At 36.7% G+C, this 72089-nt stretch overlaps 1 protein-coding gene and 1 pseudogene across 1 annotated transcript; one reads left to right on the top strand and one right to left on the bottom strand.

Annotated features, from left to right (window-relative positions):
- Positions 1-13912: 13912 nt before the first annotated feature.
- On the top strand, positions 13913-14845 carry LOC120223742 (olfactory receptor 4Q2). Its single transcript, XM_039221969.1, has one exon. The coding sequence runs from the start codon at positions 13913-13915 to the stop codon at positions 14843-14845; it is 933 nt and encodes a 310-aa protein (XP_039077900.1).
- Positions 14846-28560: 13715 nt separating this feature from the next.
- LOC120223717 lies at positions 28561-60108 on the bottom strand (annotated as a pseudogene).
- Between the last annotated feature and the right edge of the window lie 11981 nt (positions 60109-72089).

The following is a 72089-nucleotide window of genomic DNA, read 5'->3' as shown; positions in this document are numbered from 1 at the left end:
GTCAACCTCACACATTAGAACAATATCTGTGAACTTCCTGAGAATTTTTAAATAACTGTCCTAAAGATGCTCAATGAACTAAAAGAAAACAGACATACAATTAAATGAAATTTAGAAAATGATGCATGAACAAAATGAGAATATCAACAGAGAAACAATTTTTTTAAAAAACAACAAAAATTCTGGAGTTGAAAACTATAAAAACTAAAGTTAAAAATTCATGGGGCACCTGGGTGTCTCAGTCAGTTAAGCATCGACTTCGACTCGGGTCATGATCTCAGGGTTCATAGGTTCAAGCCCTGAGTCAGGCTCTGTGCTGAGAGCTAGCTCAGAGCCTGAAGCCTGCTTCAGGTTCTTTATCTCCCTCTCTCTCTGACCCTCCCCTGCTCACCTTCTTTTCTCTTTCTCTCTCTCAGAAATAAATAAAAAATATTTAAAAAAATTCATTAGAGGGGTTGAACAACAGACTTGAATGGTAGGAGAAAGAGTCTGTGAACTGGAAGACAGGTCATTTGAAATCATGGAACCAAAGGTACAAAACATAAAAAAGTTAATAGAACTTTAAAAAGCTCAAGGGCCTTATAAAACACCAGCAAGTGGACCAATATATGCCTATGGGATCACAGAAGAAGGAGAGAGAGATAAGGAGCTTAGCTTATTTGATGAAATAATGGCCAGTATTTTCCAAAAATCTGAGGAAAGTAATGAACATACACAAATTTAAATAACTCAAACTGAAGTAAATCTGAACAGAACCACATTGAGACACATTATAACCAAACTGTCTAAAGTCAATAATAAGGAGAGAAATCTTCAAAGAAGAAAGAGAAAACCAATTCACCATATACATGGGAGCTTCCATAATAATATCACCAAATTTCTCATCATTTACTTTTCAGACCCCAAGAGAGTGATGGGATATATTAAAAGTGCTTAGAAAAATAAGCAAAAAAAAAAAAAAACCCAAAAAAAACTATTAAAATATAAACCATGAATACTATGCAAGTCAAAATAGTCATTCAAAACTGACGGAGAGAGAATAAAGGTATTTAAAATGGTGGCATAGGAAGACCCTTAATATATCTCCTCCCATAGGCACCAAAATTTTATAGCTACATATGGAATAATTTTCCTTTGAAAAAATCCCAAGAATTAGATGAACAGTGCCTTTACAACAAAAGACAAAAGAGAGGCATCCAGAACAGTAGGAGACAGAGAGTCACAGCCCTACCAGGACTACACTCCAGATACAATAATCCCACAATCAGGAAAAATAAAAAAATTAGGAAACTCTCCCACAAGGAGTAATGGGATTGTGCCCTATATCAGAAACCCAGATCCTGGGGTCCAACCCTGGAAATAAAAGATGCCTAAATGTCCAGTTTTGGAAATCTGTGGCAATGAAAACCAGAAGACAGAACTATAAGGAATGGATACCCAATATTAAAGGGCTTGCATGCAAACCCATCCACCCTCCAATCCAGTGCAAAAGCACCAAACTGAAAAGAATCTAGTCCATAAGCAAGGGAGACCCACTTACTAATTTTAAACAGCTCCTAGAGAGGCAGGGGAACCTGAAGGGACTTAATCCAGGGATGAAAGCACTTTTTGACATCATTTTTGCAACCTCACTGTAACTTACTATGATAGGAGCACCCCGCAGTTGCCATTTTTTGTGTCCTCCCTCTAGTCTGCTAATTAGCAAAGGATGTCTTTTGTCCACCCTACACAGAGAGCTAGCTGTAACCAGTATAGGTAAGCATCGGAGTCCTATCATCTTGTTCAGCATTTGATATGATATGTAAACAGCAGGGCAGGGAGAGTGCCCTGAGTTCTGCCCATTTTATTCAGCAGCCAAGCTACAATTGGGAAAAGCAAATGACTTAAATTCTGCTTCCCCTATGCAGTAGCCAGGCCTGAAAATGGCCAGATGTGTGTCTCAAGCCCTGATTTCCCCGTGCAGTAGTGTGCTCCTATCAAGCTGGCAGCCACAGGTAGCCCACAGAGAGTGCCTGACTCTGGTGATTAGGGGAGATTGCACTGCAGCACATGTGGCTCCTGCAGAAGTTAAGTCCTTCGAGGAGTTCTTGTGTGGCTCAGTCAATTAAGGATCAGACTCTTGGTTTCAGCTCAGGTCATGATCTCATGATCATGAAAAGGCCTCAACAGCAAAATGGATGAAACAGAAGCACAAATCAGTGAGCTAGAAGACAAAGCAATGGATAACACTTAGTATTGAAAAAAAAAAAAAGAATTAAAAGAAATGAGGCTAACTTAAGGGACCTTTGGGACAACATCATGCAGAATAACATTAACATAATAGTGGTCCCAGTGGGAGAATAGAAATAATGGATCAAAACTTCCCTAATCTGAAGAAAATTGACATCCAATTCCACAAAGCCCAGAGAGTTCAAAATAAGGTGAACCCAAAGAGAAACACACCAAGCCACATCTTAATTAAAATGATAAAAGTTAAGGAGGATAAAGAGAGAATCTTGAAAGCAGCAAGACAAAAGCAACATACTCCGTACAAGGAAAACCCCATAAGGCTATGAGCAGATTTTTTAGCAGAAGCTTTACAGGCCCGAGGGGAAAGCCATGACACATTCAAAGTGCTAAAAGGAAAAAGTTGCTGACCAAGAATTCTCTACCCATCAAGATTATCATTTAGAAATAAAGGAGAGATCAATAGTTATCCGGATATACAAAAGCTAAAAGAGTTCATTACCAATAAACCAGCCTTAAAAGAAATGTTAGAGACTTCTCTAAGCTAAAAATACAAAACACTAATAATGAAAAAAACACATGAAAGTAAAAATCTGACTGGAAAAGGTAAATAACAAATGTGTGGATCAACCACTTATAAAGCTAGTTTGAAGGGTAACAATTAGTTAAAATAGATATAAAACAAAGTGATAAATGCATCATCAACAAAATAAAATGTGGGAGGGGAGTAAAATGTAAATTTGATGTGTTCAAAATTAACTTACAAGAGACTTATATACATAGGTGTCATATATGAACCTTATAGCAACTACAAAGAAAAACTTATAGTAAATACACAAAAGAAAAAATACAATACTAAAAACAATTGAAATACAAGGGAAGAGAGAAAGAAAAGAAAAAAGAACCAGACAAGTGCTACAAAAACAGCCAGAACACAATTAACAAAACGACAATAAGTATATACCTATCAAGAATTACATGGAAATGTACTAACACTTCAATCAAAAGGAAGCCTGAATGCATTAAAAAAAAAAAAAAAACAAAAAAAAAAAAACAAGACCCATCTATATGCTGCTTACAAGAGACTCACTTCAAGCCTAAGGACATTCAGAGACTGAAAGTGAAGAAATGGAAAAAGATACCATGCAAATGGTAATAAAAAGGAAGCTGGATAGCAAAACTTATATCACATAAAATAGACTTTAAAACAAAGACTATAAAAAGAAACAAAGAAGGACATTGCATAATAACCAAAGAATCTATTTAACAAATGGATGTAACAGTTTAGGTGCCAACACAGTAGGGCCTAAACATATAAAACAAATATTAACAGATATAACAGGAGAAAAAGACAGCAAACAATTGTTAGGGGCTTTACTCTATTCATGTGAGTGGATAGATTATCCAGACAAAGTATCAATAAAGAAACAGTGGCCTTAAAGAACACAGTAGACTAAATGGAATTAATAGATATACAAAAGTCATTCCATCCCCAAACACCAGAGTACAGATTCTTTTGAAATGAACATGAAACATTCTCAAGAACTGATTATACATTAGACCACAAAACAAGTCTCAATAAATTTAAGAAAACTGAAATCGTATCAAGCCTCTTTTCTGACCACAACAGTATGCAAATAAAAGTCAATTACAAGAAAATAGGAAAAAAACAGAACATGGAGATTAAACATGTTACATAACAAATAATAGGATGAGAAATCAAAAAGGAAATTAAATAAAAATGGAAACACAACAGTCCAAAATGTTTGGAGCACAGCAAAAGCTGTTTTAAGAGGGAAGTTGATAGTGATACAGGCCTACTTCAAGAAATAAAAAAAAAAAAAAATTCAGACAAACAATCTAACTTTTACAAATTTTTCTTTAAAAAGATTTTGAGATAAAGAGAAAGAGACAGAGCACGACCAGGGGAGGGGCAGAGAGAAAGGGAGACACAGAATCTGAAGCAGCCAGGCTCTGAGCTGTCAGCAGAGCCTGATGTAGGGCTTGAACTCAGGAACCATGAGATCATGAACTGAGTGGAAGTCAGAAGCTTAACCGTCTAAGCCAGCCAGGCACCCCCAGCAATCTAACTTTAAAATTCTAGGAAAAAAAACCCAAAAATGCCCCAAATAAATAAAAGGAAGAAAATAATAAATATCAGAGCAGAAATAAATGAAATAGAGATTTAAAAAATAATAAAAAGGTCAATGAACCTGTGAGCTGGATTTTTGAAAAACGAATCAACAAAATTTTAGCCAGACTTATCAAGAAAATGAAATCAGAAATGAAAGATAAAAAGTTGTAAATGATTCCACAGAAATACAATAGATCATCAGAGAATACTGTAAACAATTATACACCAACAAATTAGAGAACCTGTGAGTGAATACATTCTTAGAAACATACAATCTTTCAAGAGTTAATTATGAAGAAATAGAAAATCTGGATAGTCTAGTTACTAGTAATGAAACTGAATCAGTAATTAAAAACTCCCAACAAACAAAAGTTCAGGTTGATATGGGCTTCACAGGTGAATTCTACCAAGCACTTAAAGAAGAGTTAATATTTATCCTCTTCACATTATTCCTAAAAAGTGGAAGAATGAACACTTCCAAACCCATTTTACAAGGACAATATTTACAAGAGATCATTTACAACTGATACCAAAAACAAAGACACTTCAAAAGAAAAAAAAAAGAAAGAAAAATAGAGGCCATTATCACTGATGAACACAGATGCAAAAATCTTCAACAAAATACCAGCAAATCACATTCAATAATACATTAAAAGGATCATACACCAGGAGAATATATAATTCATTCCAACGAATCAAAGATGGCATAACAGTGGCAAATCAGTCATTGTGATACAGCACATTTCCAAAATGAAGGATAAAAATCGTATGATCATCTCAATGGATGCAGAAAAAGCATCTGACAAAACTGGACATCATTTGTGGTGAAAACTCAGAACAAGTGGGTATAGTGGGAGTATACCTTAACATATAAAGACCATATATGACAAAACTACAGCTAACATCATACTTAATACTTCAGCTTCTCGTATAAGATCAGGAATAAGATAATGACAGCCACTCTCACCACTTCATTCAACAGAATACTGAAAATCCTAGACAGATATTAGATAAGAAAAAGAAATAAAAGACATCCAAATTGGAAAGAAAGAAGTAAAAATGTCACTGTCTGTAGATGGCATAATACTGTATATAGAAAATCATAAAGACTGTACTAAAAATTTATAATAAATAAATGCAGTAGGATTGCAGGATACAAGATCAATATACAGAAGGCTGTTGTGTTTCTGTACTAATGACCCATCAGAAAAAAAAATTAAAAATACCACTGAATTTACTACTGCATCAAAAAGAATAAAATATTTAGGAATAAATTTACTCAAGGAGGTGGAAGACCTGTATTCTAAAAACTGTAAGACACTGATGAAATATTGAAGATGACACAAATAAATGGAAAGCTATTTTGTGCTAATGGGTAAGAATAATATTGCTAAAATGTCCATACTTTCCAATGCAAACTACAGATTTAAAGCAATCCCTATCAAAACACCGGTGGAATTTTTCACAGAACTAGAACAAACAGTAATAAAATTAGTAAGGAGCCATGAAAGACTCTGAACAAACAATCTTGGTAAAGAACAAAGCTGGAAGTATCAGAATCCCAAATTTCAAGATATACTACCAAAAATGCAATAATTAAACAGTATGGTACTGGCACAAAAATAGATACATAGATCATTGGAATGAGAGCTCAAAAATAAACCCATGCTTATCTGGTCAATTAATCTATGACAAAGGAGATAAGAACATATAATTTGGGAAAGACAGTCTTCAATAAACCATGTTAAGAAAACTAGACAGAAAGAATGAAATTGAACCACTTACACCACATACAAAAATAAACTCAAATGCATTAAAGATTTAAATGAAAGCCTTAAAACCATAAAACTGAAGAAAACATAGCCAGTAAGCTCTTTGACACCAGTCTTAGCAAAATTTGTTTAGATCTGTCTCTTCTGGCCAGAGCAACAAGAGCAAAAATAAACAAATGAGACTACATTAAAAATATTTTGTAAAATGAAAGAAACCACCAATAAAATGACTAGGCAAGCTCCAGAATGGAAGAAGATACTTATAAACAATATATCTAATAAGGAGTTGATGTTCAAAATATAAAGAACACATACCACTCGATAACAAATAACAGCAAAAACAATACAGGGGCAGAAGACTTGAAAAAACAGTTCTCCACAGAAGACATACAGATGTCCAAAAGACACAAGAAAAGATGCTCAATATCACTAATCATCAGGGAAATGAAAATTAAAACCACAATGAGATACCACTATACATACACGTTCTGGAGTGGCTAGTATCGAAAAGACAAGAGTAACAAGTGTTGGAGAGGATAGGGAAAAAAGGGAACCCTCATGCACTGTTGGTGGGAATGTAAATTGGTGCAGCCACTATGGAAAACAGCATGGCATTTCCTCACAAAATTAAAAATTTGTTACCATATGATCCAGTAATTTCACTTCTGAGTATTTATCCAAAGAAAACAAAAACATTAATTTGAAAAGATACAGGTACCCCCACATTCACTTCAGTATTCTTTACAATAGCCAAGATATAGAAGCAACCCAAGTGTCTATCAATAGATGAGTGTGTGTGTGTGTGTGTGTGTGTGTGTGTGTGTGTGTGTATTGGCCATAAAAAGGAATGAAAGACTGCCATTTGTGACAACATGGATGGATGCAGGGGGTATTGTGCTGAGTATAAGTTAGACAAAGACAAATACCATACGATTTCACTTATATGTGAAAACTAAAAAATACCCACAGAAATAGACCAAAAAAACAAACAAACAAACAAACAAACACACAGACTCTTAAATACAAAGAATAAACTAGTGAGTGCCAGAGGAGAATTGGGTGGAGGATAGGTAAAATAGATGAAGGAGATTAAGAGGCAGAAACTTCCAGTTATAAAATAAACGTGATGGTGATGAAAGGTAGAGCTTAAGGAATATAATCAATAATATAATAATTGTGACAGATGGTGACTACACTTATTGTGGTAAGCCTTGGGTAATGTATAGAATTGTTGAATCAAGATGTTATAAACTAACAGTAATACAACACTGTATGTCAATTATACATCAATAAAAATAAATAAAAAACAAAAACAAGGAATAGGAATAGAAGTAACTCAATATAACACTTAAGAAAAGCCACAGCTAACATTACAATGGTGAAACTCTACAAGTTTTTTCTCTAGATCAGGAATAAGGAAGAATACCTACTTCCACCACTTCTATTCAACATAATATTGGAAGTACTATCCAGAGCAATTATGCAAGAAGGAGAGATAAAAGGTATCCATGTAGAAAGGAAGAAATAATTATCTGCTTGTAGACTGCATGATCTCATATGTAGGAAATCATAATGATTTCATCAAAACAACTGTGAGAACTAATAAATTCAGCACAGTTGCAAGACACAAAATCAACACACAAAACTATGTTGCACTTGTGGTGAGCACAGAGTGATGTAATGTGAGTGCTGAATCCCTAAATTGTACACTTGAAACCAGTATTACACTGTATGCAAGTGAAATTTAAAAACTAAAAAAAATCAGTTTGCTTCTATATACTAACAATAAAGAGTCCAAAAAAAGGAAATTTAAAAACCAATTTCATTTACAATGCCATAAAAAAATACCTAGGAATAAATCTAACCAAGGAGATAAATGACTTGAACACCAAAAAATGCAAACATTGATTAAAGAAATTATAGGCATGAATAAATGTAAATATATCCTGCACTCATAGATTGGAAGACAATATTGTTAAGATGTCCACACTACTCACAGTGATCTACAGATTTAATGTAATATTTATACTACGTGAACTTAGTGAAGTTGCTACAACCAATGTATAAAAGGAAAAGAAAAAATTGACAATAGTTTAAAAATGTCATAAAGATGAAAAAATATAACAAAAAACAGATACAAGACCTTTACTCTGAATCCTAAAACATTTAACTGAGAGAAATTAAGTGAAAAGATTTATCATTTCATGTGTCATAACACTCTATGCTGTTATATGGCAATTGTTACCAAACTGATGAATTGATATATTAAAATCCCAATCAATATCATTATCAGTATGTTTTAAAAACTGAGATATTGATTCTAAAATATAGGTGAAAATGCATAGGAACTAGAATACACTAAGAGACATTATAGAACAAAAGGGTAAGATTTACACTATCAGTTATCAAGATTTAATATAAAACCTAGCATGATTAGGACAGTACTGTACCACCAAAGGAACAGAAATATAATGCAGATTAAAATGGAGGCCCAAACATACAGTCATGTTATCACATACTCCATTGCAATCCAGTGGGATTATTAATGGTCTTTCTGATAAATTTTTTAGGTCAACTGAACATCCATATGGAAGAAAAGAAAACTTTTCTGCCTCACACCACCCATAAAAATTAATTTAAAATAGATCATATTCCTAAATGTGAAAAATAAAATATTAAACATCCTGTTTATAAAAGAGGGATTTTTAAAATTTTTAATGTTTTATTTATTTCTGAGAGAGAGAGAGACAGAGCATGAGCAGAGGAGAGTCAGAGAGAGGGAGATACAGAAACTGAAGCAGGCTCCAGGTTTTCGGTTAGCTGTCAGCACCGAGCCCAACGCAGGGCTCGAACCCACAAACTGCCAGATCATGACCTGAGCCAAATTCAGATGCTCAACTGACTAAACCACCTGGGTTCCTCAAAAGAAGGATATTTTTATGACTTTAAGAAAGACAATTTCTTAAAATAGAAATGTCTTTAACCATATATAAAAAAACTTGACATAATTAAAGGACTTCTGCTTACTAAATATAACACTAAGAAATGATTAGATGACTACAAAACATATATCCAACAAAGAATTTGATGACACATTAAAAAAATTTGTGTAAGTCAATAAAACAATGCACATGATCCATTAACAACTGAGCAAAAAACTTGAATGGACACTTCATGGGAAAAAATTCCAAACAAAAGGCAGAAACAGGCTTATAAAAACAGAGAGCCTAGTTGTCAGAGGAGATGGGGATGGGATGATAGGCAAAATGGGTGGATGAAGAATGGGAGGCATAGGCTTCCAGTTATGGAATAAACAAGTCAGGAGGATGGAAGGTGCAGCATAGGAAACATATCAATGGTATTGTGATAGCCTTGTACAGTGATAGTAGCTGCCCTTGGGGTGAGCAGAACATGTCATATAGACTAGCTGAATCACTATACTATACACCTGAAACTAATGTAACATTGTATGTCAATTATACTCAAAATAATTTAATTTTTAAAAATTTTAAAAATATTTATTTATTTTTGACAGAGAGACAGAGCACAAGCAGGAGAGGAGCAGAGAGAGAGGGAGACACAGAATATGAAGCAGGCTCCAGACTCTGAGCTGTCAGCACAGAGCTCAATACAGGGCTCAAACTCACAAACTTTGAGATCATGAACTGAGCAGAAGTCAGAGGCTTAACCGACTGAGCCACTCAGGCTCCCCTCAAAACAATTCTAAATAAAAATTTTGAGCAACAAATTTTCCACATGAAAAATGTGTTCACTATCATTACACTTATCAAAAATATGCAAATTAAACCACAATGAGATACCACTACATACCCAGCAGAATGGCTAAATGATATATTTTTAAAGATGAATATTAGCAAGTGTTGAAGAGGCTGTAGAGTCACGGAAACTCTCTTAAAATGCTGGTGAGATTATAAATTAGAATAATCACATTGAAGATGTTTGACAGTTTCTTATATTAAACCAGTATCTACTTAGGATTAGAAAGTTCTACTTAATATAACACCCAACAGAAATGAGTGTTATGTCCTTAAAAAACACATAGAGGAATGGCCATAACAACTGTATTTTTATCCTACAAAAATGAGAAACCATCCAAATGTCAAACGACAGAGTCATATGTAAGTAAATTATGGGTATGCATTAACAATAAAAATGTACAAATACTGATAAACAAAATATTTGGACAAATTTCACATAGTATAAGTAATCAAATACACAGAGATCATATATGATATAATCCCATTTAGATGAAGTTCAAAATTAAACAAAGGTGATAGAAGTAAAAAAAAAAAGTTAACTGCAGGGGTTACTGCCTGAGAGGGTAGAATGAGGATGTCTCTTTGATGTAATGTTAACATTCTATTTTTTCTTTTGGTTGGAAGTTTAAGTATAAATTTGATTAATTGTAAATTTACACTAAAAGTAAAAATTTCAAGCATTTGCATCATGTATTATTTTTGAAATCATGAGAACCTCTGTATATTAAAAATGAAAACATAATAAACAGTAAGCAAACTGACAACATAAACGTGAAATCTTCAGAAGAATAACTGAAAAAATCCTTAAAAAGTGTTCATTCACATGCTGATAAGGCAAATGTAAATTAAGATAACAAGGTATCATTTTTATCCATCACATTTGCAAAATTAAAATTAAATAACGGTTATGACTGATATTATCCAGGGTTGAAGAGTGTGAAATTAACGCCATGTACGTTCTTCAGGGGAGTATAAAGTAGTACAGCAATTTGGAGAGGAAATAAAATTCTGTCAATATCTGTCTCAGAAATTTCACTTTCAGGTCTCTGCCCCTTACAAATAATAAATGTCTATAGAATTATGAACAAAATTCAAAATTCAACATTGTTTATTGCAGCATTATTTGTAGTAATAATAATTCATGATCTACATGCTATCAGTATTTTATCATTGCATACACATTTTACAAATATCATATATCAGTTAAAAAGGAGTTAAAGCTACATATATTACATGTAAGCATATCCAATAATCTGTTTTCTGTCTCTTGCCCTCTCTCTTTCCCACCCCACACAGTGGTAGAGAGGTGGAAGTGAAACAAAGGGGAGACTTTTATTACTTTACATATTTTTATAATTTGGAAAACTAAGATAAAATTTAAAGTCAAAAATTCTGATTAGAGAATATTCTCTAATTTCTCGGATTTCTTCATATGCATAAAGTCATGAAAGCAAAGGTGTACTGTTTTTCACAAGGCACCTGCAGCCAAACTTGCTTAATGTTCCAATCCTTCCTATCAACTGGAATATTCAGGGCTGGGAACACTTATTTCTCAATATGACCCAGCTGACATTATTCCAACTATCATATCTTTTTAAAATTATCTTTCCCATCCATTGGCTTTTCCCTTCACACCCTATTATCACCCCCAAACAACATATTTCTGAGTTTTATAATTTCTGGCAAAAGGTTGTGATTCAAAGTTTTTAATGATTCCCTTTGTGATTTGACTGCAAGTATCTGAATCCCTAAATCCCTAAACATCAAAATGTCCTAATGATGGCCAGTGCAACCAGGGGTTCCATCTAATTTATTTATCATCTTGGTTCTATCATGTCTAGGATGGCTCTGTAGTGTTAGCATCCCAGATACGTGTGACTGAAGGACTAGAGAATCTACACTTTACAGAAAGAGGTGTGTAATTCCACTTAAAGTCCATCATACTGAAAGCTTTCTTCATGATCGTGTCATCTGTACCACTTGCAAAACCAGTATTTAATGGTAATTATGTTATTTTTAAGTAATATTTCAAATTGCATATATAATAGTACATCGATTATATAACTTAATGCATTTAACAAGTTTTAAGAATATATGACTAGTTAAAGTTAATAGTGTTTTCCTTTTGGTGTTGAAAGTTTTGTTTTTCATGTTTCTAAATTTCAGTAATAAGCATTATTTCTGTAATCAGAAAAAAATTTTAAAACATGAAAAATTAAATAGTAAAATACTTCTTGAAAACCAACTCCATTATTGAAAACTTGTTTATCACAAAGCTGAGGTTTTTTGATGTACATGTAGACAATAACTGTTACTCTCAAAAAAAAGTTGCATGGATTATAATCAAGGGGGATTGTTGGCTGAAATTTAGTAATTTTAAATGAATAATAACTAAGCTGTAGAAAAAGAACAAATTCCAAACATCGAATTTTTCATATAAAAATAAAATAGTAAGTCATAGGACATGTGGATATGCACAACCACACAAATTCACAGAAAGTTTATGTATTTATCATAATACATAACATATAAACTAGATACTATAGTGAATTTGAAACTGTCAATAAGTAAAAAGAAAAACCCAGTTGTAAAAGTCAACATTTATGAATATTTTGTTGCTTTTACCTTTAATCCAGTTGCTTATAGTTTTACTTTTCTGTATATATAGATTTTGTCATATTTTGATGTACTTTGTTGTCTTTTTTTCCCTTTTTATGTAATCATTTTCTCAGGTTAATGAATCTTTTTGCAAGCATTTTAACAAATTAATATTTAAATTTTGGGATTTTTCTTCATATTAATTTTTGATATTTATAATCATCAGAGAATATATTTCTACTCACATAGTAAATTTTATTTTATTTAAACTAAACTTTATATAGCTTAAAATAAAATTTTCAAGCTTTTATTCTTGAATTGCCTAAATATATTCAGTTTATAGAGGAGACATAAAATATGAGTTAAAGAAAATTCACCAACATCTAAACTTTAAATTATGTCCCTTCTTTGATAAAAATACTTCTCTGTGTGTTGTAGAACTGTAGAATTTGAGTTGACAGCAGCTATCATTAGCCTCCACATTCCTCATAGGGCTATCACTTATGTAGCACCTTACAGCCATTGCTCACATAAATGCATAAAAAACACAAATACACATATACTCCCTGGAATGCTAATTCTTTTATCTCAGAGAAGGAATTTCCTTGTACTCAATTTGATAGGTCAAAAGAGTGAGTCACCTGAATGTATAAATTATCCTTTTAACTTTCTATTTATATAATTAAGAGCATAATTTGTACCCATGTGTCCATAGCTATGACTTAATATGAGAAATGAATTATACACAATAATAAGATAAACAGAAATATATTACAGATAGGCAGACATCCAGAAAACTTAGTAAGGATCAATGAACTAGTAATAAGCCCAGACTGGAGTAATAAGCCCACTCATTTACACAGAGTAGAGCCTCACAAGAGTTATGCTGACAGAAAAGGGCACATACAGGGTTATTATAGTAGCCTAACCATCTACATAGGTCAACTTTCCATCCCAAATTAAAACCTCTACAAATCCTAATGCCTGTTCACCAAAATCTTAAATTCTACCTTCAAGGATTTTTCCTGAAGATTTCCTCAAATAATTAGTATTTACGAGAAATGTTAACTTATGTTTTGTGGCTGAATGTAAAAATGAAGACAGAAGGAAAATACCGATTGATGGAAGACAGAGATGCATCAAATAGAAGTTAAAGGTCCCAGATCTTGATGCTCCAAGATATTTTGGATACTTCATTATTGTCTTAAAGTCGGAACTATTTGAGTATATTCAATATCAACTAAGGAGGAAAAAACATTTCTTCTAGCTCTTCAACCAGGATATATCCTAGAGAAAAATATCTCCTTTGAAATAGGAAGATTCTTGAATTTTTGTGTGAAATATCTTACTTTCAATGTTAGTAATGCCTCTTGTTTAATTTATTTATCAGGGAATCAGGTCAAATGGATGAAAATCAAACACAGGTGGTGAAAGACTTTGTCCTGGCAGGCTTTTCGCAGACAACATCTACTGAGGCAGGACTATTTGTACTATTTCTTTTCTTCTATGTGTTCACGTGGGTAGGCAATGTTCTCATCATGGTCACAGTGGCTTCTGATAACTATCTGAATTCATCACCTATGTATTTCCTTCTTGGCAACCTCTCTTTCCTGGACTTATGTTATTCAACAGTAACTACCCCTAAGCTTCTGGCTGACTTTCTTGATAATGACAAGCTCATTCGCTATGACCAATGCATTGCACAGCTCTTCTTTCTGCATTTTGTAGGGGCAGCTGAGATGTTCCTGCTCACAGTGATGGCCTATGATCGCTATGTTGCAATTTGTCGCCCCCTGCATTACACCACTATCATGAGTCGAAGATTATGCTGTGTGTTGGTAGCGGCCTCCTGGATGGGAGGATTTGTGCACTCTACTGTCCAGACAATTCTCACTATCCGTCTGCCCTTTTGTGGACCAAACCATGTGGACAACTTCTTCTGTGATGTTCCCCCTGTCATCAAACTTGCCTGTACAGACACCTTTGTCATTGAATTATTAATGGTATCTAACAGTGGGTTGATCTCTACCAGCTCCTTTGTGGTGCTGGTTTCTTCCTACTCTACTATCCTGGTCAAGATTCGCTCCAAGGAGGGAAGGCGAAAGGCACTCTCCACCTGTGGCTCCCACCTCATGGTGGTAACGCTCTTTTTTGGACCTTGTATTTTCATCTATGCCCGTCCCTTCTCCACTTTTTCTGTGGACAAGATGGTGTCTGTACTCTATAACGTTATTACCCCCATGCTGAATCCCCTTATCTATACACTTCGGAACAAAGAGGTCAAGTCAGCCATGCAGAAACTGTGGGGCAGGAGTGGACTTACTTGGAAAAAGTAGGAGATGTAAGCAGTTAAAGTGAGTGTTTGAGAGCAAAAACTCTGAAATTAAAATGCTTTCTTGCTAAGGAGCTAAGGGTAGGTAGGTAGCCTAGTTGTTTGGTTTTCTTCCATTAAATCGTACTACTATATATGACACTATAATTAAACTCAGAAAAACTCCTTTCATACTAATTGTTCTGTTTTCTGCTTCCTTTTTCTTGCCTTAAGCATCCATTTTCTATTTTTCTATCACTTGTCTTTTTCCATTCTATCCATTCATCTGATCAAACCTTATTCCATCCATTCTTTCCTTTTAGTTTGCTGTGACACACTGGTACAATCCACTCTTTCCAAACTCTCACCACTTTCTTCACCTTGTCTTTGGTTTTATTTTCTTCTCGATTTTTACATTCTAGCCAGCTGTCTGCAATGAACTGTATAAGGAATATATATGTGTTTCTCACTCTCACAAAATATTTATATGGTTATCAATCAATACAATGATTTATATGACTGTATAACAACACACTAATGGGATATATCAGTTGGTTCCATCACTTTACCACACCACGAACTACCACCACATAGTGCAATTAAGAAAGCAATTGCCTAGGGGCTCCGGGATCATTCAACTGGTTAAGCATTTGACTTCAACTCAGGTCATGATCTCACGGTTCTTGAGGCTCACTCAGGTCAGGATCATCTGACTCTTGAGTTTGAGCCCTGTGTCAGGATCTGTGCTGACAGTTCAGAGCCTGAAGCCTGCTTTGGATTCTTTCTCCCTCTCTCTTTGCCCCTCCTCTGCTCACACTCTTTCTCTCAAAAATAAACAAACATTTTTAAAAAAGCAATTGTTTAATAGTGTGTGTTCAACTAACTTTGAATTACAAGCCAAGTGAGTGTAGACAAGTCATTTAAATAACTGAAGCTCTGATTTCCCTTAACTGTAGCATGCACAGAATGATGTCTACTTTTCACTGCCTTTGTGAGGACTAAAAATGGCAATAGATATGGTTGTATGTAGTTTGGTGCTTGATTCATAACAGGACCATTATTTGTTCATTAAATTTGATTTTTCAATGACAGAAAGATACAGATGGTGAAAATTTAAACTGGTTGATTTGCCTTATGGAAACAATATGATGTACTGTAACTAGTTTAGAGAGGATGCTAGAAAGTATACAGAAATGAACCATGGCACTTTCATTAATGTGAGGCACAATATATATTACTAACACCATTATCATAAAAACCCTTATTGGCATTGGTTATCCTCAGAATTATATTAAGACTCTTTTAGCACAACAAATATTTATTCTTCATTCCTACCACATTACTAATATAGGGTGCAGATCAGCAGTTGGTGTCTGTTCCACCTCTACTTGGGACTCTATTATCATTAGGGTAGGAGAAAAGGTATGCAGTGAATCTCACACTACCTCTTGAATATCCACCTACTGCACTGGCCAAGTAAATTAATAAGTACAATAATTTCAATAAAATTTCCTGAACACTACATCTATTCGAAGCAGTAAGCTGAGATCATTAAAAATATTAAATCTATTCTTAAAATCATTCCCACGCAAAAAATTTCCACAAGTGAACTCTTCAAACATACAAGGAGGTAACTCTTCCTGTGAAAAATGGAAAACAAATTTTAGGTCCGTTTATGCTACCAGCTTATCTTTAATTCCGAAACATGACGATCAGGTTTAATAAAGAAAATTAATTTCACCTATGAACATGAATATAATAATCCTTAGTAAAGTATTAGCAAAATGAATCTGATATAAACAAAGGTAATATAACTTGTATTTTTTCAGGTATGTAAGGCTGGTTTAATATTCAAAAATTAATTTATGTAATTAACCATGTTTACATACTGATAGATGTAGTAAAACGTTTGATAAAATTCACACCAATTCATTAAAAAACTTGTAAACTATTAACAACATAGAATCTTAAACCAGGAAATGTTTAATCTGATAAAGAGTATTTTTACAAATACCTAAAATAAATTTTGTGCTCACTGTTGAATATTAAAAACTTTCACCTTGACAATGGTAAATATGTAAGAACACTGGGCATTACCACTTTAATTCAGCACTGTTTTCAAGGGTCAGATGGTGTAATAAGGCAGGGAAAAGAAATAAAATGGAAGAAGAACTGGAAAGGAAAAAATGAAATACTCACTATTCACAAATGACACAATATCTGTATATGGGAAATTGAAAGGAATCTGCAAAAAGTCAAATCACTAAATGAGTTTACCACAATCACTGAAACAAAGTCAATATTTTATTTTAAAATCAATGGTGGACTCCCAGATCTGAGACATGATGGAATAAATGTACCTTTCTGTGTTCCTTCTACTAAGATATTTTTTTTTAAAAAATAACTAAATTGCTAAACTTTTAGCTAGACTAAGAAGGATTCAAAATAAGAAATGGAAGCAAAGATGTTACAATACATGCCACAGAAATACAAAGAATCATGAAAGATTATTAACAATTATACACCAACCCACTCCTTAGAAGAAATGAGTAAATTACTAGAAGCATACAGCCTACCAAGATTGAGTCATGAAGTCTGGCACTAGGTGGTGTTACCAGCAAATTCTACCAAACACTAAAAAAAAGTGACATCAATTCTTAAAATTGTCCAAAGGAAAAAAAATGCACAGGAAGGAATAATTCCACCTTATTTTACAAGGCCAGAATTACCTTGCTACCATAGCTAAATAAGTACATTATAATAAGAGTATAGGCAAATATCCATGAGGAACATGTATGCAAAAATTATCACCAAAACATTAACAAACCCAATTTAACTCCACATTAAAAGTATCATATACCATAAGAAGCAGGATTTATCCCTGGGATGTAATGTTCCAACATATGGAAATCAACAAATATGATACATCATTTATACAAAATGATAGATAAAAATCATATGATCATCTCCATAGATGCAGAAAGAGCATTTGACAAAATACCTTTTCATGATTAAAAAAATAATAAAAACCTCAAATAGGTATAGAAGGAACAAATCTCAACATAATAAAGGCTATATATGGCAAGCCCACAATTAACATCACTCTCAGAGGTGAAAGGTTAAAAGCTTATTATCTAAGATCAGTAACAAGGCAAGAGTGCCCACTCTCACCACTCCTATTCAACACAGTACTGGAAGACCTAGCCAGAGCAACTAGTAAGAACAAGAAATAAAAAGCATCTAAATCAGGAAAGAAAAAGTAAAATTGTCTATGTTTGCAAGTGATATCATCTTAGATACAAATCAAATTCAGAAATGGATACAAAAGGATACAAAATCAACACAGATAAATCAGTTGCATTTCTATACACTAACAACCAAACATCTAAAAAAGAAATAAAGAAAATAATCCCATTCACAATAGCATAAAAAGTAATACATTACTTAAGAATAAATTTGATCAAGCAGGTTAAAGACTGGTACACTGAAAACTAAAAGACTGTATGAGGAGATTTAGAGGTAAGAGGGCGGAGAAGTGGGGAGCTCCGTAAATTTCACTCGCCCCCATCACTCAAACAGAGAAGGCCTGAAGCCAGAGGAACCCTTACAGAATCCAGGAGTTTGAGAAGAAAAGGAAACAGAGGCTGCTGAGAAAACCTTAAAGCGTGAGTACAAACTGGAGAACAAAAAAAAAAAACGGGCAGGGACCAGAGACATGGAGGGAGGGGAGGGATCCCTCTTTGCAGGGAGCTGTGGGAGTCTAGGGGAAAAAATAAAGTGGCTGAAACTGCTCAAGACATTGTCCCTGTCGCTGGAGAAAAGAAAAGCCTCAGCTCGGAACACAGAGGGATCCAGTTTCCTGCTATCCAGTTGACCCCAGGAGGGACACACTGGTCTCAGGTGACCCCGGGAGAAACTGCTCCTCACTCACCAGCTCAACCTGGAGGGGATGTGATGGTGCCTCTAGCCACGCCTTTGTGCTTCTGGCTTGGCTGGCTCGCCAGGGGAGAGGCGAGGGGCTTGAAACTGCTCTAAGACACTCGCCTATGAGTTTATATTTTGGACGATATCTATGGGACGCATGGTCTAAGATCTGGGAACGAGGCCTGGCTTGGGATACAGAGCACAGCCCACCTTGGCTACACCCACGGCAAAGGGAGATCGGAACGAAAAGACCTCTTAGTCTGGTCATTTCATTCCCAATATTGCTTCCTCCCTGTCCTGTCATTTCTCTTTTTATATGCTCTTCCATCAGCACTGCATACACGCACTTTTTATTTGAGCCTGGGAATTCTGGTTCTATGCTTTTAGACTGTCCTTTGCTTTGGGGGATTTCTTTTCTTCTTTTTTATTTTTTATGTATTTTTATTTACGTTATTTGTCTTCCTTCTTTCCTCTTTCATTTCTGTCCCTTTTTTTTTTCTTTTTCCCTTTTGGTTTGCTCCTTTGTTGGATTTGTCTGTGCATTTGTGTCCTTTTGTTCCCTGTGTGTTTGTCTGTTTGTTTTATTTTCCAGGGCTACCTCAAGAAAAAAGCCAAAGTACACAAGGTGGAGAGTCCCAAATACCACTACGAGTAGGGAAATAAAATAGTCAAGGTCTCAACAAGAGAGACCAAGAGACACCATTCAAAGAACACTTCCTGAATGGACAGGCCCTGGATAGTCAAAGAGCCTTCTTTGGTACAGCAGCACTCACAGGTGCACAGTACATAACAAGCTTTTAAAACTAAAGGAGACAGAAATCTAACCAAAATGATTAAACAGAAGAAACCTCCAGGGAAAAATGACAGCTAAAGAACTACCCAAAACAGAATAAGCAACATAACTGAACAAGAATTTAGAACAATAGTCATGAAATTAATCGCTGGGCTTGAAAAAGGCATGGAAGACATCAGAGAAACTATTCCTACAAAGACTATGTAGCTTAAAAATAGTAGTGGTGAATGAAAAAAATGCTATAAATGAGATGCATAATAAAATGGAGGCGTCCAATGCACGGATTGAAGAGGCAGAAAGGAGAATAAGTGATTTAGAAGACACAATTATAGAAAAAGAGGAAGCTGAGAGAGAGATAAACTGATCCAGGAACACGATAGCAGAATTCCAGAACTGAGTGATACAGTCAAATGGAACAATATCTATATCATAGGAATTCCAAAAGAGGAAGAGTGAGGGAAAGGCACTGAAGGAGTCCTTGAACAAATTATAGCTGAGAATTTCCCCAAACTGGGGAAGGAAACAGACATTGAAATCCAAGAGGCACAGAGAACTCCCTTCAGACATAACTTGAATTGATCTTCTGCACAACGTATCATAGTGAAATTGACAAAATATAAGGACAAGGAGAGAATTCTGAAAGCAGCCAGGGATAAAAGGGCCATAAAGGGAAACCTATTACAGTGGTGACAAACTATCTACTGAAACTTGGCAGGCTATCTTGGAATTGCAGTCTATCTTCAATGTGATGAACAGAAAAAAATATGCAGTTAAGAATCCTCTATCCAGCAAGCCTGGATAGAAGGAGAGATAAAAGTCTTCCCAAATAAACAAAAATTGAAAGAATTCATCACCACTAAGCCATCCTTACAAGAAATCCTCAGGGCGATGCTATAAGGGAAATGTTGCAAGGAACGCAAGGTACCAGAGACACCACCACAAGCATGAATCCCACAAAGGACAAAGTGACTCTAAACCTATATTTTTCAATAACAACACTGAATGTAAATGGACTGCATGCCCCAATCAAAAGACATAGGGTAACAGAATGGATAAAACAACAACAACAACAACAAAATCCGTCTATTTGCTGTCTACAAGAAACTCATTTTAGACGGGAGGACACCTTCAGAGTGAAAGTAAGGGGATGGAGAAACATCTATCATGCCACTGGAAGTCAAAAGAAAGCTGGAGTAGCTATACTTATATCAGACAAACTGGACTTTAAAGTAAAGACAGCAACAAGGGATAAAGAAGGGCACTGTATAATAATTACAGGGTCCATCCACCAGGAAGAGCTAACAATTATAAATGCTGACACACCGAATACGGGAGCACCTAAATACATAAAACAATCACAAACAGAAACAATCTTATGGATAAGAATGTGCTAATAGTAGGGGACTTTAATACTCCACTTATAGCAATGGATAAATCAACTAGACAAAAAAACCACTAAAGAAACAATGGATGTGAATGGCACATTGGACCAGATGATTTTGACAGATAATTTAGAAGTCTACATCCTGAGGACATGGAATTCACTTTCTTCTCAAGTGAGCATGGCACATTCTCCAAGATAGATCACATACTAGCACGTAAAGCAGCCCTCAATAAATAGAAAAGAATTGAGATCATCCCATGCACACTTTCAGATCACAATGCTATGAAACTTGAAATCAATCACAGGAAGAAGTCTGGAAAACCTCCAAAAACATGGAGGTTAAAGAACACCCTACTGAAGAATGAATGGGCCAATCAGGCAACCAGAGAAGAAATTAAAAAAATATATGGAAACAAATGAAAATGAAAATACAACAATCCAAACTCTATGGGATGAAGCAAAGGCAGTCCTAAAGGGAAAGTACATTGCACTCCAGGACTATTTCAAGAAATTAGAAAAAGTGCAAGTACAAAATCTAACAGCTCACCTAAAGGAACTAGAGGCAGAGAAACAGGAGCACGGGAAACCAGTAGGAGAAGAGAAATAATAAAAATCAGGGCAGAAATAAACAATATAGAAACCAAAGAAACAGATGAACAGATCAATGAAACCAAGAGTTGGTTTTTTGAAAAAATAAACAAAATTGACAAAATCTAGCCAGGCTTTGCAAAAAAGAAATGAGAGAGCACTCTAATAGACTAAATCATGAATGAAAATGGACTTATTACCACCAATCCCACAGAAATACAAGCAATTATCAGAGAATACTATGAAAAATTATATGCCAACAAACTGGACAACTTAGAAGAAATGGACAAATTCCTAAACACACATTCACTACTAAGTTTCACATGGGAAGAGATAGAAAATCTGAACAGACCCATAACTAGTGAAGAAATTGAATCAGCTATCAAAAATCTCCCAACAAATAAGAGCCCTGGCCCAGATGGCTTTCCTAGGGAATTCTTCCAGACATTTAAAACAGAATTGATACCCATTCTTCTCAAGCTATTCCAAAAAATGGAAATTGAAGGAAAACTTCTGGACTCATTTTATGAAGCCAGCATCACTCTGATTCCCAAGCCAGACAGAGACCCAGCAAAAAAAGAGAACTATAGGCCAATATCCTTGACAAATACAGATGCAAAAATCCTCAACAAGATACTTGCAAATTGAATTCAACAGCACATAAAAAGAACTATCCACCATGATCAAGTGGGATTCAATCCTGGGTTACAGGGCTGGTTCAGGATTCGCAATCAATGTGATACATCACATCAACAAAAGAAAAGATAAAAACCATATCATCCTGTCGATAGATGCAGAAAGAGCATTTGACAAAATACAGCATCCCTTCTTAATGAAGACCGTTGAGAAACTCAGGATAGAAGGAACTTACCTAAACATCATAAAAGCCATCTATAAGAAGCCCTCAGCTAACATCATCCTTAATGGGAAAAAACTGAGAGATTTCCCCTGAGATCAGGAACAAAACAGGGACGTCCACTCTCACCACTGTTGTTTACCATAGTGCTGGAAGTCTGAGCATCAGCAATCAGACAACAAAAGGAAATAAAAGGCATCAGAATTGGCAAAGTAGTAATCAAATTTTCAGTTTTTGCAAATGACATAACTACATATAAAATGTAACAGACTCCACCAGAAGCCTCCTAGAACGGATCCAGCAAAGTGCCAGGGTACAAAATCAACGTACAGAAATTGGTTGCATTTTTATACACCAACAATGAAGCAACAGAAAGAGAAATCAAGAAACTGATCCCATTCACAATTGCACAAAAAAACCATAAAATACCTAGGAATAAACCTAACCAAAGATATAGGAGATCTGTATGATGTAAACTGTAGAAAACTTATGAAGGAAATTGATGAAGTCACAAAGAAATGGAAAAACATTCCATGCTCATGGATAGGAAAAATAATTATTGTTAAAATGACATCATAACCAAAGCAATCTACATATTCAATGCCATCCCAATCAAAATTGCCCCATCATTCTTCTCAAATCTAGAGCAAACTATCCTAAAATTTTTATGGAACCACAAAAGCCCACCAAGTAGCCAAAGTAACATTGAAGAAGAAAACCAAAACGGAGGCCTCACCATCTGAGAGTTTACCTTCTACTATAAAGCTGTAATCATCAAGACTGTATGGTACTGGCACAAAAACAGACACATAGACTAATGGAACAGAATAGACAACTCGGAATTGGACCCACAAATGTATGGCCAACTAATCTTTGACAAAGCAGGAAAGAGTATCCAATGGAAGAAAGACAGCCTCTTTAACAGATGGTGATGGGAGAACTGGGCAGCAACATGCAGAAGAATGAAACTAGATCATTTTTTCACACCATACACAAAAATAAACTCAAAATGGATAAAGGACTTGAATGTGAGACAGGAAACCATAAAAATCCTAGAGGAGAAAGCAGGAAACAACCTCTTTGACCTCTACCACAGCAACTTCTTACTTGACACATCCCCAAAGGCAAGGGAATCAAGAGCAAAAATGAACTATTCGGATGTCAAGATAAAAAGCTTCTGCACAGTAAAGGAAACAATCAATAGAACTAAGAGGCAACCGATGGAATGGGAAAAGATAGCTGCAAATGACATATCAGATAAATAGCTAGTATCCAAAATCGACAAGGAAGTCACCAAACTCCACACCCAAAAAACAAATAATCCAGTGAAGAAATGGCACAAGATATGAACAGACACTTCTCTAAAGAAGATATCCAGATGGCAAACAGACACATGAAAAGATACTCAGCATCCCCCCTCATCAGGGAAATACAAATAAAAACTGGAATTTAAATAAAAACATGTAAAAAAATAAAATAAATATATGGCTCCTTGTGCACTGACAATGACACCTTCTCTGCCAAAGCCCACAGATTGGGGAAAACTGGTGACTTTACTTACTCAAGTTTCATTAACATGGCAACTAGCCATGCTTATCCAGTCCAAACACCTAAATTCCAGTGATTTCTGTGCCTAAAGTGAGGATGCAGGGTCCACATCTATCGTCATGGATCTGACCAAAGCAAGAAGGAGAGCTAAGCAGAGACTGGGAATGAGACAAAGGCCATGGATACTTCTAAAAATTCATAAAGACCTGTGGGATCTACCATCTACTTCATCATTTACTATAGGACTGGTTCTGTGTTAAGCATGCTGTGTGTGTGTATAGTGTAACACGACAAATACAGTATCCTCAGGAATCAGAAAAATTGAGGTAGTAAGGGAAGCCTTTCCTAATCATCAGGACTGGATTCAGTTTCCCTCTCCTGTACTCTCAGACATCGTGTTTATCTCTATCATAGCTCTCACCTGACAGTGTATTTTGTGATGATATGCTTGCTTTTATTCCACCAAACTGGGAATATGTGTTCTTAAATACTCTATATCCACCCCTAGCTCCATTCTTGGAATCTAAAATAGAGCAGGTGCTTGACAAACACGTGCAAATAGTTAGATACACCTTGAGGGTAAAAAACGGCCATGTGTAAAGTCTACAAAGTCAATAATCAGTATTACACCAATAAAAACTAAGGAAATTAATCCTAAAGCAGATTTGCTAGCAAGTTCTCCCCGCCGCCCCCATGTTACAGGCACTCTAGAAGCACTTCAGAAGCTGAAATGTCTACGACGTGATTCTTGTCCCAAAAGAAAGTTGTCTCAGTTGAAGTGGAAGGCAGTGAAAGACTAGCCCTTTCTCCGAGTCTCATTCTCAGGAACTCTCTGGAAAGCCCTCAATGTTGGCATTTTAATCAGGACTTGGTGTAAAATAATACCAATCACCCCCTCCCTGGGACAACCACAACAACATAGTTTCCTCATCAGTTTTGGGACCCGACTGACCACACTGCTGTCTGACCCACACCCTGACAGGGCTGCCCGAGGTTAGGTCAAAGTTCAGGCCTACGACGTAATAATTCCCTGTTTGTAGATACTGTGAACTCATCATCACAATGCAGGCCCCCGACTACATGGCCGGGAGGAAGGAGGGCCGTACCAGAGGCCGATCCAGAAAACAGTCCTTACGGTGGACCGTTATGTGGGGCCCATCAAGGACGCGCATGGCGGGAACGTCACGCGAAGAGGGGGCACTGCAAGAGGGGAGCGCGCGGGGCATCGCTTCCACGCCAGCCAGTTCTTCTCCCCGCCCAGCACCGCCTCTACACCTGCTTGCTGACGGTCCACCTACCTGGCTGAGATCCAGCGTCCTCAACAAGCGGCTGCTGACATCTAAGGATCCTCAACAGGAGGCAGGCCATGCCTTGGAGGAGTCCCCGCTGGCCGGCACCCCCACGCGTCGGGAAGGCCCATCTGCCCTCACGGAGTCCACGCCCACCTGAGGTCTCACGGAGGCAGCCAGGCTTCCCCCCAGTGTGTGTTCGACCAGCGGCCAGTCCTGCCCGAAGGCCCCGTGGACGCCACCGGCCGCCCCAGCCAGCTGGTGCCGGACACGTGCAAGGACGGAGGTCCGCAGGAAGGCAAGGCAGCGGACACCGCGTCCTGACCACACTGTGGCCGCCCTCCTGGCAGCCCCGCGGCCCTGACCTAAACTCACTGCTGCGCCTGAGCGCTGCCCACCTGAGGCTCCACCACAGCCAGGAGCCTTCACATTCTCAGCACACCTGGGAATGCTCCGCCTGACAGGTGTGTGGGTCCTGTCCGCGGGGGTAACTCAACATTAACACCTGATGCTGTTTCTTTTGATTTTAGAGGCAACAGAAATGCCCAGGCAGCTGGGACTTATTTGGCTGGAGGGCGGGGGCAGGGGCCAGGGCAACCAAAACTTTGTCCCATTTCTTCTGAGGGAAACAAATATTCCCTCAAAATTTTGCATAAAGGCATTAGAGAAAATAATGAAATAGATTCCCATAGAAACGATATTCACTTATAACAGGATTTAACGTATAAGACACAACATTTTTTCCTCCATTTTACTTAATGTATTTTAGCAGGTTTATAAATATAACTTTTATCCTTCAGATTTTAAGGCTTCTTTTGATCTCTAAAAATTTAAGAGAGGAATAAGGTGTCATCTTCCTGAAAGCTATTTTGTATCCACTCTTTGCTTAAATTGAAAATATTTGGCATATAATATCCCATTAGTTTCAAGTGTACATCAGTGATTCAAATTTTTGTACATTATGAAAAGGTTCCCCACAAGAACTCTAGTTGCTATCTCTCAACATACAAAGTTATTGTGATATTATTGACTATGTTTCCTATGCTGTACATCACATTCCACATCCCTGAGACTTATTGATATTATAACTGGAAGTTTTTATCTCTTAATTCCCTTAATCTATTTTGCCCACCCCCCATTCTGTTATCTATTAAGTTTGTTTTTCTTTTGTTTTTTAGATTCCACGTATAAGTGTAATCATATGATTCTGTCTTTCACTTCTATAACACCCTCTAGGTCTATCCATTTTGTTCTAAAATGTAACATTTTGTTATTTTTAATGGGTCAAAATTATTCCATTATATATAAAACACACACACACACCCCACTTCTTCAACTTCATCCATTCATCTATCCTTGGACACTTAAGTGGCTTCCATATCTTGGCTATTGTAAATAATTTTGCCATGAACATAGGAATGCATATATCCCTTTGGAACTTTTAAGTTCTTTAAATGTTCATATATATGGGTGTAACTCATCATAAATTTTGAATATGTCCAAAGTCTATAAAATCAAAACACAGTATTTTTGCAGGAGTAAGCAAGGAGACTGTTGAGAAATTTTTCCTAAGGCAGCTGTTTTCAGTCTGTGTCCTTTAACGTTTATGCAAATATGTGAGACTACAGTCATGAGAAGACTTGGAGCATGTTTTTTCTGACTGATAACATTATATAAAATTATTGGAAGATTTATCCAGTTACTCAAATAATTCGATCATTACCCAATTCTCTCCTGTGGGTTCAGAATCAACATATAAAAGAATTGCTCTCTGACCATTAATTTAGTTAATATAAAATCTACCTCTTGCTTATGGTTCTCTTTTCAGGATCCAAACACTTTTAAAAACTCAGCATAAGATCTGAATCCGTGGTATTCAAATACACTTCCTAATAAATGACTCCCCAAAGGATAGAATCAACTCAATAAGATAGAGTGTAGTTGCCGTGTTTATTTAAAATATGTGGGTAAAAAATTTATTAATTTTCTAATTCAATGCATATTAAATAGTAATTCAATACCTTAATTTACACCATGAAATACTGAGCTATAAAATACTGATTTTTCCCATCTGAAAATTAACTTCTGTTATTGAATTTCACTGGCATACATTCACTTTTTCAATAAAAAGATCAAGCATAATACATATTTACAAGAGAAGTATACTTTTTAAATCCATAGGATCTCAAAATAGTGCCTTTTTTCTCCTTTCAGTCTTTCAAAACCAGGAGAAAGATTCATAGGGCTATTTATACTCAGGCTAGTTTGCTTGTGCTAAATGTCTCATGTCTTGAATGCCTCTGAACTGACAGCTCTCACTGTATTGGACTATGAGTAGAAAATTAAAATTCACTTTATATAAATGTTTTAGACAAAATTAACTAATAAGAGAAGTCTGGTTAAAAAAAAGTGCTAAGTGCATTCCAAAGAGAATGTGTGGGGTTGAATGTCTATTTATGTGTATGTGTGTATAGAGTTAGTTATTGTTATATTACATTATATGTTTATGCTAGTGTTATATTATAATGCAGTTATATCATGAATTTTTTATAATAGAAAATGAATTATATAATAAAATTATAACAAATATAATATAAATCCTACATTACAAGGTAATAATATTATAAAGTTATATTTGAATATAAAATTTTATTTAAATATGACATTATATAGAATATAATTATATATATAATTTTTGTTGAAATCAATCATTTCTCTGTAACATAATTAATACAAATTATATCAATAAGCCATCAGAATGAAAGACTCATAGAACATTTTATTCTTGGATTAGTTTCCTTATGCTGAATGTCCCATGTTTTAAATGACTCTGAACTGACACCTCTTGCTGTGTTGGGCTACGATTAAGAAAATGAAATTCATTTTTATATAAATATTTTAGACAAAATAAACTAGTAAGAGAAATCTGATTTTAAAAAGAGAGAAAGAAAATTGTCAAGTGTCTTACAAAGTGAGTGTGTGGGACTGTGTATGTACATGTATGTATATAGATTTATATCATTATATGATCATACCAATATAATCACATTACATACATTATATACATTATAATACAATTATAGTTATATATTATGTTTATAATATAAACTTATGTAATAAATTATATAATTAATATAATATGTTAATCTTATAAATAAGTGATATAAAATCTTAATATAAAATTATATAGAATAAAACTATATATAGGATTTTTCTTGAATTCATCTATCTCTCTGTAATATAAACAATACAAATTCTATCAATAAACCATCAGAATGAAATCTTTGAGCAGAATCATATTAAATAAGTGCTTTCTCCTGAATGAATAAGAACATGTAGCTCCATGAAAAGCTGGAATTCAGTGAGAAGTCACAGGTTGGTTACGTAGCTTCTTCCTAGCTGTTTTCACCTCTTTATTTTTCAATGTGTAGATAAAGGGATTCAAGAGTGGAGTAAAAAAATACAGACAGGAGCTTGGCCACAGAGAACTGACTGAAAGGCCACAGACAAATGAAAAAGCAGGGCACAAAGAAGAGCAGGACTACCATGATATGTGCAGAGCAGGTAGAATACAATGGATACTGCACCAGCAGCATGCTTGTCAGAAAGTGATGAGGATAACAGTGCAGGAGACCAGGAGGAGCCCAAAACAGCTCAGGGAGATCAACCCACCGTCTGAGATCCTGAGTATGCCCAAGACATAGGTGTCCATGCAGGCAGGCTTGATCACAAGAGGAAGGTCACAAAAGAAGCTGTCCACCTCACTGGGTCCACAACAAGGTAAATTCACAGTAAAGACTACTTGACTGATGGGCTGCACAAATCCAATGACCCATGAACTGAGCACCAGATCCATGTAGGTCTGCCAGCTCATCATGGTCAGATACATATATATCTGTATATATATATATATACAAAGGAATATACAAAGGAATGCATATAGCCACATATCTATCATAGGTCTTGGAAACCAGAAGTACCATCTCAGCCCCACCAATAAAGTGCAAGAAGATTTGAGCCATACATCCTCCAAAGGAGATGAGATTTCAATCACTAAGGAAGTCCCTGATCATCTTGGGGGTGGCAAATGAGGCTAGCCATATGTCCAAGAAGGATAGATTTCCCAGCAGGACATACATAGGGGAGGAGTGCAAGTGGGGATCAGAAATTACGGTGACCACAATAATGAGGCTGCCCAGCACAGTGGCCACACAGGTCCCAGAGAAAAACATAAGGAAAAAATGTTGGAGATGCTATGAAGTGCAGAGTCCATACAACACAAATTCTGACACTAAGGAATAATCTTGCAGTACCATTATCTCAAGTTTCAGATTTTGTTCTTAATTTATATAAAGAAACGAGATGGATATGAAAAGACCTGTTAACTAACACGCACATGAAAGTGATCAACTAGATTTATATCTGAATATAATAAAATACAATACAAAGAAAATTAAAACCAAGCCCAACAATAGAGTTTAATTTTCTCCCATATTAAAGCTGCGTGGAATCTTTTTTTTTTAACCCAGTTTATTAACATAAAAATGTACCTACATACCAAAATTCACCCATTTTAAGTAGAAAACAATAATTTTTAAACAAATTTATGGAGTTATACAGCCATCCCCACAATGCTTGTTTTTAAGTCTTAACAATCCAGATTCCTACTAGGACTTCTTATAGTAGTTGGATTATCTTCTCCTTCTGTATTTGTTTGCTCATTCACAAGCTCACTCATTCAGACCATACCTAAGTAACACTGACAGTTTCCCATTCTCACTTAATTCTGTTATTAAAGCAATCAGTATAAAGGGAAATAAATCAATTAACCTAAGGTTCATACAGTTCCCCTGATCCCAAATTTTATTACTGCTCTTGTCATCCTTTTAATCCATTTTGTGGATTTAATGTGCATGAACTGACTATTTTTGATGGGGTTTTAGAATGACTTCAATGAAACATATTTTCCAAGACTTTTCAACAAGGAACAGAGCATAAAACTTATGCAATGTTTTTTTTTTTTTTTGTGAGTAGCTTTCACAAGCTACACAATATACATAAGTGACTGATAAATTCAGCTTTCGATTTAGAATAATGGGAGCATGTATCAGGGCCAATGGCACATGCAAAAAAAGATTGTCAATTCTAACCCAGAGGTCAACTTTAGGCAAAAACATTATTTGAGGCCAAATAATACCCCCTCCACTACTTTGTAGTAGTTTGTATGAAATATTTAACAGTAAGTATAGATTATATTAGTATGAGATTGTTGGGGAATTGAGACACTGTAGGGTTTTCATATAGAGGAGCTTTAATAGTGATGACACATCACTAAAATAATAGTATTTAAGTAATTTTCTCTCAACAGTATATGGTTCCAAAATTCTTTTTAGAGGTTTTGCTAAGAACAAATGTAACATTTGCATTCATTTGTCACATAATGAGATTTTTTTATTTATTAAACCATTTGTTCAGAAAACATTTAATTCCTACTGTGTGACAAATTTTTCTAGGCACTGTGATAGAGTGGTGTTTTAGTTTTGGGTAATCTCAAACAATTTCAAGATTTTAGCTTGGGATAATTTCTATTGGACATTTTTGCTCTACCACACTGTATATCTGTGCTGAGTTTTCTCTGAAGGCACATATTCAGGAGAGTAAATAAAAAATATTTTTAGTAATTAAAATGAACCTTAAAGCCCAAGGGAAATGGCAAATGGGCTGCCTTAGTGGGTACTGAGCCCCCATTGCAATGGTGAATTCCTTTTCTCTAGTATTTCAGAGTTGAAATGCATCCCAGATGTTACTTTGACCAACAATAGAAACTTCCCATTAACCTCTGCTTGAAGCCACCAAGAACAGGGTTTTGAACAGCTTTGTGATTAAATGTGAGATTTGTAGAACACCTCTGCTACTGATTTCCTGTGTGGTGTCTGGAAATTGTTCAACCTCTTTGACTCATCTTCAGCGTGCCAGATGCTAGTCTTGGCAGTGGGGACATAGGTGAGGACCTGGGGACCAGTACCCAGTTGATGATCTGTGTTGTAACTGCTTGCAGACTTTCTGGCAGAGTTGAAGCACATAGGGGCTGAGAAGATGGTGAGCAGAGACTGACCACTTAGACGAGGTGACAGATTGCAGAGTTCACTGCAGCTGCTGGAAGTGGATGGTCAGAGAGGCATACTCCTCTGGGGAAGTGGAAGCAGGTTCCTGAGGAGGCTTCCAGCCTTGGTGCTCTTCTCTGTTCTGGGCCTCCTTCACATGCTACCACTGGCCTCTAGGCAGAACCATGAGTCTTCCCATGAAGGGCTGATCCAGAAGGGTGCCCCCCAGGATCCCAAGGAGAGATCTTAAAAATCTCTCCAGGGGCTGGCTGGTGGCCAAAATGGCACCAGCACCTGAATGGGATGTGTGTTGCATGGAGCAAAGGAGGTATGTTGAGCCTCAGTGGCACATCCATCCACACAGGCTTCACTTTCTACCACTGTTCCTCACAGGGACTTTTTTTTTTAATGTTTTTTATTTATTTCTAGGAGAGAGAGAGAGACAGCGTGAGCAGGGGAGGGTCAGAGAGAGAGGGAGTCACAGACTCTGAAACAGGCTCCAGGCTCTGAGCTGGGAGTCAGCACAGAGACTGACGCGGGGCTCGAACCCACGAACCACTAGATCATGACCTAAGCGAAAGTCGGACGCTTAACCAACTAAGCCACCCGGGCGCCCCTCACAGGGACTTTCTAAGCACCACTGTGTGGGGGAGAGAAATGGTTTAGTAGTTGTGTATGTGTGTATTTAACTTCACTAAATAATGCCAAATTTCTCTGCAACCTGATTTACCCTTTTACTAATACTGCATGAGAAGCACTCTATTTCCATGTTCTTGTCACCAATTTGCATCATCCAACATTCTATTTTTACATTAATTTGATGGTGTAAGTTTGTATTTTACCTTTAATTTTTTTCTCATACAAAATGTAAGTGTTGTTTGTTGTATTAATTTCCTAGGGCTACCGTACGAAATTACCAAAAACATTATGGTTTAAAACAAGAGAAATTTATTCTTTCACAGTTTTCAAGAAATGTTTCTTGGTTTTGGCTGTATAACTCCAATCTCTGTCTACCTGTGTCTTCATGTAGCATTTTCTCTGGGTATCTGTATGTCCTTTTCTGTCTCTTACGTGCACTCTCACTGAATTTAGGGACCACCCTCAACCAGTCTGATCTCATGAAGATCCTTATCTTAATTTCATCTGAAAATATCCTCTTTACAAGGAAGGTCACATTCTGAAGTTCCATGAGGACATTAATTTAGGGGGATACTATTATACACACAATGAGGCTGGAGACTTGGTTCCAGGGCCAGTTTTGAAATCATAGCAGAGCTATCATTTCATTATGTGTACTGTTAATTTAACTCCATGCTCTGTTTTGTTCCCTACTTAATTGTGGTTTATGCACCAATTAATGTCATGCATGTTTGGTCATTAAATTTGACCTTTTGATACCTATTCTCTGTTTACCCACTGATATAGAAATTGAATGAGGACCAGTCAGTAACATTTGTCTTAACATACATGAATATGCCAGGTCCTAAATAGTCCAGAAGCATGTTTACCTCCAGATTCTTTCAAGCACCTCTCTCCCCAAGTTCCCTGTCCGCATCAAGGTTTCAAGAAAACTGTTACCCTGCTCCTATGTATAAAGACTGTCCCAGGCTCAACAGTGAAGGTCAGCTTTAGGGACAATCCCTTGCCTTCTCATTGGGCTGTCTTTATGGAAAAAAAGGTCTCTCTGCTTCAGAACTGGTGTCTCAGGAGACGTGTTGAGTAAGAAGTTACTGCAGCCAAGGTCAAAGAGATTTTTGCCTAATTTCTCCTTGAAGATTTTGATGGCTTCCTGTCTTACAGTTAGGTTTTTCATCCATTTTGAGTTTATTTTTGTGTGTGGTGTAAAAAAAAGTGGCCCAGTCTCATTTTTCTGCATGTCACTGTCCAGTTTTCCCAGAACCACTTGCTGAAGAGACCGTCTTTATTCCACTGGATATTCTTTCCTGCTTTGTCAATGATTAGTTGGCCATACGTTTGTGGGTCCATTTCTGTATTCTCTATTGTGGTCCATTAATCTATGTGTCTCTATTCTCTATTATGGCCCATTAATGAATGTATGTGTCTATTTTTGTGGCAGTACCATACTGTCTTGATGATTACAGCTTTGTAATACAGCTTAAAGTCCAGGATTGTGATGCCTCCATCTTTGGTTTTCCTTTTCAAGTTTGCTTTGGCTATTTGGGGTCTTTTCTGGTTCCATACAAATTTTAGAATGGTTTGTTCTAGCTCTGTGAAGAATGCTGGTGTTATTTTCATAGGTACTGCATGTCTCTGGAGGCAAGGGAAACAAAAGCAAAAATGAACTGAATGTGACTGCTGGTACAGGGGAGAGAGAATCTGCCCAGTTCAGAGGTGCGGGGGAGACCAAATGTGGTGGAGTATCAGGAACCAGGGGGTTCATTTGGCGGGGGCAAGATTGATTCTTTCTCTGGATCACTGGTGAGAATTTGTGGAGGTCGGGACTTCTGTTGACCTTCCTGGGGCCACTTTGTTGAGGTGACTAAGACCCTAGTCTATCCCTGTTTGTTGCAGCAACAGAAGAGGTCTAAGAGGCAGGATGACAGAGTGATAGAGAGTTCTGTACTTCCCGCCTGCATCTCTCAAACAAAGAAGGGCTGAAGCCAAAGGACGCTGAACTGCTAGAGTCTGGGAGGAAGAAAGAGAGTCCACTAAGAAGACAGCCTCATAGGGCTACCTCAAGAAATAAGCCAAAGTACACATGGTAGAGAGTCCCAAATAACACTATGAGTAGGGAAATAAAATAACCAAAGACACAACAAGAGAGACCAAGGGACACCATTAAAAGAACACTTCCTGAATGGACAGACACTGGAAAGTCAATGAGTCTCCTTTAATATAGCAGTACTCGCAGGTACACAGTGCATAACAAGATTTTAAAAACTGACAGGAGACAGAAAGCTAGTCAAAATGATGACATGGAAGAACTCTCCTCAAAAGAAATTCCAGAAAGAAGTGACAGCTAAGGAATTGCTCAAAACAGATATAAGCAACATAACTGACCAATAATTTAGAACAACAGTCATAAAATTAATTGCTGGGCTTGAAAAAGGCATGGAAGACGCCAGAGAAGCTATTGCTACAAAGATTACGGACCTTAAAAATAGTTGTGATGAATTTAAAAATGCTATAAATGAGGTGCATAATAAAATGAAGGCGACCACTGCATGGATTGAAGAGAGAGAGAGGGGAATAGGTTAATTAGAGGACACAAATATAGAAAAAGATGAAGCCAAGAAAAGGAGAGTTAAATTGATCTGAGAGCACAAAAGAATTCTAGAACTGAGTGATGCAATCAAATGGAACAATATATCACAGAAATTCCAGAAGAAGAAGGAGAGACAGAAAGGGGCTGAAGAGGGTACTTGAACAAATTATAGCAGAGAACCTCCCCAATCCAGGGAAGGAAACAGACATTGAAATCCAAGTGGCACAGAAAACTCCCCCCAAACATCACTTGAGTCAATATTCTGCATGACATATTAGAGTGAAAGTGGCAAAATATAAGGACAAAGAGAGAATTCTGAAAGCATCCAGGGATAAAAAGGCCCTCACATACAAAGGGAGCCATCTCAGGGTGGTTGCAGAACTATCTCCTGAAACTTGGCAGGACAGAAAGGAATGGCAGGAAATCTTCAATGTGATAAACAGAGAAAATATGCAGCCAAGAATCCTTTATCCAGCAAACCTGTCATTCAGAATAGGAGAGATAAAGGATTTCCCAAACAAACAAAAATTAAAAGAATTCATCACCACTAAACCAGCCCTACAAGAAATCCTAAGGGGGGACTCTATGAGGGAAATGTTGCAAGGAACACAAGGTACCAGAGACACCACTACCAGCATGAATCCTACAGAGAACACGATGACTAAACCCATATTTTTCAATAACAACACTGAACGTAACTAAATGCTCCAATCAAAAGACATAGGGTTATCAGAATGGATAAAAAAACAAAATCCATCTATTTGCTATCTACAAGAGACTCATTTTTGACCTGAGGACACCTTCAGATTAAAAGTAAGGGGATGGAGAAATATCTATCATGCTACTGGAAGTCAAAAGAAAGCTAGAGTAGCCATACTTATATTGGATATCCCAAACCAGCTGTGGAGGAGAAATAATAAAGATCAGGTCAGAAATAAGCAATATAGAATTTTAAAAAAAACAGTTGAACAGATCAATGAAACCAAGAGTTGGTTTTTCGAAAAAATAAACAAAATTGATAAACCCCTAGTCAGGCTACTCAAAAAGAAGTAAGAGAGCACCCAAATAGACAAAATCACAAATGAAAATGGATTTATTACAACCAATCCCTCATAAATACAAGCAATTATCAGGGAATACTATGAAAAATTATATGCCAACAAATTGGACAACTTAGAAGAAATGGACAAATTCCTAAACACACACTACCCAAATTCAAACAGAAAGAGGTAGAAAATCTGAACAGACCTATAACCAATGAGGAAATTGAATCAGTTATCAAAAATCTCCCAAAAAATAGTAGCCCTAGGCCAGATGGCTTCCCTGGGGAATTCTACCAGACATTTGAATCAGTGTTAATACCCATTCTTTTCAAGTTTTTCCAAAAAATAGAAATGGAAGGAAAACTTCAGACTCATTCTACAAAGCCAGCATCACTTTGATTCCCAAGCCACACAGAGACCCAGCAAAAAAAGAGAACTACAGGCCAATATCCTTGATGAATACGGATGCAAAAATCCTCAACAAGATACTTGCAAATCGAATTCAATAGCACATAAAAGGAATTATCCACCATGGTCAAGTGGGATTCCTTCCTGGGTTGCAGGTTCAATATTCACAAATCAATCAATATGATACATCACATCAACAAAAGAAAAGATAAAAACCATATGATCCTGTCAATAGATGCAGAAAAAGCATTTGATAAAATACAGCATCCCTTCTTAATGAAAACACTCGAGAGGGTTGGGATAGAAGGAACTTACTTAAACATCATAAAAGCCATTTATGAAAAGCCCACAGCTACTATCATTCTCAATGGGGAAAACCTGAGAACTTTCCCCCTGAGATCAGGAACACAACAGGGATGTCCCCTCTCACCACTGTTGTTTAACATAGTGCTGGAAGTCCTAGCATCAACAATCAGACAACAAAAGGAAATAAAAGGCATCAGAATTGGCAAAGAAGTAGTAAACTTTCACTTTTCACAGAAGACATGATACTCTACACAGAAAACCCAACAGACTTCACCAGAAGCCTACTTAAACTGATTCATGAAATCTGCAAAGTCTCAGGGTACAAGATCAACATAAAGAAACAAGTGCATATTTATTCACCAATAATGAAGCAAAAGAAAGACAAATCAAAAAACCAATCCCATTCAAAATTGTACCAAAAATCATAAAACACCTCGGAATAAACAACCAAAAATGTAAAAGATTTGTAGGATGAAAACTGTAGAAAACTTATGAAGGAAATTGAAGAAGACACAAAGAAATGGAAAAACATTCCATGCTCATGGATCAGAAAAGTAAATATTGTTAAAATGTCAATACTACCCAAAGCAATCTACACATTCAATGCCATTCCAATCAAAATTGCACCAGAATTCTTCTCAAACCTAGAAGAAACGGTTCTAAAATTTGTATGGAACCACAAAAGTCCCCGAATAGCTAAAGTAATATTGAAGAAGAAAACCAAAATGGAAGGCATCACCATCCCAGACTTTAGCCTCTACTACAAAGCTGTTGTCATCAAGACAGTATAGTGTTGACATAAAAACACACACACAGACCAATGGAATAGAATAGAGAACCCAGAATTGGACCCACAATTGTATGGCCAGTTAATCTTTGACAAAGCAGCAAAGAGTATCCAAAGGAAAAAAGACAGCCTCCTTAACAGATGGTGCTGGGAGAACTGGACAACAACATGCAGAAGAGTGAAACTAGACCACTTTATTACACAAGACACAAAAGTAAACTCAGAATGGATGAAGTACCTGAATGTGAGACAGGAAATTGTCAAAACCCTAGAGGAGAAAGCAGGAAACAACCTCCTTGACCTCAACATATTTCTTACTCAACATATCTCCAAAGGCAAGGGAATCAAGAGCAAAAATGAACTACTGGGACCTCATCAAGATTAAAAAGCTTCTGCGTGGCAAAGGAAACAATCAACAAAACTAACAGGCAAATGACAGAATGGGAAAAGACAGTTGCAAATGACATATCAAATAAAGGGCTAGTATTCAAAATCTATAAGGAACTCACCAAATCCTACACCTGAAAACCAAATAGTCCAGTGAAGAAATGGGCAGAAGACATGAACAGACACTTCTCCAAAGAGGACATCCATATGGTCAACAGACACATAAAATGATACTCAGCATCCCTCATCATCAAAATGACACTGAGATACCACCTCATGCTGGTCAGAGTGGCTAAAATGAACAAATCAGAGGACTCTAGATGCTGGCGAGGATGTGGAGAAACAGGCACCCTCCTACACTGTTGATGGGGATGTAAACTGGTGTAATCCCTCTGGAAAACTGTGGCGGTTCCTCAACAAATTAACAATAGAACTCCCCTATAACCCAGCAATAGCATTCCTAGGAATTTACCCAAGGGATACAGAAGTGCTGATGCATAGGGCCACATGTATCCCAATGTTCTTAGCAGCACTCTCAACAATAGCCAAATCATAGAAAGAGCCTAAATGTCCATCAACTGAAGAATGGATCAAGAAGATGTGTTTTATGTATACAATGGAATACTACATGGCAATGAGAAAGAATGAAATCTGGTCATTTTTAGCAACGTGGATGGAACTCGAGGGTGTTATGCTAAGTGAAATAAGTCAGGTAGAGAAGGACAGATACCATATGTTTTCACTTATAAGTGGATTAGGAGCAACTTAACAGAGGATCATGAGGGAGAGAAAGAGAAAAACTGTAGTTGTGGAGAGGGAGGAAGGCAAACCATAAGAGGCTCTTGAATAGTGAGAACAAACTGAGGGCTGATGGGGTGCTGGGTATGTAGGAGGGCACTTGTGGGGATGAGCACTGGGTGTAATATGGAAAACAACTTGACAATAAGCTATAAAAAAAGCAAAAATGAACTATTGGGATCTCATCAAAATAAAAATCTTCTGCACAGCAAAGGAAACACTCAGCAAAATTAAAATAAAACCAACAGAATGGGAGAAGATATTTACAAAAGACATATCAGATAAAGAGTTAGTATCCAAAATTATAAAGAACTTATTAAACTCAATACCCAAAAAACCCACAAATCGTCCAGTGAAGAAATAGGGAAAAGACATGAATAGACACTCCTCCTCCAAAGACACCCAGATGGCCAACTGACACATGAAAAAATGCTCAATATCACTCATCATCAGGGAAATACAAATCAAAACCACAATGAGATACCACCTCATACCTGTCAGAATGGCTAACTTTAACAACAACAGGTGTTGGTGAGGATATGGAGAAAGAGGATCTCTTTTGCACTGCTGGTGGGAATGCAAAGTGGTGCACCCAATCTGGAAAACAGGATGGAAGTTCCTCAAAAAGTTAAAAATAGAACTACCCTACAACCCAGCAAATGCACTACTATGTATTTATCCAAGGGATACAAGTATGCTGTTTTGAAGGGGCATATGCACCCCAATGTTTATAGCAGCACTATCAACAGTAGTGAAAGTATGGAAAGAGCTCAAATGTCCATCAATAGATGAATGGATAAAGGAGATGTGGTATGTATATATATATATATATACACACATATACACACAATGGAGTATTACTCGGCAATCAAAAAGAATGAAATCTTGCCATTTACAATTATGTGGATAGAACTAGAGGGTATTATGCTAAGCGAAATTAGTCAGAGAAAGACAAATATCATATGATTTCACTCATATGAGGACTTTAAGATACAAAACAGATGAACATAAGTGAAGGGAAGCAATATAAAAACAGGGAGGGGGACGAAACATAAGAGACTCTTAAATATGGAGAACTAAGAAAGGGTTGTGGGAGGGTGGATGGCCTAAATGGATAAGGAGAGTTAAGGAATCTGCTCCTGAAATCATTGTTGCACTATATGCTAATTTGTATGTAAACTAAAACAAAAACAAAAACAAAAAAACCCCCACAAAAACAAAAACCAAAAGGGTGTCTCAGACATTGGTTCACTGCTCAGTAGGTACACAAGCAAGTTTGGGTTTCTAACAAATTCAACGAGCCAGCCAGGAGGCTCTTGCCCAAGGCAGGCTAGCCCTGGTCAGAAGGGTGACTTCATGGGAATTTCCTTCAGCTGCCTGGATCACGACTGAATTCAAGGAAATTCCCCTGGCTGTCCCCCTTGGCCCCCAAGATGTGCACTGGCCTCTTCTCAAGGCCAAGCCTTAACTGAAGCAAAGACACCTTCCATGGGCTCTGGGATAATTTTTGTTGTTGAAGGGTGGGTTTATGTGCATGCAATCAGCAACTGCATTTCCTCTCATTTGCTTTCAGTTCTTTTTAGGAGTCTTTCCTGAGAAGACCTTTAAACAGGGGCTCTCACACTTTGCCAACATGAAACATCCTTATAACCATCCTTAATTTCTTTTGTTGATGGATCATTTGCTTTTGTTTTTCTTCCACGGAACTCATATTAGTCCTGTCTGTCTTGTCTGTATTATCAGAAACACTGATTCAATTCTGAATGTAGTTGGGTTGCATTATGCAAAACTAGTCTTCTTTTAACTTAAGCTTCTATGAACCAAAAGGAAATGATATTCTTTTGCAGTGTAGTTGGCCACAATATAGGTAGAACTGTTCTTTTTATAAAAGTAGAAATCCTGGCCCTGAAATAATTCAAAGTCCTTCAGCCTCTCTGGTAATGACTGATTTAAATCATTCCCCATTCTTGAGACCAAAGGAAAAAAAGAGGAGGGAGGGGAGGAAAAAGAGACCTTTTAAAAGTACAAACAGCTAGAAAAACACCCTTGCTCAAAATCTAGTCCACAATTTCCATAAGATTATTTATCAAGGAAAAATAGTCTTTACAAATTTATTGTAAAGTTTCTTGCTTATGCCTGTCTTATATGGTATTATCTCCCTCTGGATGGTATTACTAAAATTAATTATAAAAGAGCTCTATTTATTTAGTTGAAGATAAGCACCTATAAGAATGGAGCATTCTTACACACAAAGACAGAAACTAATTCAAAGACTTCTCAGGTTCATAGCATCTGAGATAATCTCCAATAAGGTTTGAGTTTGTTGTTTTAATTAAAATAGACGCCTTTGGAGTTACAATTTTTATGACAGTGCGGAACCTGCTTGGAATTCTCTTTCTCCCTCTCTCTCTCTGCCCCTCCCCTGGTCATGCTCTCTGTCTCTCTTTCTCAAAATAAATAAATAAACTTAGAAAAAGAAATTCCTTATGAAAAGATGTAGCACAGCAGATTTAAAAGAACCTATATGGCCTATCACTACTCTTGCTGTGCTTATGTCAATAATTAGGCCAAGTTTGTTAAAACTGGAATCATTAGCTTTAAGCAAATTAGTCTTCATTTGGCTTCAAATTAGTCTTCAATAAAAAGGAGGGTAAATTTGGAGAGAAAAATTACATCTCAATAACACACCTCTGTGGATGTTAAATTCTAATTCTGATTAAGTGCTGTTGTGTGTTTGCTGTTTGCCTATACAACTGGGCTGGGTCGTAGATTCTTCTGCTTTCTTCAAATATCTGTCTATTACACTCCCAACTAAGGTTTCCTATTTTCTCCCACTCTTTTAACTTGAAACAATTGAGAAATGAAGAAAGCTTTTTTCCTAAGGCCTATAAACTAACATTGGGCAACTTGAAGTAAGCTTCAGAGAAGGGGCCATAACAGCCCATGTGAGACAATCCTCATGCCTGTTGCTGTGTGGGCCAGTCAGAAATCACTAGACACATTCAAACTGTAGGCTGGGAAAAATCTGCCCCCACTCCATCTGAGGATGCTTCAAGCCGAACAGCTAGACATCCACCCACTGGTAGCGCTCAGGAGTCAGACACTGGGTTTGACTCCAACCATTAGCATGTGTTTTCCTTTTGTTTCCATAAAAATGCCTTTCTTGTAGCAGAGGAACGCCAAACAGTTTTAGACAGAGATAGAGAAGAAGCCCATCATCTTCATCTACTAGATTCAGTAGTAGATTCATCTACTAGATCCTCCCAGCCTGCCATGCCAGAAGGATCAGAGGCACCAGAGAAGGTGCCAACCTGTGACCCCAGTTAAGAAATAAATACAGGAGGACATCTCAGACTTCAAAATTACCCAGAATGTATCCTGGTAGGATTAAAAACATAGGTACCCAACAAAAGAATCTAAATAAAGTTAAACAAGTTCATTATTGGCTTCAGGAAAACTCCTCAATTTTTCCTGAATGAATCCATCAAGTACATTATCAATATGCTAACATCAATCCTGAAGTACCTGAAAACCTAAAAGCGATAAATTTGACTTTTATTAGCCAAAGTGCCCCCAGATATTCAAAAAAATTACAAAAAGCAATGGTAGCTTTAGAGATGGCTATTTGAGCATTTGTAGGAATTGCTTTTTTTTTTTTTATGTTTTTATTTATTTCTAGGGGAGAGAGAGAGAGAGAGAGAGAGAGAGCGCAAGCAGGGGAGGGTCAGAGAGAGAGGGAGTCACAGACTGAAACAGGCTCCAGGCTCTGATCTGGCAGTCAGCACAGAGCCCGACGTGGGGCTCGAACCCACGAACCGTGAGATCATGACCTAAGCGAAAGTCGGACGCTTAACCGACTAAGCCACCCAGGCGCCCCGTTGTAGGAATTGCTTTTAACTCAGTTTCTATTAGAAACCCAGTTTCTAATAACTGGGGTCAAGTTCAGAAAGCAGAGAAGCAGACAAACTAACAGAGTAATAAGACAGCATGCTACTTTGCTAGCTGCTGCCACCGGAGGAAAGTCTCCAGAGAAACAGTAACAGTGAAAAACAAGGTCCAAGCCCCATGCCCAGACACTGGATAATATTTTCAAAGGCAGGTTTCCCACTTTTACTCCCTTGGCTATTATTGGTCTTCACCCCTCAGTAGCAGGAAACAACTAGAGCAGTCATTGTCCCTATTCTCCAAGACTGAGGAATTATAAAATAAGAGTGGGGATTTGAGGCAGGTATTTGGCCTATTTTGAAGGCCTAAGCAGAACTATATTAGTTGATTAACTTAGCTCCATGTTCTGTTTTGTTCTCTCCTTAATCATGGTTTTTGGACCTCTTACCCTCATACACGATCAATCATTAGCTTTGTCTTTTTTACCACTACTCCCCATTTACCAAGTAATTGTAGACTTCAGCGCCTAATGGGAGCTGAACAGTAACAATTGTATCTCATCATACTGGTATCTGATCATACCAGGTCCCAAATAGCACCTCATTCTCCACAAGAATGCTTTCCTCCAGATTCTTTCAAGCCCCCTTCCCTCGCCCTGCAACAATATTTCAAGAAACTCATTACCCTCCTCTCATGCATATAAGCTGTTCGTAGGCTCAACAGGGCAAGGCATCTTTGGGAATGATCCCCTGCCTTCTTTTTGGGCTGCCTTCTCATAATAAAGCTTTCTTTCCTTCAAAACAAATGTCTCAGAATTTGGCTTACTAGACACTGGGTACATGGAAAAGTTTAACTTTCTATGGATAGAAATATAAACTATTTACTGTTTTGTGTTTAGCTTTTTTCAATCAACACTATTTGTAAATTTTATCTTCTTTATTCAAAACCCAATACCTGTTTGCAACTGATTCTCACAGTTGAAAGTTTCTACATTACTTTTCTTAGACTTCAGTGTATAAGAGCAGTAAATTAGCTATTGCATTATTTGTTCATGGAGTCAGCTTCCCAGACCTCTGTTATATATTTTTTTCCTTAAATAGTTTATTGTCAAGTTGGTTTCCATATAACGCCCAGTGCTCATCCCAACAAGTGTCCTCCTCCATGGACCTCTGTTATGTTTTAAACAACTTCTGGATTTGGGGAAGGAGGTAATTTACAAAAGTGTTCCCAGAATTTGGTTAACACTGTTAGAGGTAGCAGATTGTAAAGAGGTGCACAGCTTCTAAAAACAGACTGAGTCGGAATCTGTTCCTTTCCCTTCTAGCTGTGGAGATTTAGGTAACTTATAAAGCCTTCTGCCCCCGTCCCCTCCATACATAAAATGGGGATGAAAACAGCACCTAGTTCGTAAGACTGAAATACTCAAAGACTTCACTAGACAGTCTAATCACTTAGTGAATTTCTCATTAAACTATCTTAATTTTTCAAATTCTGTCTTTAGATACAAACCGAAAAATTGTTTTTGTCCTCTCTCTCTCATTTTTTTTATCCCAAGTTAGTTCACATATAGTGTAATAATGGTTTTAGGAGATGTAGTGATTCACCACTTATGTATAACATCCAGTGCTCATCCTGACAAGTGCCTTCCTTAATGCCCATCACCCATTAATCCCACTTCCTCAGCCAACACCCCTCCAAAAATCCTCAGTCTGTTCTCTGTATTTAAGAGTCTCTTATGGTTTGCCTCCCTCACTCTTTTCATCTTATTTTTTCCTTCCCTTCTCCTACATTCTTCTGTTAAATTCCACATATGAGTGCAATCATATGATATATGCTTTCTCTGACTGACTTATTTTGCTTAGCATAATCCACTTTAGCTCCATCCATATTGTTCCAAATAGAAAGATTTCATTCTTTTTTTTTATCACTGAGTAATATTCCATTGTATATATACCACATCTTCTATATCCATTTGTCAGTTGATGGACATTTGGGCTCTTTCCATAATTTGGCTATTGATAATGCTGCTATAAACATTGGGGTGCATGTGCCCCTTTTAATCAGCATTTTTGTAATGTTTGCATAAATACCTAGTGGTGCAATTGCTGGGTCATAGACTAGCTCCATTTTTAATTTTTTGAGGAACCTCCATATTGTTTTACAGAGTGGCTGCACCAGTTTGCATTCCCACCAACAGTGCAAAAAGGTTCCCTTTTTTCCACATCCCCACCAACATCTGTTGTTGCCCGAGCTATTAATGTTAGCCATCTGACAGGCGTGAGGTGGTATCTCATTGTGGTTTTGATCTGTGTTTCCCTGATGATGAGCGATGTTGAGCGTCTTTTCATGCATCAGCCATCTGGATGTCTTTTTTGAGAAAAGTGTCTGTTCATGTATTTTGCCCATTTCTTCACAGGATTACTTTTTCTGGGTGTTGAGTTTGATAAGTTCTTTAAGATTGTGGATACTAACCTTTCCAATATGTCATTTACAAATAACTTTTCCCATTACGTCAGTTGCCTTTTTATTTTGCTGATTGTTTCTTTTACTGTGCAGAAGCTTTTGATATTGATGAGGTCCCAATAGTTCATTTTTGCTTTTGTTTCCCTTGCCTCAGGAGACATGTCTACTAAGAAGTTGCTGAGGACAAAGAGGTTGTTGCCTGTTCTTTCCTCTTAAGATTTTGATGATTCTTTGTCTCACATTTAGGTCTTTCATCCATTTTGAAATTATTTTGTGTCTTGTATAAGATAGGGGTCCAGTTTCATTCTTCATGTTGCTGTCCAGTTTTCCCAACACCATTTGCTGAAGTGATTGTCTTTTTTCCATTGGATATTCTCTCTCCTTTGTCGAAGATTAGTTGGCCATACATTTGTGGGTCCATTTCCTGATTCTCTATTTTGTTCCATTGATCTATATGTCTGTTTTGTGGCAGTACCATACTGTCTTGATACTTATACTTTGTAATACAGCTTGAAGCCTGGAATTGTGATGTCTTAGGCTTTGGTTTTCATTTTCAACATTACTTCATTATTTGGGGTATTTTCTGTTTCCATACAAATTTTATTTTGTTTTATTTAATGAATGAATTAATTAATTTTAATAGTTTATTGTCAAGATGGTTTCCATATAACACCCAGTGCTCATCCATACAAATTTTAGAGTCATTTACTCTAGCTTTGTGAGGAATGCTGGTGTTATTTTGATAGGGATTGCATTGAATGTGTAGGTTGCTTTGGGTAGTATCGACATATTTTAACAATATTTATTCTTCTGATCCATGACCATGGAATGTTTTTCCATTTCTTTGAGTCTTCTTCAATCTTGTTCATATGCTTTCTATAGTTTTCAGCATACAGATATTTCACCTCTTTGTTTAGGTTTATTCCTAGATATCTTACTGTTTTCAGTGCAATTGTCAATGGGATTGTTTTCTTAATTCTCTTTCTGCTGCATCACTATTGGTGTATAGAAATGCAACCAATTTCTGTATGTTGATTTTATATCCTCCAACTTTGCTGAATTCATTTATTAGTTCTAGTAGGTTTTTGGTGGAATCTTTCACTTTTTCCACATAGTGTATCATGCTGTCTGCAAAAAGTGAAACTGACTTCTTCCTTGCTGAGGTGGATGCATTTTATTTCTTTTTTTGTCTGATTGTTGAAGCTAGGACTTCCAACACTATGTTGAACAAGAGTGGTCAAAGTGGCCACTCTCTCTTTCCTAGCCTCACACAAGTCCTACTTTCCATACACACATCAACCTATCTGACCAATTAGGCTCAAAGTAAAATTATTTGGGCCAGCGACTCTGAGCAAAGGGTTCCAGTATTGCAAATTGAAATGATGATTGGTAGTATATATTTTTAGTTCCTCCTGAAATTTGGAAGAACCATACTTTTAGGGAAGTTAAAGACTTAGCTTTGTAAACCTATGGCAGGTAATAGATTTAAAAATTATGAATAATAATTTTGACATATAGATAATTTGTTGGTACTAGTCTGCCTTGCCATTTTCAGAATACTCTAATTCATCATAGTGACTTAATGTGTTGTGATGTCTCCTGAAATTCTGGATTTAGCTGATGGGTACTAACAAAGAGGAAGCCCTTAAAGAAACATTAAAATATGTCTGTGAAAATGGCTATTTTGGGGAATGGTGAGATGGTAATCAGCTTGACTGCCTCTATGTTTGTATAGGCTACACATAGATTTCTTACTGGGGGACTGGGAAGGCTCCAGACCATACTTATAAGTCCTCCTTCCAAATCTTGTTTTTTGTTAAAGCTAAGAGAAACACAGGTGACTGGCTGGGCCATTAGATGGCAGGCAAGCTTCTTGTAAACTTTATTGATGAGAGTTGTTTAATACCCTACTTTAGATTCATTTCCTTAAATCACTTTTAGAACTAAAAAATATTTACCTATACCTGTTGGAAATGTTGACAACAGCTTTGCAGCAATTAGTAAATTTTTCCATGTCAAATAAGCCAAGTTCAATTGGTAGTCTTTATCATCCCAAATATGAGTCATTTTTATAAAAATATGCAAAATATTCACAATATTGTATAAGACACTAAAATCCATAATTCTTCTCACTAGAGTAGAGATGCATCGGAACTTTTATGACATCTGTTTTTTTTCTTTGGCATTCATGAAAAATTTCAGAAAAAGTATTGAGTCCTAGACATGTCATAAGCTAAAATATGAAAGAAGGTGTTAAAAAAAATAGGAAAGCATAAGATTATCATGGCTGAAACATTTTACACTAAGCCCAAGAAAATCAATTCAAACTTTCAACGATTTAGTGTTCAGGTTTGTGGCTAATTTCAAGTAAATACACATATAATTATAACTTTCCTTCATTACAGAAGTAATAAGAAAAATACAATTAAAGATGACCTCATAAAACATAAATAAAATGAAATAATTCATAAGTTTAATAGTTTCAGTATATAATGAAGAAAGTTATATAATGTCACTGGGGGGCACAAACAAAGGTCTCAATAGGTGTAGAAATAAACTGTGTTCTAGGATTAAAATGACCAATATTGTGAATATCATATATCCACCTAAATGAGTGTATAAGTGAATGCAATTATAATCATTTAGGCTTCATGTCATTTAATAAAATCATTCTACTTAATATCAACAAATAACTGAACTGGTTTCAAGATGATTTGAGGAAGAATCACAATGAGAGTACTTATATAATAGATATTAAAATGTAATATAGATTTTTGGTGCTTAGGTGGCTCAGTTGGTTGGGCGACCAATTCTTGGTTTCAGCTCAGGTCATGATCTCACAGTTCGTGAGTTGGAGGTCCATGTCAGGCTCTGTGCTGACAGCAGGGAGCCTGCTTGGGATTCCTTGTCTCCCTCTCTCTCTACCTCTCCCCTGCTCACTCTCTTTTTCTCAAAAAAAAAGTTAGAAAAATGTAATATATATTTACAATAACTAAAACAACTTGCTAACAAATGAATCTCAAAGGCATTATGCTGACTGAAAGAAGCCATGCCCTAAGGCTACTTACTATATGATTTCACTTACATGAAATAACATCTCATGCTTGTAACAACACTGGTTTTATTAGCTTTGCTCTAAAACATTATTTTCAACAGTAATAGTTTCTTGATTATCTAGCTTCTTAAAAAGCTCCTGCAGTAAAGTATAGCCTTCCTTTTGTGTCACTGTTATTTACCAGAGAGGGGAAAATACTTTCATGGGAAAGTGCCTCATGTGAATCCCAGGAATAGCCTTGCATCTCCTTTTCCCATATTCCCATCAATGTCCCACAATTTATGCTCCCAATCATCTGAACAGAAGGAAGAAGCATCATAATGCTGTACACTCTGTTTCCCTAAGGCAATCCCATGGGTACATTTATCCAACTGGGGATGTATTTTTCCTGCATAAACATATCCTCTGGCCAATTTCCTACTCTGAGAACCTTGGACTGATGCAAAGTCCAAAGTCACATTAAGTATGCAAAGTTATTTCCGTGTTTAGAAAACTATCTCCTTTGAGTTTTATGGCTAATATTTAAAAGATCCACACTAATGCTTTTTGAAATCTCATTTTTGAAACTACTTGAGGGGCACCTGGGTGGCTCAGCTGAGCATCCGACTTCGGCTCAGGTCATAATCTCACGGTTCGTGGGTTTGAGTCCTGTGTTGGGCTCTATACTGACAGCTAACTAGAGCCTGGAGCCTGCTTCAGATTCTGTGTCTCCCTCTCTCTCTGACCCCCATCCCCAATTCACTCTGTCTCTTTCTGTCTCTCAAAAAATAAATAAAACCATTAAAAAAAATTTAAACTGCACTTGAAGAGAATAGGATGGACTTCAAATATACATGAAGTAGTTTATGCACATTCTTGCATCTGACTAATATCTACTGAAGGAGTGAATGAATGAGTAAAATATATAATGAATGTTCAGAATCTAGATTATATCAGTGTTAAAGCAAAATCCACGTAAATTAGGAATTTTAAACATATTTATTTTTAAATATCAAATTGGATGATAAAACACTTTTAAATAGAAACAGAATAACTGTTCCAATAAAACTGTTAGAAGTATGTATTTTTCCCTAACTTATTTTTAAAAAGGATTAAAGTAGCTTATGTGAATGAAAAAGAAATCATGGCACACAGAGAAGCAGGATAACTGTTTAACAGTTTGTTTCCTGGATACCCTCTGAGAACAGTGATACTCCCATTAGTAGAGTGTGTGTGTTCTTTGTGTGTGTTGTTGTGGGTACTAGTATATGTTTACATTTATACGCTTTTTATTAAGACCATAGTGTTCATTGCTTTTTATTGACAGAATAGTGTTCATATGCATAGTTATTTTCATTGGGTTTTTCAATACTAAAATATATTTCTATGAGCAATGGAAATCCAAAACATTTTATGGCTATACATAATTGCATCTTGTTGATGATGCATAATGTAATTCCCCCACAAATATAGTTTACCTTTAGGAATTGAACATTCTCATAAGAATGTTTTCATCTTGTCATTATCTTCTTAAAAAACCTACAGTTTCATAACTCCCTTATCAATCCCAAGTTCACCAAGGCCTCCCCAATAAGCCTCTTTTCCACCCTAAGCATCCAATACTGTTTTATAATGGTGCAAAAATGCAACTTGTGTTTCAGTAAAAACAAATTCATAGTTTTCTGCATTCCTCATTCATTTTTTATATCCCTACATGTTTTCTTTTTCTTAGATACACAAATTTCTCTGTCTATATAACCATATTCTTTAGGACACCTCAAGATCTTTTTTCTATACAATAAAACTTCCATGGTATAAAACCTATAACAATTTCCAATGGATTTATCATTTGTTTCATGTGCTCTATCATTTACGTATTCTCCATGTACATTAGGTATCAATATTCTGAAATAGAAGGAACACTAGAAAATGAGCTAAGCAAATCTATTCTAATCTGAGATCTCTCATTTCTAATGTTGTGTTTTTTTCCCCAGATCTTTTTTAAGCTCCTTGAACATGGACAAATTACTCTTATATTCTCCATAATACATGTTATAAAGGCCACCAATAGAGACGTTGATGAAATGAGTGAAAGCAGATAGGAATTTTTTAAATGTTTAGAAAAATGCATTAGTGATACATAACTGTGCCATAGATAGGTTTACTGAAAGTCAAAGAATTTTTCTACTTTTTAGGGTTTTCATTTGGTTTTCATAGTAGATTTGCAGCACTCTATAATTTTCCTTTAAACCACATTGTCGTATATAAGTTTCTAACTCTAAACCACCAACATATACACACGGACACACACACAGACACACACACAGACACACACACACACACATTGTTGTATGGAGGGTGCAAGGGGTGACAGGGAAAAGAGAAAAAGTTCATGTTTTGAAAGGAGTCATTTTGATCACCTGCCCAGGATCCCCCTTCCTACAGAAAGTTCCTTAGCTTTCTTCTTACTAAAAAGAACTTTCTGACTATTCTAAAATGGCTGAGGAGAAAAACATAAACTTTGAAATTAACATTTTAATTCTAATGCATAGACTCATCTGCAGAAAATGTATTTGAACTATTAGAAGTAGAAACTTACAGATCATAGGCCTTGAATTATGAAAAGATAAATTATGATTGACCTAGGAGTTGCTAAATCTACAGAGCACAATCTGTCTACTTACTTAAGAATATAGGAGTGATTTATTCTATTAAAATATATTTTCAAAAGTGTTTGTAATCGGGGCGCCTGGGTGGCTTAGTCGGTTAAGCGTCCGACTTTCGCTTAGGTCATGATCTCGCGGTTCGTGGGTTCGGGCCCCGCGTCGGGCTCTGTGCTGACTGCCAGCTCAGAGCCTGGAGCCTGTTTCAATCTGTGACTCCCTCTCTCTCTGACCCTCTCCTGCTCACGCTGTCTCTCTCTCTCTCTCCTAGAAATAAATAAAAAAACATTAAAAAAAATAAAATAAAATAAAAGTGTTTGTAATCAATACAGAAGGATATAAAATAAAAGGAATTATGGCTTAGGTCAGGTTTGCCAAAAATCCTGTTCTTGCCCACATATTTCTTAATTGAGCTGATGATGTTTGTTTGTTTGTTTGTTTGTTTAACAGAAGAGGATAAACTGAAGTGTTAGGTTAGGTAGTTTTATAAGCCTGACAGGGAATAGAACATTCTTTGAAAACAAAAGCAAAGATTTCATTCAGCCACTTATTACTTGAGGAGTCACTGTTTGGCATGGATTGGCAATGCTCTCAAACGTTTATTGGAGATGATATTGAAAAATGAAGCTTGACGTGGAAACTTTTTAAGGAATGGAAAATAACATCACTTAAAGTATATCAAAGTGTAGAACCTTTGGAGTCTATAGTTGAGCAAGAAGGCTTGATAACAAAAGGATAAGCAAATCCTAGAACTGAATAGGCATCAGTTCTATTGAATTCCCATTTTTAGACAATTGAAGCTTCTGGAATGAATCCAGTATAATCCATTGACTGGCTCTGTGCAAGCTCTTATCTTCAGGCAAATCTGCCTAAAATCATCATCAGATGGAGCTGAGTTAAGTCCACAGTGCTGAGACTAATGGCTTCATTGGGTATGAGAGAAGTATGCCTACCTTTTCACTGTTTGGATATTTCTATGTCATTTTATTTCATTATTTCCAGTAGTGGTTGGAAATGCTTTAGGGAAAGCACCTGAAAAAACCTTAGCATTCCAACCTCTCAGTTCAGCACCAGCTCTTGTTTTGGGTGGTTTCTACATGACTTGTCACAATTTTCCTCTATGTTCCTAAAAGTGTTTGCATGACTGAATGTTGGAAATGAGATGGTTTTATTTTCCAGTTACCTACAGCCAAATTATTTGCCCATATAATAAAACCCCTCGGTTAAAAGACTATCAACATCTAAAGGTGTCATTGACCGATGAGTCTAATTCCTCCTGCACTGCTAAGTAAGGAGCACTTGAGAGCATCCACCATGATTTTCCCTTACATTCTTCCTCAGTTTTACTGTCTTCAGGACTTACTATGACTGATTTACAAAGAGTAACAGGCTTCATTCTGGAAACTATAGCAATAACCAAGGACTCTGTTTTGATTTGATCAGGAAATGGATTAAACCTAGGCTGTCCACGGGTGTCTGGGTGGCTCAGACAGTTGACCATCCAACTTGATTTTGGCTCAGACTATGATCTGAGGAGATCCATCCCCAAGCTCTATCTCAGGCTCTGGGCTGACAGAGCGGAGCCTGCTTGGGATTCTCTCCCTCTCTCTCCTCACTTGTGAACCTATGTATGCTCGCTCTCTCTCTCTCTCTCAAAAAATATATTTATTTTTTTAAATAAGCTTTAAAGCTAGACTGTCCAAGTTAGTAGTTACTAGATTTCCTTCCTTCCTTCATTCCTTCCTCCCTCCCTCCCCACCTGCCTCCCTCCCTTCCTTCCATCCATCCATCCATCATTCCTTCCTTCCTTTCTGTTGTTCTCTCATCCAGGCTCCCTTCCTCTTTTTCATGGTTTCTCTACAGTTTATATCATGCAATTTTGAATTATCACATTCTAGTACTTTCAAATAATATTGTACCATTTCACATATACTGAAATCTTTACCCTTTCTCACCTTTGTACTATATTGTCATGTCATCCTTTTATATGCACATATTGTAAATGTAAAAAAATGGTCATTACAGTTTGATTTAACATTTCTGGTGGCCATGAAATATTTAATCTTTCACTTGCTCAAAAATGTCTTTAGTTCACCCTTAATTTTGGTACAAAATTCTAGTTTGAGAGGGTTTTTTTTTTCTTTTTGTATTGTGAGGATAGTTTGCATAGTTTGAAAGAAGTCTAGAGTTGTTAATTTTTGTTCTTCTATATATAATGTATCTTTGTTCTCTGACAGATTTTAAGATTTTATAAATTATTCATTTTCAGCAATTATTGTATGTCTGAAGTGATTTTCTTTATTTGTTTTTCCTGAGGAATTCAAACTTAATTTTGCTCTGCGAATTGATGCTTTTCATTAGTTTTTAAACATTATTTCTGTCTGTCTAAATACTATGGATTCCTAAAGAACTATTCAGATCTTATATCAGATCTGATGATATAAATCTTTCAGCCCTTCTCTTCTTTTTCAGTAAAGGCTATTCAAAGTTCTTTGCTTTGTAGGGAGCCTGGGTGGCTAAGTGGGTTAAGTGTCCACATTCGGCTCATGATGTCATGGTTGAAGCATTCGAGCCCCATGTTGGGCTCTGTACTAACAGCTCAGAGCCTGGGGCCTGCTTCAGATTCTGTGTCTCTCTCTCTGACCCTCTCCCCCTTGTGCACTCCCCCCTCAAAAATAAATATTAAAAATGTCCTTTGCATTTTTCTATGTCTCTCACAATTTCTTTTGTCAGTTATCTCTCTCTCTTTCTCTCTCTCTCTCTCTCTCTCACACACACACACACACACACACACACAGCCTGCTGGCTGATATACTTGCCAACAGTTTTTTTCTGTCTTTAAGTAAACCGTGAAAGTTTCTCTCTATTTGTAGTTTACTGAGAGCTAGCTTATTTCTAGCTTACTAGTTTCCTTCTATTTCTAGCTTAATTTGGCTTTTTCAAAATTATGAATGGATGGTTGAATTTTATCAAATGATTTTTAGGACTCAGTTATGAGGATACACTGTTATCCTTCACTCTGTTAATATGATGAATTACAGTGATTGCTTTTCAAATGCTAAGTGAGCCAGGTCATGATACATATTATATATTTGATTTCTTTGTATTTTCTTTATAACATTTTACCCCCTGTTTCCATATTTTTCATCTTACAGATTTCACAACCTTGTCAGGTTTAATATCAGACTTACAATGAACTGATACAACTATTTGTGAAGTTATCATTATTTCTCTGAGAGAATTTATTATTTCAGGAAATAATTTAAGGAAATAACTGTTATTTCCTTAAGTGTTTAAGTTAAGAATATAGGAAGTAATCAATAAAGCAATCAATTCAGAGATAACAATTAAGCAGTTTTAGACATTGATGACCAAGCTATTCACGGAAAAAACTAGCATAATTAGACAAAACAGTTGGTTGCACCGGCCGTTAATTGACTTCATAAACACAGGCAGTGCAATGTGAGAAAGAAGAAATTAGTCTGCTACTGTTTAAGAAGGAAGAGATCTAATAAAGAATCGCAAATTGCTTTCATTTTAACTACGAAGTATTCTGGCACAATGCAGTACCAATAGAGCTTGCAAATCCAAGAGGAACTAATTATAGAGGAAAATCAGAAACATATCAGAGAGATGTGACTCTTAGGAATCAGTTATTTTCAATATTTCCAATTAAATTGGTACTCTTCTCTACACCTTTATTCAGATGATAGGATTAAAAGATTTTTGTGACCATCAAAGTTTTATGAGAAGTGTTATAGAATAAAATGAAATATAATACAACGAATCTTATCTCTTATGTTTCTAAATTCTTTTTACTTTGGACTTTTGAAAGTTCAAAGTTATCTACATTTTAGAGAGTCATTTTTGTATATTTGTGTCTGTTTAGGAACATAGTTATATTGTTTGGCTGGTAATGGTTCTTTAGGTCTCTTTTTTACAGGGACAATTTACACACTAAAGAGAGATACTGAATAATCTAGCTTGCCAAATACATGGCTTTTAATTCCTGAGGGAATTTATTGATAAGATGCAAGACTTTCCCAGTGTCATTAATTGACTTATTCTTCATCTTGTCTTCTGTGGTTCCAAAATAAAAGGGAGCTCTCCTTGAATAGAACTGGGATATACACAAAGAACATGGAAGGAAGCAGGGGGAGGTGAAAAACTAATGAATCTCAGTGATTTTCAGTCACAACTCCCAAAGCAAGCAAAATGTACGGAGAAGAAAAGTTAAAGACATTCCTATGTTTGCATTTTATTAAATAAGTAATTTTTTAAAAAATATTTTCTAAATTTCAAATGTAGAATATATTTAATACAGATATTTGTGATAAATCAAGAAATATATAAAAATATAATTATATATAGAATTATACCACCCAAAGGAAAGCACTGAAACACTTTGATGCATATGACCTCAAGCTATATTACTTTTTTTTATCTATTCAACCATTATTTCCATATTTTCTTAAACATTTTATGTTTTACCTTGGATTATTTTTTATGTTTAATTTTGAGAAAGAGAGAGAGATAAAGGAGGGGCAGACAGAGATGGGGACAGAGGATCCAAAGCAGGCTTTGCACTGAGAGCAGTGAGCCCAATGTGGAGCTCGAACTCACACACTGTGAGATCATGACCTGAGCTGAAGTCAGATGCTCAACCAACTGAGCCACACAGGTGCCCTTAGCTTGACTTATTTTTATATAGGGCTCTTGAAATTTTCCATACTGACTTACAGGAATTTGACATTAAGGTGATAAAATACATTTACGTGTGTGTGTGTGTGTGTGTGTATGTGTGTGTGTGTGTGTGTGGCTAATTTTCTCCAGTTCAGCTTTTGCCTCAGAAATTTGCTTATGTTTTTGGGATAATAAAGAGCTTGCTTATCTTCAACGAATAAAATCTATTTTATTGGATTTAACTTAACCTCTTAACTTCTATGGTTCCTGACCTTATTGTGATACCAAGCCAATATTACAAAATACAACAATGCATATAATTCACTTCTATGGGGAAGTGGCTTACACCAATGGGTTAACAAAGCATAAAGAAGTAGAAAGCTAAAGGAAGCTCACACCCATGTTTGGATAAACAATATTAGTAACCTAGGATAGACAAGGAGGGTGCAAAGGTGCCCAGGATAGAGATAGGGGCAAAAAGCCCCCAATACAAAAGTAAGTAAGATTAGGCATTCAGGGTGAAAACACCCCCAGTCCCCAATTTAGTACTATAGCAGAAAGCTGCTTTCACAGGAAGGAAGGACCAAATTAGGTAAACAGGTAAATAGGGCTATAGACCACTGTACTGCCATAAGTGATGCTGCCCAGAGTGGAGCTGATTTACAAATGAAAAGGTACCTTGTTCACCCTGAAGTTATTTGCCCTATCTGTCTTATCCCCTAGGCTACCTAAGATAAACAGGTGTGGTGCCTCCTATCTGCCATTAACAGCTGTCTGCCCATCTGTCTGGTGCCAGGATTTTTTTTATATTGACCCAAACACTGTATATCTTCAAAACTCCCTTTCCCTCATGCCCATGAGTTGATGTTCACCAGTTATTTGTCTCTTTGTGCATGCCCATCACATTTTTTAGCCTTCTGATATTAATAAATACAGGGCAAGAACCCTTATTCGGGGCTCTCATCTTTTTCCGGACATCAGCATCTCTCGCATTTTAATCCTGTGTCTGCTCTCTTGCTGACCAAGAGAGAACTGTAGACTTAGAGTCTACAACACACTTCTAAGTTTCTCTCTGCTCTTTATTGCTTGAACTATTATTTAAATATTTAAAGTATTTGAATTCATTTTTGTTTAAGACTGTACAGCCTATTTATACAAGTAATGGTACCTTTATCCTAAACAGCATATTTTAAATATATGACTCTTTTACTAAAGTCTTAGATTTCTTACATCTATTTATTATTCTGTCTATTCTAAGGATGGTAAAATATAATTTTTTTACCTTAGCTTTATAACGCAGTTTAACATTAATAGATGTGTCTTCCTCATTGTTCTTCTTTTCAAGGATTTGCCAAGGAATTTTCAGAGTATATTTTGGAAGGGCTGGTGGGAAAGATGGCAGATGACATCTTCCCACCTTTCATGGTAAAGTTGCTTTGTCAAAAGTAGACATGTGACTTAGAATATATTTGCAATCATGGCTGTCTGTAATAGATTGCTGAATCCATAATATCAGCCTTAGTGGTGCTGCATCTCTGAATGCTTTAGGTAGTAGATGATAAGCCAGAAAGCCTGCCACCATCATAAACGGCAAGTTGTTAACATATTACTTTTTTTTTCTTTTATAGTTTATTGTCAAGTTGGTTTCCATATAACACCCACTGCTCATCCCAACAAGTGCCCTCCCCCCATGCCCATCACCCTCTTCCCCTCTCGAGCACCCCCATCAGCCCTCAGTTTGTTCTCAGTATTTAAGAGTCTCTTATGGTTTGCCTCCCTCCCTCTCCTGTACTATTTTTCCCCTTCCCCTCCCCCATGGTCCTCTGTTAAGTTTCTCCTGTTCCACATATGAGTGAAAACATATGGTATCTGTTATTCTCTGCCTGACTTATTTCACTTAGCTTAATACCCTCTTGTTCCATCTATGTTGCTACAAATGGCCAGATTTCATTATTTCTCATTGCCATGTAGTATTCCATTGTATGGATAAACCACTTCTTCTTGATCCATTCATCAGTTGAAGGACACTTAGGCTCTTTCCATGTTTTGGCCGTTGTTGAGAGTGCTGCTGTGAACATTGGGGGTACATGTGCCCCTATGCATCAGCACTCCTGTATCCTTTGAGTAAATTCCTAGCAGTGCTATTGCTGGGTCATAGGGGAGTTCTATTGTTAATTGTTTGAGGAACCTCCACACTGTTTTCCAGGGGGCTGTACCAGTTTACATTCCCACCAACAGTGTAAGAGGGTGCCTGTTTCTCCACATTCTCGTCAGCATATATAGTCTCCTGATTTGTTTATTTTAGCCACTCTGACGGGCGTGAAGTGGCATCTCAGTGTGGTTTTGATTTCTTTTTCTCTGATGATGTTCACTCCCCTTTAAATCAAATCATCCACATGTTCAGGAATAAAGACATGAGAAAAACAATAAGAAAAATAAAGAACAAGCATTGTGAGTCCCGGATTAATCTTTTAACTGAAACATTACAATGATGAAAGATATCATCATCATTGTTGCCATTGACATCATCCAAAGACACTGAGGCATACGATACTGTATCAAATATAGGTCACATCTTGAGAATATATATGCAATAAAATATCTTGAATTATGTATCCAAACACAAACCATTCCAATATAATCGCATTCGTGTATGTTGTAATTTTCAGGGTTTTTTTTTTTGAGTTCCAACCATGGATGAGGCACTTTGCATGTGTTTTCTCTTAACATTACAACAATGAAAATAGCACATGTTATTAACATATTCTCAGTAGAAAACTCAGCATTATAAAATTTAATGAATTTGCCACAGAAATTCCAAGTACTAAACAGAGAATCAAATCCAAGCTCTAGCTTCAACATGTATGCCTTTATGACAGGTTTTCTAGAGAAATTTTAATAACATCGATAAATTTATTTCTTGTCCCCTCCACATGTTCTCAATAAATAACTCCAACAAAAGCAAAAAAAAAATTCCCATTGATCTGAAAATAATTTCCCAGCTAGTTCTCTCTCCTCATACCCCTGATTAAATAGAAGAGTTTATTAAGTCAGCTGAAAAGATTAATCGCAATAATCAAGGTGTACTAGGCTTAATGTTCCTCAATAGAGTAGGGAAGATCATGTAGGTGACTCAAATGATTCTCTGTGGTGTCTCATAATATTTGCATACAAGTAATAAAAGTAAATAAAAATGTGTTCCACAGAGGCTGCATCAATTTACATTCCCACCAACAGTGCACAAAGACAACATTGTATGGTGACATACAGTGACTACAGTGTCCTGGTGAACACTGAGTAATATATAGTAATGTATAGAACCGCTGAATCAATGTATTGTACACCTGAAACTAATACCATATTGTACATTATATTTAAAGTAAATGAGTATATTTCAAATAAAGTAAATGAGAATGACATAGCCCAATAAAAATTTAAAGCTCGTTCACTCCACCAAGTAAAGAATTATCATCATCAGATTTATTAGCAGACAAGAAAAAAAGAAAGGAATTGGCAATAAAAGAAGACAGCCATGGACAACTGAGTTTCCTGACCCTTTAGTAGTAAAATGCTGATTGTAGAAACTAAGAGTATTTTCCTCCTGAATATGTTATCTTAATATGTTTATGGTATTTATAAACAAATTCAAATTCCTTTTCTTTTTCTTTTTATTTCCTCACCAAGAAGTAGGTGATTAACTTTAACATTTACTCTCTAAGCTACAGAATATTCCTGTGGGATTATTGCTAAGCTGGGGGACATCCCAACTCAACACTGAGATGGATATAGGAAGCTATGAGAATTTTTAGCTTTCCATTTGGAGAAAAAGGGGAGGATGTCTTAATTTGTATGCAGGATAAATGAATCTTTCAGCCAAAGCAATTATCTTTGATTAGAAATATGAGTAAAGGTGGAGTGGTGTGCATGGAGTGTAAGCAACAAAATGGGAAGATGATTCAGAATATTTTTAGTGACTCTCTACTCCATATTAGCCTTTCTATAGTCCTCTGTCTTTAGTAGAGCTACAAGCCTGAATTCTTGAAGGGAATTCCTGAATTCCCTTGTAAACTTAAAAGTTTATTACTATCAGGTTGTATCGGGAGAAGACACTAACATGATATCGGAAGGCAGGAAAAAGGGAGAAGCTTTACATTCCTCTGCTTTGGGCTCTTGCACCAGAGTATCAGGCAATTGTGGACTTCAGAAATACTTTTGGGAGCTAAGCAGCATCAGTAAGTTTTCTGAAGGGTCCAAGACTCCTAAAGCCTCATCAAGTGCATGATCTCTTACATTCTTACTTAGTAAAAGGACAGAAGTTCCAACACAGTAATAGTAATACTGTGCCAGCAGCATTTATGTGTTACAGATAATTTCTCTTCCTCTTTTCTATTCCAGGCTTCAAGGTGGATCTAATTTTGTGGACCTAGATTTTTCATTTCCTAAATAATATGTAAGAAATACATGACTAAAAATTACCTCTCAGCTCTAAAATATCATTAATCTACTTTCAATTTCCCCCAAAGATATCATAAATTGATTAAAAGTAATTATAATAAAAATATAAAATATGCAATTGATTATTCATGAGGAAGACAATTCTCTTCACTAATAGAATTTATGTCTAAACTATATAATTTCTTTCCTTTCTATTATATTGCCTTTATACACTCATAAGAACATGTATATTAAATACAGAACTAAAGAAGCTATTTTAGCAGCTTGTTTAGGAAGAGAAGGAGAGGAATAAGAGAAACAAATGCTGGGAAAGCGATCAATGCAAATGAATGCCAGCTTTCCCTCTCAAACAAAATGAAAGGGCAAAATAAAGCTGTAATGTAGGCTTTATCTACATTAATTACAATACACTTAATTGTATTAATTTCACATCCAAGTTTTTCTGTTGTCAGTGTATCATGGGGATGAAATTCCATGTAGCAAAGGTATTCATCCCCAAATTGTAGCAGCTATATTCATTTCATTTAATGATGATTAAATTACTGTCATAAAGGTCTTCAAAGCAAAATTCCTGCTCACTCACCTGATTATCACATAACACAGCCCTCCAAAGAGGGTGCGGTGTGTGGAAGTCCTCTGTGTATTCCTCCAGACCCATCATCATCGTTCAGCATCCACTCTGTGTCCTCCTGGAGGTTGACCTACAAGAACATCATTTTCATCTTTATTTTCCCTAATTTGTATGCATTATCCAGTTCTTTTTTTTAAATTTTTTTAAATGTTTTATTTATTTCTAGGAGAGAGAGAGAGAGAGAGTGTGAGCAGGGGAGGGTCAGAGAGAGAGGGAGTGACAGCCTCCGAAACAGCTCCAGGCTCCGAGCTGGCAGTCAGCACAGAGCCCGACGCAGGGCTCGAACCCACGAACCGCGAGATCATGACCTAAGCGAAAGTCGGACGCTTAACCGGCTAAGCCACCCAGGCGCCCCTGCATTATCCAGTTCTTAAAAATATCTAAAGTAGGAAAGCAATTGAGGGAATTAAGGTTGGATAATGGTGATAGGATATTGTGACAAGGGCCTGAGTAGAAATGAAAACAAGGAAAACATTACAGGTCATTGGAGAAAAGAGAACAGACACTTCCTATGCATCTTCATATCTGAATTCAGTCCCTTTTCTAAATGTACCACTCCTCCTACTCACTGTTCTTTATTCTCTTCTTCCTATAAATCCTCACATATTCTCTGAGCTTTGTTCTTTTTGTTCAATGATCATAAGGAATGTGTTTACTTTTTAAGTGTTTTAAAGATAATAAAGCCTAAAGCTGTGTCTGAAAGTGTCACTTGGAATTGCTCACCATCCTTTTAAAATTGTTACAATATGTTATATACACCATGTACCAAGTTAAATATTTTTATTTGGCTTATTGCCTGTTTGATTTGATAATTATGTATCTCTAGATTGTCTCTAGACATAGGGTGTTGATTTATTCTATATAAGAAAATATAGTAATTAACTATAACACAGAAAGATTTCAACATACTTGTTGAATCGTATCTCCTAAGGAATTCATATGGAACACATGAATTTAATCAATATTTGACAACTAGACCATAACTATACATTTCTTTAATTTTGAAGGCAATATGTATCTTAATATAGGCCCAGATTTAGGATCAGATTAACTGGGCTGGAATACTGACTTTGACCCTTGTTAGCTGCGTAACTGTAACTCATTAAATACTCTGATGCCATAGTTTCCTTATATGCAAAATGAGGATAACAATAATATTCACTTCATGGGATTCTTAGGAGCATTAAACATGTTCATGTATATGAAACAGAAGAGAGTTTAGCACATAGTAATCACTTAATAGCTATTGATCTTTTTTTTTATCAATCCAGAGCCTATGAACACTGTCTAAAAAGCCCAGTAAAGACAATTTACTATGACACATCACAACAAAAGCAAACTCTATATGTTAGGGTTGAATCATTTCACTATTTACTCTTACCCAACACCTACATTTATACAGAAGACACACAATTCTCACTGTGAACAACAGCAATCCAACAAATTAGGAAAAGAAATTCATAAAGATCTGAGGATGAGTACATGTTTCATGAAATTCTCAGCATACTACACAAAAGAAACTAAAAAGCAGAATTATTTTTATTGAATTAAAATACTTTATTTCATGTATAAATTAGCCTCTAGGTAGGTGTGTGTGTGGGGGGGGACACTTTCTTTATTTCAGAAACACGGAATAACCTTAAAAAATGACTTCATTGATACAGGACAACACAATTTCCTCATCTTCCAAGTTCTATATTCCTTATATATTTTTGTAACAATATCTCACAGAAAACTGTGATAATAAAGTGTCGGAGGCCGGCTCCAGCAGGTCCAGGGGTTCCTGAAGGATGGACGGTGTCGGCGAGGGAGGGAGGGAGAGAGCCCTGAGATCCTTTCTGATCACCAGGCAGGCATCTCTGTCCTGTCGGTTTTGGTGTCTTTATTTATAGGTCAAATGTTAACATGGCATCAGAAAATGGAATTTTTACAATGGATAGCTCTCTGTGATAAGATGTTTTTGGAAATGTACAGAAACAGGTTTTACAAAAGTATTTTTGTAGAACTACCCCAATTATAGTGAGGCTGAGTAACTAAGAAAAAACAGGGTGTTCACATTTTAATAACACTAAGATTAAGTTATAGGTTTGTAGATACTCTTATCCATCCTCATCACAGTTGCCAGGGTAAGGGAAGGTGTTTGTGCAATGTAGGCCTTAGGGAAGGGGCTGCTCTACATCATGAGTTAGCAAAGGTATATGTGGTAACTTATCTTCTGCCCTTACCTGTTCCTTCTCTCTAAGTTAGGCTCTTTGTCTCCAGGGAAGACTTGATTTTCCAGTTATATTCTTTATGGCACCAGAGAGCCAACCATATCTTTAAAGAGTTTAGCTCATTTCCAATACGTAGAATAGCCTCTTCGAGTGCATTTACCTTTGTGTCTAGTTTTATGATTTCCTGAATAGCTAGGGTATGAGAGATATTTTTGGTAGTTGATTTACATGTTGAGCTGTATGAACGTCTTGGACCAACACAACAGTAGAAACAGAACTGTACATGTAAAGGTCAGTCTTTTTTGAGTAAGGGTCATTAGCCTGTTCATAGCTCAAGGGAAAGTATGGAGAGAAACAGGACCTGCTGAAGACACAATGTCTGTTCCCATAATCGAAACAAGAAGTTCCCACAATAAGTTCCTTCACAAGGTGCAATCATCATATGAGGGCTGGAATAAGGGGACAAGTCACTCCCGATATCGATCAACAAGGTACCTTAGGGGTCAGTCTCAAGCAGAAATAATTGAGTGGGGGTGGATATCGGTCGTCATCCGATTGGCAAGAGACTGTGCAAACTTGCTTTAACCTCACCAGGAGTTTTCTCGACTAGTGGGCTCAGAATGGCTCCCAACAATAAAGGGCAAATTAAGTACTAAAATAACTACTTATCCAATTTGTCCAAGTGAGCAAATTAGTGACAGTCAAGATCAACTGAGTATGACAAATGATTAAAGAGTATCATTTGATAGAATAAAACAACAGAAAATAAAACTTCTACTCCTTCAAAACTTTTTAATTGCTGCAAAACTATGAGAATATTGTTTCAAAATGTGACCCATAAAATAATTTCAAATTATAGATGGTGATGCTGATATATTTAAGATTATATAGTCTCAAAACACCAACTATTATCATCAATTAGAAATAGGAAAACATCAATGCTAATTGTGGCTTTATTCTTTTTTATTCTCTTTGTATAAAAGAACTTTTGGAGACTTTCTGAATCAATGGATTCAATGGATTCAATCAATGGATCTTAAAAATACATCTGCAGTGACTGAATTTATTTTACTAGGATTTTCTGGACATGGGAACTTTGGATTTCCTTCTTTGTAACATTGTCCTTAATCTATAGTGCTACTGTGTTGGGGAACATTCTCATTATGGTCCCAGTAACATTTAGTTACACCCTTCATTTTCCCATGTACTTCCTCCTTAGAAACCTTTTTTGGACGTGTCTCTCCACTGTTATACATACAGTTTAGCTTCAGTCCTTCCATCTTGACCCAGAGTTTACCTTCTGGGCCTGCACTGAAGGCTACCTGACTATCTTCAGGGGCAAGGAAACAAACAAATAAGAAGACAAAGGTTAATGTCCCCCGCTAATGGTTGTCTATGATACAGTTTGCATGCTTTGTCCTTGAGATAATGACTATTCTCTTGAAACTCCCCTACAGCCCTAATCCATGCCTTCAAAATAACAAATGTTGTCCTACATACCAGGATAAGGGCAGCTTTCTTTATCACTTCGTAGCCTTTTGACAATAACTGCTCAATTAGGCTTCTGTACGGCCTGCTTGTCTGCTTGCTGATTATAAAAAGCCCTGAGTCCTTGGGCTTGGTACCACACATTTAGAATTCTGTGTTAACTCTGTACGGTCCTGGCCGGTAATAAAGATTCCCTTAATTCAGCTTCAGTGGTCTCAGTTGGTCTCTGTATTTCTCAGAATAACAGTCACCATGCACAAAATGATCATAGACTTGCTCAGTGAACACAAGATCATCTCCATATGGAGCTGCATGACCCAGATGTTCTTTCAGCACTTTTTTAGGGGTTCTGGGATGACTCTTTTAAATTGTTTTTTTGTTTGCTTGTTTTTGTCCTTTGGGTTTTTTTTGTTTTTGTTTTTTGGTGTTGTTTTGTTTTGTTTTGTTTTTAGAGAAAGAGAGAGCATGCCCATGTGCAAGCAGGGGAGGGACAAAGAAAGAGGAAAGAGCGAATCTCAAGCAGACTCCACACCCATCATTGAGTCCTATCCCAGGATCCATCTCAGGACTCTAAGACCATGACCTGAACTGAAATCAAGATTTGGACACTTAACTGACTGAGCTACCCAGGTGCTCCCAAAGTATCAGGCATCTTAATTTAGAACTATTCCCAGGCTGTTTCATTCACCTAGGATGATCTTCTATCATTTCTTCACCCAGCTAAATTCTTCCTAGAATATATGACACAGATACAATATTACATTTTAGAACCCCTTTCCTATATATCCCTGATGTCCCTGGCCAATTTAGATTCTTAAAAAAATTTTTTTAAATGTTTATTTTTGAGACAGACAGGGTGAAAGTGGGGGAGGGGCAAGAGAGAGAGAGAAAGAGAGACAGAACCCAAAGCAGGCTCCAGGCTCTGAGCTGTTGGCACAGGGCCGGATACCTGGCTCAAACACACAGACTGTGAGATCATGACCCGAGCTAAAGTCAGACACTTAATCAATGAGCCACAAAGGCACTCCTAGATTTCTTTTTTTTCTTAAATCATTTAGAGCATGCTGTGATTTCCATCCTTTGCACAAATTATGTCAGCAATTACTTGTATAATTATAGGTTAGGGTCAACTTTGTCTTTAGACTGTAAGCTCCATTTCCAGTACCTAACATACATATTGGTACCCAGTAGTTCATATATATTTATTGAGTAAATAAAGAAAATATGAATTATTTATATTCTAGCACAATATTATTCTATTTGACCTACACCTAAGGAATACACAGATGTCTACTGTAAGATAGAAACTGTTAAGAACATTAAGAGTACACAAGGGCTTATGGTGCTAATATATTTTAATAATTGTATTACAAGGATTAGAGCCTTGTAATTAAAGGAGAATGGGATACATGAAAAATTTCAGTTAAATGGAAGAGAAAAAATAAAGCAAGTTTAGAATATTTGTTATATGCAATTATATTCAACTCTTTCTACACAGTAAGCATAAAATCTAAGTCTTACATTATAGCACACCCTACATTAAACAAATCATGACCATTTACAAGGTAAAATATACCTGCAGTGGCAGATGGGATTATACTCCAACTGATAAAACCTTACATGAGAGTTCTGTGTCTGTAGTATAGCACATTCAAAATCCTGAGCCCCTCTGGTTACAAAACACTTAAGTCCGCTAGAATCATCTAAAAAAAACCCATTAAAATCAATTCAAAATGTAAAAAGAAGTAAATGAATTATATTTGAGGCCCAATATGAAGCTTGAACTCCATTCCAGGACTGAACCATTTACTACTATGAGAATATCTACAGAATACTGTTGCCCAGAGATCCTACAAATTTGGGAGACTACTATGGATAGGGAATTGGGGCTGAACAGGGATGGAGAGAGACTGACTGGAGGCCATACTGAGTGTTCAGATTTTGAAAAGAAAAAAAAATAAAAAAGGAGAGAGCATACTAGAATAAAGCCTGCCTAGCAGAGTAGACAGCAAGAAAAAAACTGTTACCAAAAGTTGATTCTTGATGTAGATGAAATTAAATGCTTCCTTAATAAGGTTTCACTTATCATTTAATCCTCTTTATCTTCCCTCTTGACCTCATGTCAAGAATTTTATTTTAACTTGTTATTTAAGGATGCAGGTTCAGGCATTTGACACAAGTAAACACAAATAGTCACTGAAAAAGAAATGTTCCTTGAAAGTGAGCTACACTGAACTCTCACAGAAAAGTTTTGCAAACAAAAACTCACAATCAAAAATCACAAGACAAACAAACAAATCCCAGCACAAATGAGAGTCAGGAAAAAATGAACGACAATGCACAGTATGGAAGAAAAAAATATTTATAAATCATGGATCTGATAAGGGATATGGGTATAACTCAAAAAAAATCTTCAAAAAGATATACAAATGGGCAATAAGAACATGAAAAGGTGCTTAACATCATTAGTCACTGGGGATACAAAAATGAAAATCACAATAACACTTCGCTTTCACTAGGATGGCTATAATCAAAAATACAATAATAACAAAGAGCAGTCAAAATTCTTTACACTGATAGTGGAATGTACAATGGCACAACCATTTTGGAGAAAATTTAGCAGTTCCTCAAAATGTTAAACATAGAGTTACTATGTGACCTATCAATTTCATGCCAAATGTGTGTATGCAAAAGAAGTGAAAACATATGCCCCTACAAAAGCCTGAACATGAATGGTTACAGCCCCTTTATTCATAATATTAAAAATATTTAAAAACCCAAATGTTTACTACTGACGAATGGATAAACAAATGTGGTATATCTATACAATGGAATATTAGCTGGCAATAAAAAGGAATAAAGTACTGATACAAGCTCAACATGCACGAATCATAAAAACATAAGGCAATGTGAAATTAGTCACAAAAGACCACATATTAACATGAGCCCATTTGAATGAACTGTCCACAATAAGCAAATTTTCAGAGGCACACAGTAGACTGGTTATGTAGGTGTGTGGGGGAGGGGCAAAGGATGGGGTTCTTTGTGACAGGTTTCTCTTGCTTAGCTTAATTTTTTTCAAGATTCATCCACATGGCAGCATGCATCAATCCTTACTGCTAGGAGCCACATCAGAAACATGGCAGAGTAGGAAATACCTCCACAAATACACCTATTATCAAAAATTCATGGAAATATCCATTTTGAGAAAAATCAAAAACTAACTGAAAGTCTTCTCACCCCAGGAATATGCAAAATCAGGCTCATTGAAACTTTTAAGGAGATTCCGGATACCCTCTCACCAGAGACCCTGACCCTGTCACAGTGTTACAAGATCAGGAAGAGACCTCCAATGTCCCAACTTCATCAATGGGATGGAAGGAGTTGGTTCATGTTTCCACTATCCCAACTTTTTCAGAGAGGGGCCCTGAGGACTAGATTCTGTTTTGGCAGTCTTGGAGCTCTGACAGGTCTGGCATAGTCTAGTTGCTTGGGAGAGAACAGAGGCAGTAGCTTAAGCCAGTAGATGCCATTGATCTTGCCCACTGCTCAGCATAGAGTGAGTATATCAAAAAATCCCAACTCTCAGCTTCTCAATGGAGAGTCAAAGAGTTGCTTTACACATCCAGCACCCTAACTTCTCTGGGGCTTCCCCAAGAATTAGCATCTGGCTCACCAATCCTGAAGCTCTGAAGGTTCTAGAATAGTCTAACCAGCTGTTGGAGAATGGAGATGCAACTTGGGCTGATAGATGCCAGAGCTTTCCCACACCCTACCCCAAGCTCAGCACAGAGTAAGAAAACAAAAAAACACTGCCAAGAACCTGCCTGATTCTTCCTGGGGACAGAAAATATTGCAGAACTCCCCAAAAGCCTGGCCAGGCTTACTGGTAGGGATCTCTTCCTATATAAGACTAAACTGTGGAGACTGGGAGATGTGCCTACATTGTCCACCATGCATACACCAACACAGAGAATTGAGGAAAATGGAGAACCATACCACATGTCCCAAAAAAGGCAAAAGATAACTTCAGGAACTAATCCTAATAGGGAGAGAGGCAAGATAGCAGAGAAGTAGGGAGCTCCGTACATTTCACTTGACCCCATCTCTAAAAGGGAGAAGGCCAGAAGCCAAAAGAACCCTTACAGAATTCAGGAGTTTTGGGAGGAAAAGGAGACAGAATCCACTGAGAAAAACTTATAGAGTGAGTGCGAACTGAGGAAGATAGAAACGGGCTGGGACCACAGACACAGAAGGAGGGGAGAGATCTGCCTTTGTGGAGAACTGCGGTGAGTCTAGGAGAAAAAGAAAGAGTGGCTAAAACTGCTCAAGATACTGTCCCTGTCACTGGAGAAGAGAAAAACCTCAGCTCGGGACACAGAGGGATCCGGTTTCCTGCTGTCCAGCTGACCCTAGGTGGGATACACTGGTCCCAGGAGACCCCGGGAGAAAGTGCTCCTCGGTCACCAACTCGACCTGGAGGGGAAGCAGCGGCGCCTGAAGCTGCACCTTTGTGCTTCTGGCTCGGCTCGATCCCCAGGGGGGCGGCTAGGGACTTAAATTACTCTGAGGAACTTGCCTGCAAGTTTATATTGGCCTGCGGTTATATTTTGGGCAGTATCAAAGGGGCGCACGGACTAAGATCTGGAAACGAGGCCGGGCTTGGGATATAGAGCATGGCCCACCTTGGCTATGCCCAGGGCACACGGAGATCAGAACCAAAAGAGTGAGATGCAATGCTTGGTTCGAGAAGGGATTGGGGTGCCGCCACTTTTCTCTCCGCAACCACCAAGGCGAGACATCAGGGAGCTGCCCTCAGGACACACTGGAGGCTAAAACCTGCCTACAGAAAACCATGCCAATCCCCACTAGAGGGCTGCCTTATTTATTTATTTATTTATTTATTTATTTTTAAGGGAACTGGGGGCAAGACCAACATGGAAGCACTGCCCTGATTAATTCTGGTAACTGCTTGCTTAAACAGTCACATTTAATCCATTCTCTAGATGTATATTCTACACCTCCACCACTACCTTTTTATCTCTCTCTCCCTGGAGTAATCAGACTATATAGTTTCTCTGAGTAGCTAATCTTCATTTCTTTAACCTCGCCTCTAACCTAATTCCCCTCTTTCTCTCTGAATTAAACCTCTTAGTCTCTCTGCCTGCTCATTTCGTTTTCAGTTTCGCTTCCTCCCTGCCCTGTCACTTCTCTCTTTGTATATGCTCTTCCATCAGGACTACATACACCTGGTTCTTTATTTGTAGCTGGGAATTCTGGTTCTATGCTTTAGATTGTCTTTGTCTATTGGTTTTTTTCTTTTACTTCTTTTTTAGGTATTTTTCTTTTAATATTTGTCTTATACCCTTCCTCTCTCTTTTTCTTTTCTTTTCTTTTTTTTTTTTTGGTCCCTTCCTTTTTTTTCTTTATCTTTTTCTCTTTCAGTTTGTGTGTTTGTTGGATTTGACTGTGCATTTGTGTGCCTTTGCTCCCTGTGTGTTTGTCTGTTTTCTTTACCAGGGCTACCTCAAGAAACAAGCCAAAGAACACAGGGTGGAGAGTTCCAAATACCACTACGAGTAGGAAAATAAAATAACCAAGGACTCAACAAAGGAGACCGAAAGACACCATTCAAATAACACTTCCTGAATGGGCAGGCCCTGGACAGTCAAAGAGCCTTCTTTAGTACAGCAGCAGTCGCAGGTGCAAAGTGCATAACAAGCTTTTAAAACTACCAAGAGATAGAAAGCTAACCAAAATGACAAACAGAATAACTCTCCTCCAAAGAAATTTCAAGAAGAAATGACAGCTAAAGACTTGCTCAAAACAGATATAAGCAACATAACTGAACAAGAATTTAGAAAAACAGTCATAAAATTATCATTGGGCTTGAAAAACACATGGAAGACAACAGAGAAACTATTGCTACAAAGACTATGGAGCTTAAAAATAGTGATGAATTAAAAATTGTTGTAAATGAGATGCATAATAAAATGGAGGCGTCCAATGCACGGACTGAAGAGGCAAAAGGGAGAATAAGTGATTTAGAAGACACAATTATAGAAAAAGAGGAAGCTGAGAAAGAGAGATAAACTGATCCAGGAACACAAAAGGAGAGTTCCAGAGCTAGGTGATACAATCAAATAGAACAATATCCATATCATAGGAATTCCAGGAGAGGAAGAGAGAGAGAAGGTGCTGAAGGAGTCCTTGAACAATTATAGCAGAGAACTTCTCCCATCTGGGGAAGGAAACATACATTGAAATCCAAGAGGCACAGAGAACTCCCCTCAGACCTAACTTGAATCAAACTTCTGCACAACATATCATAGTGAAACTGGCAAAAATATAAGGACAACAAGAGAATTCTGAAAGCAGCTTGGGATAAAAGGGCCCTAACATACCAAGGGAAACCTATCAGAGTGGTGACAGACCTATCTACTGAAACTTGGCAGGCCAGAAAGGAATGGCAGGAAATCTTCAATGTGATGAACAGAAAAAATATGCAGCCAAGAACCCTCTATCCAGCAAGCCTGTCATTCAGAATAGAAGGAGAGATAAAAGTCTTCCCAAATAAACAAAAATTGAAAGAATTCATCACCACTAAACCAGCCCTACAGGAAACCTGAGGGGGACTCTCTGAGGGAAATGTTGCAAGGAACACAAGATACCAGACACACGACCACAAGCATGAATCCCACCAAGGACACGATGACTCTAACCCATATTTTTCGATAATAACACAGAATGTAAATGAACTAAATGCCCCAATCAAAAGACGTGGCGTAGCAGAATGGATAAAAAAACAAAATCCATCTATTTTCTGTGTATAAGAAACTCATTTTAGACCTGAGGACACGTTCAGATTGAAAGTAAGGGGATGGAGAAATATCTATCATGCCACTGGAAGTCAAAAGAAAACCAGAGTAGCTATACTTGTATCAGACAAACTGGACTTTAAAGTAAAGGCAGTAACAAGAGATGAAGAAGGGCATTATATAATAATTACAGGGTCTATCCATCAGGAAGAGCTAACAATTATAAATGTCTATGCACCGAATACGGGAGCACCTAAATACATAAAACAATTAATCACAAATAGAAACAATCTTATGGATAAGAATGTGCTAATAGCAGGGGACTTTAATACTCCACTTACAGCAATGGATAGATCAACCAGACAGAAAATCACTAAAGAAACAATGGATTTGAAGGACACATTGGACCAGATGGATTTGACAGATATATATATATACAACTCTACATCCTGAGGCCATGGAATTCACTTTCTTCTCGAGTGCGAATGGCACATTCTCCAAGATAGATCACATACTGGGACATAAAGCAGCTCTCAATTAATAGAAAAGAATTAGATCATCCCATGCACACTTTCAGATCATAATGCTATGAAACTTGAAATCAATCACAGGAAGAAGTCTGGAAAACCTCCAAAAACATGGAGGTTAAAGAACACCCTACTAAAAATGAATGGGCCAATTAGGCAACTAGAGAAAAAATTTAAAAATATATAGAAACAAATGAAAATGAAAATACAACAATGCAAAGGCATTTGTGGGATGCGGCAAAGGCAGTCCTAAGAGGAAAGTACATTGCACTCGAGGCCTATTTCAAGAAATTAGAAAAAGCTCAAGTATAAAATCTAATAGCGCACCTAAAGGAACTAGAAGGAGAGCAACAAGAGCACCTGAAACCCAGTAGGAGAAGAGAGATCATAAAAATCCGTGCAGAAATAAACAATACAGAATCCAAAAAAAAAAAACAAAAAAAAAAAACAGCTGAATAAATCAGTGAAACCAAGAGTTGGGTTTTTTTGAAAAAGTAAACAAAATTGACAAACCTCTAGCCAGGGTTTGCAAAAAGAAAAGAGAGAGCACTCAAATAGACAAAATCATGAGTGACAATGGACTTATTACCACCGATCCCTCAGAAATACAACAATTATCAGGGAATACTATGAAAAATTATATGCCAACAAACTGGACAACTTAAAAGAAATGGACAAATACCTAAACACACACACTACCAAAATTCACATGGGAAGAGATAGAAAACCTGAACAGACCCATAACTAGTGAGGAAATTTAATCAGTTATCACAAATCTCCCAACAAAAAAAAGAGCCCTTGCCCAGATGGCTTCCTTGCGGAATTCTACCAGACATTTAAATCGGAGTTAATACCCATCCTTCTCAAGCTATTCCAAAATATAGAAATCAAAGGAAACCTTCCAGACTCATTTTGCAAAGCCAGCATCACTTTGATTTCCAAGCCAGACAGAGACCCAGGAAAAAAAG

The sequence above is a fragment of the Hyaena hyaena genome, unplaced genomic scaffold (assembly GCF_003009895.1).
Source record: "Hyaena hyaena isolate Hyena2069 unplaced genomic scaffold, ASM300989v1 scaffold_1042, whole genome shotgun sequence".
Taxonomy (NCBI): domain Eukaryota; kingdom Metazoa; phylum Chordata; class Mammalia; order Carnivora; family Hyaenidae; genus Hyaena; species Hyaena hyaena.
The sequence above is the reverse complement of the archived record's forward strand: the minus strand, read 5'-3'. Positions and strand labels throughout refer to the sequence as shown.

Coding starts and splice junctions, on each gene's coding strand:
- LOC120223742 (XM_039221969.1), top strand. CDS start 13,913: ATGGATGAAAATCAAACACAGGTGGTGAAAGACTTTGTCCTGGCAGGC.